The sequence below is a fragment of the Centropristis striata genome, chromosome 14 (genome assembly GCF_030273125.1).
Source record: "Centropristis striata isolate RG_2023a ecotype Rhode Island chromosome 14, C.striata_1.0, whole genome shotgun sequence".
Taxonomy (NCBI): domain Eukaryota; kingdom Metazoa; phylum Chordata; class Actinopteri; order Perciformes; family Serranidae; genus Centropristis; species Centropristis striata.
Genome location: NC_081530.1, coordinates 7,856,874 through 7,928,962, shown reverse-complemented (window position 1 = coordinate 7,928,962; position 72,089 = coordinate 7,856,874). Strand labels below are relative to the sequence as shown.

Below are 72,089 nucleotides of genomic sequence, written 5' to 3'. Positions count from 1 at the left end.
CTAAATAGTTACCCTGCAAGAGTCACAGTCTGTCTAAAATTTGTCTTTAGATGTGAGCTGATAGTCTCCCAGAAGTCTTTTCCAAATCTTTTCAAAGTCTTCTGGTGATAAGTAGCATTAGAAAGATTAGATGGAGAAAAATATCAATCTGAATCATGCAGCAGATATCATTTTTTATTATTTTACCATTACATGATACAAAAAGCACACAGTGTTTCAGTGGTGAGCCTCACAGCGACAGTCAAGGGTTCAAATCTGTGTCTGAGCACACTGGCTTCCTCCCACAGTCTGAGGTGAACTGGTGATGCTAAAATTGCCCATAGGTGTGAATGTGGGTGTGAGTGCATTGGGTCCGTCTATACTGTATGAGTCAGCCGTGTGATAGACTGACAGGCTGTCAGGGTATACCCTGCCTCGAGCCTGATGCATGCTGGGATAGACTGCAGCCTCCCCTGGTGCAGAAGAATTGGTGGATGAATGGAGGATATATAATGCCTTCATAGTCAGTTACAAGGATATTCAGTCAGAAAAAATGGATTTGTCGTACTTTCAATATATATTTACTCTGTATACTTGTCTTTGTTTCTTAAATCTGGGTTAGTTTATTGTTTTTGAATGCCAAAACTGAGGTGAATTATAAAATATACAGTCATGAAAAAAAAAAATATTAGACCACCCTCGGTTTCTTTAATTTCTTGTTAATTTAATGCCTGCTACAACTAAAGGTACATTTGCTTGGACAAATATAATGAGAACAACAAAAATAGCTGATAAGAGTTTAATTTAGGAGCTGATATCTAGCCATTTTAAAAATGAAAAGATATCAGCATGGTTTTCTTTATAATGATTTTGGTTATTATCAAGAAATGTACCTTTAGTTGTACCAGGCATTACAATTAACAACATTAAGAAAACAATGGTCTAATATTTTTTTCCACAACTGTAAATATACATAATGCATGATGATGGAGGAAAGCAACAGTTGTTAGAAAGCAGGCATCGTTATGTGTATGCTTTAGATGACTATATGTTGTTAATGCAAACTCAACACTTTAAGCAGCTTTTCTCTCTTCTTTTTCCAGCAGTTAAGGCTCCCTCCGGGCCAATCAGTGACTGACGTCCAGCAAAACTCAGATCAATGTTAAACTAGGCAGCGCTGTTCAAATATGATCAAGATTATGTTATCGTGTTAAGTATTTCAGAAACATATTTTGACTGTTTAGCTGTAATTTGAGAAAGTTTGTCACCCACTGACATGTTTGTCCTTCTTGACGACCAGCCACAAGCTTCATGTGTCACTCAGTGCTTCGTCACACGCTTGCTCTGATTGGTTCTAGGTCTATTCAGAGCCATTTCATCTGCACCTGTTAGTAACTTCTCTTGGAAATGAAAAATTTGGTTCCAGACTAATACACATTTGCGAATTAGTCTGGCGATGCCAGGCTAGCATTTCACAATTAATCACGATTCTCCATAGTTAACTGAAAAAATATTCCACCTTTTTTTAATTATCTGTTCAAAATGTACAGGGGAGAATTTTCAAGTATTTAATACTAGAGATGTTCCGATACCATTTTTTCCCTCCCCATACCGATTCCGATACTTGTGCTTTGGGTATTGGCCAATACTGAGTACCGGTCCGATGCCAGTATGTTATAAAAAATAATATCATACTACACCTGCATGACTGTGATATGATTGTCATTGTGGTAAGGCCTTGCTCAGGTTAAACCCTTTGTGAAACATGAATAAATACAGCACATTGGAGCCATTTATTTTTACATGTATTTTTAAATAAAATGGTATACAAGACAGAAGTGCAACAGCAACTTAAACAAATAAATCAAGGAAAATATTTAAATTAAAGTGCAGCCACAATTTTGTAAAATGAAGGTACAGTATAAAAAAAACTTTTTGCTGAATGCAGCTGACTGCATGCACGTCTTTAAGCATACACGAAATGTGTTTCCTAACAGCCTGCTGCACCGTTTCGGAGATATATTTACGACCTGGTAAACAGTACCTTGGCTCAACATGCTCAATTATTATATTGCTTTTACGCTGTATCTGGGGAATTTTTTTTTGTCGCTGGAAGGCAGCTTCCAGAGTTTGCTGCTGCGGCTCGTCCGTGTTTCTTTTTCCTTTTTGTTTTAGAAAATTTGTCGTGCTCTTTAGGGTGACGTGTCTTCATGTGTTTCATTAAATTGCTTGTGTTAAAATTTCCAACACTCATGCCACCCCTTGAGATTTTATCTTTGCACACGTTACATGTGGGAGATTCCAGTGTGAAATATTGCCAACATGATAGTGCTACTTAGCTTAGCTCCAAGCCTCGCGTCAACCTGCTCTGACACACGTGTGTGTCTGTGTTACATAATCAATTCCTCCTCGTCCCTTTAAAACAGCAGGCTGCAGGTTGCAGCACAGCGCCACTGTTTTAAGAGTGGTGAAGAAGAACTGTGCCAAAGCTTAATGGAGCGAACGAGTAAAAAGATTACTAATTTAATAAATTACGTGGTATCAGATCGGTGCCTGGACTCCAGTACTTGCTAATACCGATGTCAGCATTTTGGGCAGTATCGGAGCAATTTCCGATACTGCTTTCGGAATTGGAACAACTCTATATAAATTACTTATTAACATGGGAGTGGACAATGTGCTTGTTGCATATGTATGTAGATTTAATAATGGAAATTAATTAACAACTGTAGGCTAAATTAGTTTATCTTGTGTTCTGCGTGCGCTCCTTTAAAAAAAAAAAAAAAAAAGTACAGCTTTATCCCATTGCATTCGACATCTGGATTTATCATGAGCTAACAGATGACTGTGTGGTTGGGATCTGATGATGAGCCTCTCTGCTGGGTGAGTTATGAGATGTAGTCAGCTGCAGCAGTCTTAATATATGAAAGTGTGTCACATTTACTAAACTTTTAGCAGAAAATAAGTCAAAGTCAAAGTAAGTCACGGCCAGAGTTTGCAGAGTCCACTTGTTCAAATAAAGCAAAAAATTTTAGCATATTAGCAGAACTGTACATTTCTAGGTTGTAGACTTAAAATACACGTCTTCAGTTAAGAAAGCAAAGACTAAACAGTTTGTAGTGTATTAATAATAAAAACTGTTAATTACAGTATCCACTACGTTATGAAAGCATATCTTTTATTGCTTTGTACACATATTTCATATAAAGTTAAGCCTAATGCGTGCGTTACAGAGAGTGCTATTAAGATATTGGCAATGTCTGAAATGCCAGTGATTCATTTAAGGTAAAGTGACGCACAGATCTGCTTTGAACACAGTGTTCTGACATTATTCTGTAGGTTGGTGGATGCTGATTGGCCACCTAGAACAGAACACATTAAATGTCAACAAAGGATGGTGATGACAGGATAGTGTTGAGCACAGGAGCAGGTGGAAGTGCTGGAGGCATTTGTCCCATGCTCCCTGTTCTCTTACAAAGCTTTCAACACACTACACAATAAACACACTCTTACTGTATGTGTGTGTGTGTGTGTGTGTGTGTTTACAGGACATGGGTGTATTATTCTGTTTATGTCTGGTGCTGGAACACCTGAGCCTTACAACCAAACAAGTCTCCACCAGGGCTTATGTAATATAATAAAGTGTGTTTTTGTGTTTTCACGCATAAGTGTGTATGCTGGCATCTTTCCATTCTGCCTGAGTTTAAAGGTGTTGCCGGAATATTATTAGCCACATTTTACAAGGCTTTGCAGGTTTGAAAGGGCACAGACAGAGACAATAGGCGACAATTAGAGCAGCACTCAGACATGAGTCACCCAGACTCCGGTAAATGTGTAACAATTGTGGCAATAAATAAATACTGAGGTGGATGAATGACGCTTTGGAGATATGGGAGATAAAGGTTAGAAGAGAGACTGACTCATAAGGGCACACAGCCGTTTTGTCCCCCGTGTTTCTCCCCAGGCTCGACATGCTGCCTGGTCTTAAATTAGAGTACGAACTGCACTGAGGTGAGCTGCGTTTCTATAGCGATGCATTGCTCTAGTCACCAGAGAGGTATATGTTGATGAGACGAAGATGGAGATCATACTGATAGGGAGCTTCACCTCCGCATCAATGTTCTCTTTCATAATAACTCTGACATTAACTTACACAACCGTCCAGTCTCACTCTATATAAACAAGGCTTTTTACCATTTATGAAGTGCAATATTATACTGACATTTTTGGTTGATTGCTGATACTTTGAAACCATTATGGCACACAGTATAAGTCTATTTCATACAACTGTTTGTGTGATATTTTTTTAAATATGACATTTTATTTAGGGCTGCAACAACGAATCGATAAAATTTGATTATTAAAAGTCTAGACTATTACGCCACTCAATAAGTCACAGAGATTTTAAGGTTTAGGTTTGCTTAGAAAAAAAAAAGTTTGTTGTGGAGTTGAGCACAGAGCATAGCAGAGCAAAATGGAGCAAAACGGAGCAAAAACAAACAAGACCTCAGTCATCCAGGGTGTGTGTTCTGTTTTAAAGTGAGGAAGGTAACGTCCCTCCAGCAGCTCTTCTGGTGCTGCTGTTTACTCCTTATCCAGCTTGACAAGCTAGCGTTAGCTCGTTAATAATAATAGTAAAGCAGGGCTGGGATAGTTTGCAAGACTAAAGACACGTTTTTATTCACTCGCCTTTTTTAGCCCATTCATTTTTCAGTCTGTTGTCATGTATATATTCTGTGCTTTGTCCCATATTGGTTATTGTTGACAAATATATTTGTGTTTGTTGTACTTTTAAATTTCATTCAAGTTATTTTATAGCACTTGGTCATCTTAAGATGTGTTTAAATGTGGTGTATAATTATTTATATACAGTCTATGGTTTAAGTGAACTTAACTTGCAATGGACTAAATGCAAAGTGTCTCAACAAAGGGAGTGAAAGAGAGTGAGTGAGTGAGTGAGTGCGTGTGTGTCTGAATGTGAGAGTTTGAGTGTGTGCGTGTGTGAGTTTAGTGTACAGAACAACTTCTAACGTCACACATCCTGTTAAGTTATCAGTTCTGTTTTTGGAATAAAGGGTTGGAAATTAATGCTTTTTTGTATTTTTGTATCTTTTTTTTTTCAATTCATCGATTTTTCAAATAATCGTTAGTTGCAGCCTTAATTTTATTTAATGCTGTGTAATCGTACGCACATGGTTAACTTTGGTAAACAGAAATACATGGTTACAAAACTTCTTGGTTTTGTATCACTGTGCATAACATAGTTACATACAGATCTGGACAGGTCTCCAGACTATCACAGAGCTGACACATAGAGACAGACAACCATTCACGCTCTCATTTACACCTATGGGCAATTTAGAGTCACCAATTATCCATGCTGACACGGGGAGAACATGCAAACTCACACAGAAGAGCCGCAGGCTAGAGTTAAATTGTTATATTGTATCACCTTTGACTATAGTTGTCTTTTAGTTTTTTTGGCTGGCAGTTGTTTGCAAGTGATAAAATGTCAAGTTGGAGTCATTACTCCTTCAATCTTGGCATCAAGCAACACAGCAAGATGACAAAAGTAGAAGGCTAAATGCATCAGGATGACAGAATAGTCAGGAAACGCAGTTACCATGGGTTGTCAATTCTTCAGCAAGGACTGTAGTTCTGAGTTTGACTGTCAGTATCTGTAAACAATTAGCCTCAAGGGGTAAAATGTTCACCATTGCTGGAAATATTGTCAGCTGCTCTGGCTCGTCTCTCTCATAAGCATAAGTACTGATGTAATCATCCAGATTTTAGCTTTTTAGGCTGGGCAATATGAACCAAAAGTCATATCCCGATATATTTACGCTTAATATCAATATACGATATTTTTATCACAAAGTGAGTGCAAATGTTCATATCAAAGTCAAAGCCAAATATGACATATCACAAGTAGTTTTATTGAAACTATTTATTTAAGTGAACATAATTACTGTATAACAACAGGTGTACCTTTTTTTTTGTTTTTTTTTTAAATCAAAGCTCCATAAAGTGCACATTTAAATAAAACAAAATATCTTAAATAAAAATAGCCTATAAGCCTATAAGAGTAACAAACATTACAATAGAACTAAATATGACAAACCCTAGTAAAGGCAGTATTTATATAAAAAGAAAGACATTTTTTAACTATATCGATAGATGCAATATGGTCTAACTCCATATCACATTTAAAAATATATCGACATATCTTTTATATCAATGTATTGCTCAGCCCTATATCAAACATGTTTGAAATTATCGAGGCTGTCCTGATGAGTCTTCCAGAAGTTCAGGGAGTTTTAAGACTGGATCTGTTAACCCCTCATATTCCGAGATAATCTGGGCTAAACATCAATACTACCCCAGAACAGATAACTTTGCCAATTGTCTGGAGTGGTGAATCTGGGTTATATTGGCTGCAGCTCTGTAACCAGAGAGTAAAGCAAAACCATGTAAAACCATGCAAAACCTTTTGAAAGACACAATCGCACATTCTGAATCTGAATTTTCTAAATCAGTTCACCAACTTTAGGGCTCTTCTCCCCTGGTCTACTGTTAAATCGTGTTGTAGGTGACAAACAAACATTTGACTGGCTTTATCATTAAAACTATACAACAGGAGTCCTTTCTCATTTCCTGCTTCTTCAGATCTCTATTCGAAAATAATGTCAACACAATATGATCATATCATCACAATACAATACTGTAATTAGTAATATGAAGTAATTTCTCTATCCTGTTTCCATATCACCCAAGAGCAATTACATCTAGCTTTTGTATACAGAGAGAGCATTAGAAAGAATCAGGTTGCTTCTCGCAAACAACCAGTGTATTACTCTACAATTCAATTCCACAGTAACTATCATCAACACAGAGCATCATGGGGGATGTGGAGGACCCTGGCCAATATTTAGATTTTCAATAAACCCCACATCAAGCCCATACATCAGTCAGACAATTGGTCAGGTCCAGTTGGCAGATGGAGTGTTTCGATTGGCCGAAAGCATCATCTGCTGCCAGGCGGCTGTTTGGCAGTGAGCCGGCCAACTGTTGTCAAGACAACAAATTGTTCTATTTCACTTTTGATGGTTTGGGGAGCTGCCATGAAGACCATTCAGGGAGAGCTTTATCATCCACATATCAATACGCTGCCCATCAAGCTTTCATCAGATTTCTATATTGTCTATTATTTCTATCTCTCACACACACACACACACACACACACGCTCTCTTCACAGTGTACGTCATGGCCAGGGCTGGTATTGGACTGGTATCCTATTGATTGTTCTCCTATTGCTGCTGCAGTTCGTTGTACTTTTTCCACTCTCACAAAGGTTATTGCCATTACAAACACACAACACAAATCCACACACACACAGGAAATGACTATTGTATGGAAGACCTAGCTTTCCATTTTTGCTCTCTTTCCAACTCAATTACAGCTTTTGCCAGCTAATCATTTTCAGTCACAGGGAGAGCAACACATTTTCCCCTTTGGGCTACGTTCAGTTAAAGCCAAGAGCCTGAGACTCATAATAATGACAGTGCAAGCCCGCTGCTGTTCAACCTTGTTTTGATCCTATCGCTGTAACTGTCCAGAAAGGAAAATGCTTTTCATAATACAAACTTTTTAATGGGTGATCCTAGTATGATTTAACCTCACGTCATATCCTGAATACCTCTTACTGTTCCACACCATTAGATTGTTGTTTTATGATGTGATTTTAATAGTCCAGTCAGCTTATTTATGTTAGTTCGTTTTTGTGCTTCAGCTAACAATTATTTTTAATATCACCCGTCTTCACCTGGAGATATAAAAGGGGGGACACATGATAAATGGGTGGGGGCTTGAAAATATTGTAAATTACAAAAGCGGGGCCCTGCAGAAAAGGTTGGGAGTCACCAAAATCACTATCCTAAGGTTAGGGGAAAAGGGGTTAGGGTTATAAAACACAACTTCTGGACATTACTTCCATCATCGGGACATGAACAACAGCCCTTTGGTAAAAATGATGAGGGTTTCAACACCCCCCCCCCCCCCCCCCCCCCCCCACCTGACAGTCAACCTATACGGTTTTTACCATTACCATTACCATTACATTTGTGAGGACAGCCTGAGTAACTGCAAAATTGGAAGCAAGTGAAATCAAACAACTTCCTCAGTCCTCAGATGTCACTGTAAGAGAAACTCTGTCTTTGTTGTAAAGCTCATGGCAAACATCATTCTAATAACAAATGCCCCATGTTTAGGAAAACTGTCATCAAAATGTAAGTTTTATTACTACTGACTCTGGCACGCAAACATGTTTAACTAGCTTATCCAATCAGCTAGATTGGCATCAAGCTGGGCTGGCAAACACACACACACACACACACACACACACAGTCTCCCACGCATTTACAACTCAGATTAGACTCTGTGTTTACTCTGAGTCTGACAGTTAAAATGAACACGCGTTTAGGCCCCTTCAGACTCAATAAGATACATGTCTTTCTCCATTGAACGCCTGTTGGGACAATTTTCTACAAGCTCTGCTTATCTGCCTGCCGCCTCCCATCTTTCTCCATCCTTCCATCTTCATCGCCTTTTCACTCCCCGTCTCTCTCTCTGTCTGTCTATTTGTCTTCTCCCTCAGAGGTGTGAATCCAGATTGAGTCATCCTCCCTCCTGTATTTTTGTTTTTTTCCCTTTCACACTGGCGCTTCATCTTTTCCCCTCCTATATCATTATAGTTTTCATGTCAGTGTATGAGTCTATATGTGTGAGAATCCCAGTTGGCATGTATGTGATGGAAGTAATAATGTCCTGCTTGTTCCTGGTTGAAGCTCTCATGATTATATGTGTGTGCTTGGGCCTTGACGTGAAACGACTGTCAAACACATCATCCTGCACAACAACAGTGTGTTGCCAGGCCAATTGATCCCTTTGATGGGACGTGTGGAGCAGGCGTTCAGGGCTGAATACAATATTTAAAGGAAATTGCAGCATTTAGGTAATAAAGCTATTTTATATTACTGCCAGACGGAGTGACTTTCAATGCACTGGCATGAGGGACAAATGTTTTCCCCCAGGATTTGATTCTTTTGAAGCTTTCATAGGCTTATTAAATCCAAAATTGAAACTTGTTATTTTGCACTAAAGCTTATGGTTGCTGAAAAGTAACACGCTATATCTATGCTCCAAACTTTCTGCCTGTCTGTCTGCGGGTCTCAGGAACAATTCTGTTGCACAGGTTTTACTAATAATTTTGTATTACTTAATTTGTTCAGCCTCTTACCATGTCCATATTAGACAATTTCTGGTTTGTAGGGGGTGATATAGAGCTGGGTGATATGGACCAAAAGTTATATCCCGATATATTTAGGCTGAATATCGATATACGATATATAGCCCGATATCTTTATAACAAAGTGAGAGCAAATGTTCAGTCAAAGTCAAATATGACAGTGAAAATAAAACTGTATAACAACAGGATTACCTTTTAAAAAATAAAATAAAAATCAAAGCTCCATGAAGTGCACATTTAAATAAAAAAAATCTTAAATAACAATGGCCTATGAAATTAAAGAGGCCAATCTTTTTCCTGAAAAAAAAATATTTATATGAGAAATGAATAACGAACATTACAAAAGAACTAAATATGACAAACCTTAGTAAGGGCAGCATTTATATAGAAAGAAAGGGGGAAAAAGTGAACTATATCTATATATGTGATATGGTCTAATTCCATATCACATTTAAAAATATATCAATATATCTTTTATATCAATATATCGCCCAGCCCTAGAGTGATATTGCTTTGTTTTGCCTTAACCAATCAGTAGTGAGTTGTATGGCTTCAACATATGAGGCTGCTGCCAGATGGTTTGAAACTGTTTGGAAAAGGGCAGACATTTCAAATAATATCCTGGCAGGTGATTGGATGAACCACCTGTCTGTCACCAGTGCTGAAAACCACTTGGAAAAAGAGCAAAAGCCCTTAGTGTTGTTCTCCACTCTTAGTCTCTATTTCTGATAGAACTGATGCTATTGCAATATCTTTGACTACATCTGTAAGAGCCGCCATTGTTGTTTTGAAACAGTAATGTATCAGTGTTGTTGTTACTCCCTCAGTTGAAATCACGAACACAAGTCGTTCCTTTTATGCACGGGCATTTATTTGCACATCGCCGTCATGCCGTGAGAACTAGATAAATTAAATAAACAAATACAAAGCATTTTCCAAAGAGAATAACATTCAAGAAATATCTTCCAAACATAAAAATACCTTACATAATGTATTCGATTTACTTAATAAAATAATAATATGCTTTGTTTACATTTTACATAAATTGAAACGCAATTAGCGCACCACGTTACTCCGTGAGCATCTTAAACATGTGTACATAACGTAAACATAACGTAAACATACCTCATTGGCCGCGTTAACTCAAAAGGGAGTAAGAAAGGAAACTTCAAAGTTGGGTCTTATTCACTCTGTATCGTTATTCAGCATCTTCTTATCGTCATCTTCTAATTAACATGCAAGGTGCGCTGTTACTCGTGTGCTGTGTAGAGTGCGTCTGAATAATGCCCCACCTCTCTACAACATAACAACATTAGTTCCGCTATGGAATGCACATCTTTCCCTGTCTGTGCATGAACTTATAATGTATTATTAACAAAAATATGATCCTTTTAAAGTAAATTATTGAATTGTTGACTCAAAGTATAAAATGAACTTAAACTGTATAACTGTCTCTGACTGCAGCTACAGTTGTCACATGCACATATAGCTGCCAGGATGCTAATTGGTGGTTATTCAGACACATGCACATTAATTGAAGCCTGACAAGATGGATTTTCAATCTTGTGATTTCGCCATGCTTGCGTGATCTTGCAATATCTAATCTAGCTGGTAACATACCATAACAATGAGCTGATAGAGATGATTTTTCAAATCAGTCAGATTTTTAGTTGTTGTTAATATAAAAATATTGATTACTATAGTTTTAAGAGTTACTTTGACTGTTTAAGTCAACTTAAGACCTGTACAGCTGCGTTAATCTCTGTTTCCATGTCTGTGGCATTTTTTCCTAATGCATTTTTTCATAGACGCAGCTATTTTTCTGACTCAGGCACAGAACGTTGACATCTCCATTTCCTAACACCATTACAAGGCTCAGTTGTTTTACAGCTGAAAGCTATGAGTGAGCAAAACACCAGACCCTGTTAAATCATTAAAGGCTCTATAAACGACATTCAGAACCACTCAGACCACTAACACCAACATGTCAGACCAAATCATATTGTTGCGGCTGCCACACAAATAGATTGTTCCCACATAAACTGACATGCACAACTCCCACTCCGCTACCGACCTTTAAAGAAATTATATGCCTGGAACCATCCGGAGTCCATATACATTATGCATACATTATGTCTGCCTTTCCATTTTTTGTCTCCCTTAATGCAACAAACACATCTTTATTGCAACACACACATACCCTAGTTTGACATACATGTGAACCCATATATGTGCTAATGCACTCAGAGATAAACATCACCCTCTCCAAGGCAGGCAAAATGAGGAAATGGCATAGAAGCCGGTTCATCTGTATTCTGAATGCATTTCATTGATTCCACAGAGATTTGACTTATTTGCTCTGAAAGGCGTCCAAATCCAAGAAAAAGAAACACTCAGGTTATCTCCAGATAACCTCCAACACCTGAAAAGTCAACCTCAATAGATTTCTGCCTCAGTAGGTAAGCTGGCAGAGAGCTGAGCACCTGACTGGAAACCAGCGTTTACCTACGGGTTGCCTGCTATGCTGGCATAAGCACTGTTTATTTTCATTCTTTCAGTTGGCATAAGTTTCCAATGTGTTTGCCCGCCCTGGCTAGTCCAACCCCTCGCTGCCTTCCACAGGAAACTCTATTATCTGCTACATTTGCTTCCCTAACCAAGGGATAAAATCTCATCTGCCTCAGTCAGAGGCAAGACACTACGTTGCAACTCTGTGTTAGTGTGTGTGTTTCTGTTTGTGTGTGTTCCCAGGAGGGTATAAGCCAAAATAAACTCACAGCTTGTGGCACACGTCGGTATGCTTGCGGTGTGTGTGTCTCTGTTGAAGCCGTCAGTGATTTACCGAGTACCTGAGTGGACACTTTCAATGATTTAGGGAGAGTTAAACTTTGATTCTTAATGTCTGCTGCTTGAGGCAGAGAGTCATACGCATTACAGAGGATAGTCCCTCCAAAGTGACCTCCTGCCTCTCAGGGGAAAATGGTGCTGCCACAACATGAACACCTTTATGTGAGCCTTCTCCACACTGCTGCCCAAAACATCTGTCTGCATCCATCAGGCAGCAGTTAACCTTGTGAAACTGTGTGTGTGTGCATGTGTTTAAGCACAGGTTTTCTGTTATGCGGTAATTGTTATTTGACCGTGAAAATCTGTTCGACATTTTCCCTGGCCCTGGTAAAAGGAAATAATATTACATTTCATTGTAAATAAGAAAAGGCCTATAGAAAATGGAAATTATTTGATAGTGGCTCGTGCCTCTAGCTTTTGTCTTTACAGTACCCCTCATCCAGATAACACCACTTCCTGGGTCTGTAGAGTTCTTGCTTGCTGTGCCCTCTTCCTAGACTCGGGTAAGTCTCTAAACGCTTCGCTCATAGAGACTGAAGACAAACCCTCAGCTTTCGTTGCTAAATTTGGGTGGAAACATTTACAAGCACAGGACTGCATTGGGTCTGCAATTCAAATTTGTAGACACTGTCCAAATACCAACATGTGCAGTTACCTTTAAAAAATCCTTCAAAGGGTTAACAACAAACATCCAGACACCCAGTCAGCAGCTCAAAGTGGTACCTGTTCCTCCAGAGGATGTTCGCGTAAGCAGTCCTTTGGAAGAGCGATGAACCTGAGAGTAACGTTTGATGATATGACAGAATGAACAGAGAATTGGCCTGAATCCCAACATCCTTTTTTAAATGTTTTGAAAAGCTCTGTCCCTGTTACAAAGTAAATGTCTATATCTCCAGTTTCTTTCACTCAAGAGGACAATGGGGGAAGAACATACTTTCCTGTAAGGCTTGTTCTTGACAAAATGTAAGGGGGCCAAGGGCAAGTAACTATCGATTGGTAGGTGTGATCTCCGATCACCTGGTACCTCAAGACTACCTCTCACCCGTTCTGGTAGGGGCGGGTCCCCCTCCTCTTGGTGCGACTGTCAAATGGGGCGGTCTATCCTCAGTGTGTCAGGAATCAGCAACTAACCCGACCTGTCTTGAAACATGGACTCCATCTTGTTTCTGTACTATATAAGTGTGACTTTTTTGCCAAATGCTGCGCTAGGGTTGTGCAATTGACGAATATACTGTCGACTGGGGTGGCATAAAGTATGACAAATCCAAATTTAATTCGGAAACCCCAATAGATGCTTCGATCGATAAATTCAAAGCTCTTGTGCATTCAGTACAGCCCTAATGCAAAAACCAGCCATTATGCAAATGGCTTCTAAAATGTTACTAACCTAAAAAATCCTAAGTCATATCTGAAGGGATCCATTTGTGTCACTGCGCAATTTAAACACAGAGCTCTTGGTGGAAATGGAAAACTTACAATTGCTCTTTTATGGTTGACGCATGCTGGGCTCTGTTATCAACACACTAAAAGTAGAAGCTATTTTCTGGCAATGACTGAAAAAGTCAGAGATGTTTGAGTTGCGCAGGACTGCAGTGAACAGATGGATACCCAGCTGACCCATTCTGCGATAAGGCTTTGATTGCACCTGCTTTTTTATTTATCATCAAATTTACAGGCACATTTTCTTTTCCTTTTCTGCCTGAACAGAAAGCATTCTGTTCTTTTCTCAAACAACTCTAAAAGGATTCTCTGAGAAGAGAGAAACATTCGTTTTTCGGTTGATAAGATCACAGGTGACCTTTTCAAGACAAGTTAAAGCTGGAATGTCTTGTCTCCTATTGATATCCTTTATTGCTCTTTCTCTAAGCTCTTGGCTCTCCTACAGTGCCTCCCACTTGTAAAAGGAAACAAAGTCTAAAATATTTGTGCAGTTTGCAATGACCTGGGGTTTAGTTGCCTCTTTCTACATGAGTCACTCGACATAAAGCATAACAGGATGATATTTCCGCCTCTAAACTGTCCCCACACTCTCGGCAGTTTAGAGGAGGATTTGTGGCCGCTTGGTTCGGCTGCGTCCTGGTGTCAAAGTGCGAAAGCTGTCAGACAGGGCTATGACTCAGGGGTGGCGTCATGAAGGCACAGCAGTGGTCCTTAGCCATGTGAATATGTGTGTGGCGAGGAGCCGGGGTAATGGGCCATTTTATGGTCAAAATAGCGGTGATGCTATCAAGGGTTTTACTCGCACAAGGTGATGAAGGTGGTAGGATGATATGAGTCATTATGGAAATGGAAAGACCTTTTGTACCATGGACATCTTGTCTGTATTGATTGTGACGAGCTGAAACTATCAATTTAAATAATAAAAAGAGATAATTCCACTTGTCCAATGCAAATTTACCAGTTTTTTTGTATTCATATGGCACATTTTAAGGCATTTTAACAACATCATTTTAAATGTGCCGAGATTATGTTGACCTGACACAACTAAAAACTGACAAAAGCTATGAGTAGTAAAATAATCATTGGAAGCAGGCAAAGTTTTCAAAAGTAGGTAACTTGACAGTGTTTCCCAAAACTAGGTAGATCAAACCAACAATAGGTGCATGTTGTGAAACAGTTTCACTTTTAATGGCCCTGAATAACCACACAGGTGTTTCCAGTTAATCTGGCTGATTAGACCTAATCTCAGGACTGTAAATGGATAGCACTTACATAGCACTTTTCTAGTCTTTGCGACCACTCAAAGCGATTTACACTACGCATGGCACTCATTTACCCATTCATACTGGTGGCTGAGGCTCCCCTATAGGGTGCCACCTGCCGCCATCAGGAATATGCCATGATAGACATCTTTCTTAGTCTCCTGTAAGCTTTGTTGCACATGTTAGGGTGAGACAAATTTCACCTGTATCATTCTTTTTGGCAGATGGAGATTTGTGACGTCATAAATTCCCATTAAAACTCCGGCCCCTCTTTGACCTGAGCAGAGATCTAATCCGTCAGAATAAGGCGAAACACCTATGTGGGTCTTCAGGGCCTTTAAACACTTGGTTAACATTCTGAATTGAAACAAAACGACTTGGTTAGGTTCAGGAAAATCATGGTTTAGGTTAAATCAAGTACATTTGTTATGGAACTTCAGTTAAGTATGTAAGTTAAGTATGCTACATAAGTTAGTCGCACCAGTCTTCTGGGGTGGACAAAGTTTTGTAGCATCTAGTGGTAAATAAGCCCTGAAAAGTATTTAGTTAAACAAGAAAATCTTTTAAACACTGAAAAGTATTTAGTTAAACAAGAAAATCTTTTAAACAACTTGACTATTTAAGATATTTGAAAAAGTCAATTTATTCATCAATTGCAAGTGTATCAGCTGAACAATAGACAGTCTGGTTAGAAACCACACCTAACGTTGAGGTGTGATGATAAGACAGTTAACCAGTCACCATGTTTTTGAAATAGCATCCATTAATGTCTCAGCCACTTAATGTTTCCGCTTTCTATGATTAAACAAAACTGCATCATCTGCATACATTTGTGTTTGAACAGCTTATTGCATGTAATTTATATGGACACTAAACAGAAATGGGACTAATATAGACTCTTGGGGCACACCAATATTATACTTAAGAGTCGGACACCTCAATGTGGACACTTTGGCTGTGTTTACTCATATTAGTTATCATCCAGGAAGTGTTTAATTTAAGATCTCTAAAGTAGAAAAGTAGAAAAGTAGAAAAGACAGCAAAATTTCACATTTGACAAAATTTATTTTTCAGTTCTAGGTTGAGTGCCCCAACCACATCACCCTGATCAACTTTTCGTTTAAGACTTTACAAAAAAAGCTAACCTCACAAGCAATGTGTGAATGTGTTATTGTATGTTTAGACACACAATGCCACATAGAGACAATCTCTCCTCTGCATGTGTCACTGTGCAGGTAATTCCTTGTTTGCATCCCTCCTCAGAGACCTGTGCTGTTGCAACAACACGGGCATTACTGCAGCTGTTGTGGTTTGCCGAACACCTTTTCACCTGAGTGTTCATCGTCTCCCTCTCTCTCTCTCTCTCTCTCTCTCTCTCCCTCTTTCTCTTTGTGTCCCCCTCCCCCCCAGAGAGGTGAAGCATCATGGGGAAACACAACAGCAAGCTGGCTCCGGAGGTTCTGGATGACCTGACCAAGAACACTGAATTCAACGAGGCAGAGCTCAAGCAGTGGTACAAAGGGTTCCTCAAAGACTGTCCCTCTGGTATCCTCAACCTGGAGGAGTTTCAGCAGCTCTATGTTAAGGTGAGGGGGAGGTGGAGTTGAATTTTGTTAAATTACCACAGTTTATTATGCAGCAATAAGCGGGATGGGTAATAAGTGTTTTTCAGAGCTATTGCCTGCGGTAAAAATTGTTCTTATTGTTTTTGTCATAGTTATATAAAATAAAAATGTTGCCTCTGAACATAGAAAGCTTATGTTACCATGGCTGACTAATCCTGCGTTTGGGGCATGGACGGAGACTGTTGATGCCTGATGTCTCCCTTTAGAACATGCCGGAGCCTTTGAGATGGCACGGCACCAGAGAGAGATTTTAAATGGATGTGCAGGGGTTAAATATATTTTAAATGAGTTTTACTTGCATAGAAATAATATTTGACTCTTACTTCAGGTATTAATCTGTCACTGTGAATAACAAACTAAATGTTGCAATTTTGGATGGCTGCAGCGGTTCCCCGAGGATTTCTGTGTGAGAGTTTTATTTTGCACCAATGAAAGATATTTAACACGCCTGCTAACACAAGAGGGCCCTTAGACAGATATTTGTGCACAGATGTAGATGTGAAATTATGTTTACTAAAATATTTCACGACTTCTTGCCTCTCCTCATCTCTCTCCTGTCCTCCTCCACTGTTGTCCCAGACTGAAAGAATACCCGACAGGAATACAGAGGGCGAACAAAATACCTACCTCCACTCCTCTTAAATTTCATTCAACTGACCTCAGCTTCATCTTGACCATCGTCACCTTTTCCTTTTTTGCTGCCAACGGTGCTCTTGAATGATCAATAACCCCAAGTGGTTAACTGTGGCAATGTCTGGGGGTGTTCAATTTATAATCCTCACTTGTCCCCAACTCTGGCTGTGTGAAGTAGACATAAAGGGTGTTTCCACTACAGCCCAATACCCGGAATGAGGCTGGTGTCACTCGCCAAAACACCCCTAATTTGAATATGAGCCGTCCGGACTGGTCTTTTGATGGGACTTTTTTCGGCCCTGTGGAAGAGCAGGGCCGTTTTTTCTCCCCTGAAAAAAGCCTGGTTGCTGATTGAATGGAACGATAAGCCATTTGAAAAGCTGGCGAAGCAGTTTTGCCAACATAACAACTTTGTTGCTATATTTAGCGACTTTTCAGACCCCCTTAGCGACTATTTTTAAAAAAAGTGACAAATCCAGCAACTTTTTCTGGTATTATTGGAGACTTTTGGAGACTCGTTCTAAGAAGAGTAAAAACTAGTCAAAGATGCACAGTCCTCCTGCAGCAGTCTCTCCCAGCTGCAGTCACGGATCAGGGGATGTTAACCCCTTAGCGTCCAGTCTGTAAATTGCTAATAGGTTAACAGTTAGCTCTGTAGCAGTACAGTGTGTAAGTTCTGCTGCTGCAAGAGGTGTTCACTTAGCGATCTCTGTTTGTTTACAACAAGGAACAGACACTCTGTGCACAGTTAGCGATGCTGGTTGATTCACAATCACTATGTTTATGTTTAGTGGAGACGCTGTGCATATTAAGCCATGCTGCTTCATTTATGATCAGCTGCTGACAGTGTGCACAGTTAGCGACGGCGGCACAGTTACATCTCCCATGTTTAATCCGATGCGTATGTGTTCATGGATCACGGTCGAAACTGTCGCTAAGCAATTACGTGACGATCGAAAACCATACGTCACGTGGAGACACGTAGAGTGAGCGGCCACTCTTCCCCCTAAAGGAAACACGGCTATAGAGAGTTAATTGTGTTTTGGGAGACGTTTGCATAGCAGAGGCACTAGTCAGTTAGCAACGGCACTGCTCTGCTGTTTAATACATACAGAGGAACCCACATTAGGAGTTAGGTTTCATTTGTCAACAACAGGTCCCCAATGGCTGCAGTCCATCTCTAAAATGTATCTTTTACTAACAGTCTTGTGTTTATGTTAGGCCCATAAGATAATACAAATAAGGCTATTAACCATAAAATTAGAGATACATTCTTAATACATTCTAAATGTTTTTACAAAACATTCCTGCATAACTGGGGTCTATAGAGGCATGTTCTTACCATTTCTTGCAGTCTTCATTTACTTTTTTTTTTAAATTATTGATGCCTTTCAACATATAATATACTGTAAATGTACTATGTTATACAAAGACTACTGTAACTTCTCCAGTACTGACATTTACCAAACACAAATGAGTCAGCACAGTAATCAGAAATCACACCCACTATGTTGTGGTCATGACATTTCCAAGACTGCATTTCAACTGATGCGTTATGCCTCTTTTACCCTCTACACGGACTGTTTCCCTGCATTTAACCAATGCCTGCTCAAAGTGATTGGTCAATACCATTCAGATTACAATCTGAAAACAGAATGTTTTCCAACACCAAAATTGTGTCTCATTGCCTACAGATTCTGCATTTATATGCATTCATCTGTTCATATAGATTACTCACAATGTAACTGTCACCTTGTTTTATCATTTCACACTCCAGTTTTTCCCATATGGTGATGCCTCAAAGTTCGCCCAGCACGCATTTCGGACATTTGACAAGAACGGTGACGGAACCATTGACTTCAGGGAGTTCATCTGCGCCCTGTCCATCACCTCCAGGGGCAGCTTCGAGCAGAAACTCAACTGGGCCTTCAACATGTATGATCTGGACGGGGATGGAAAGATCACACGCATGGAGATGCTGGAGATCATTGAGGTCTGAGAATGTTCCATTTAAGAATCAGATTGTAAGGTTGCACCGGTTCCTGTTCCTAGAGGAGAATTTCTCTAAAGAATAAATCTAACACTCACGTCTCTCCCTTCTACAGGCCATCTACAAGATGGTCGGCACTGTGATCATGATGCGTATGAACGAGGACGGGCTGACCCCGCAGCAGCGCGTGGACAAGATCTTCTCCAAGATGGACAAGGACCACAATGATGAGATCACCCTGGAAGAGTTTAAAGAGGCCGCCAAGTCCGACCCCTCAATTGTCCTACTGCTGCAGTGTGACATGCAGAAGTAGAGAGAGGGATGGGTGGAGAAACGGAGGGGAGGAGGGAGGGGAGGGACGGGGGAAGAGTTGAACTGAATCAAGGGAAGGAAGGAGGATGAGAGAAGAGAGGGGCTGGGCAAGGAAGGGAGGGATGCAGTTTTGGGAGGAGGAGGTAGGGAAGATTTTTCCCTTTTTTTGAGGCAGTGATGACTGGCAATGAGCCGTGTTTGGAACACAGTGGACCTCTGATTGATGCCATTCTTTTCTTCCAGGCCGGCCCGCTGTGCAGCACACTCCTGCAGCACTTCTGCTTCAGTCTAGCTGAGTGTCGTTACAAATCCAATCTGATGATTTGTGAAAAGAGGAAATTCCCCCAGCTCTTTTGGCACAGGCTCACAACATATTGCAGCACAAAATACTGCAGGGTGATTTCAGTGCAAAGGTCAGCTATGTTTTTAGAACACTTGGACCTTCAACTTATTTATCCCACTTTTCTTATTATAATAATATTGTATGTTTGCCCACTCTTTTTAAGATGTTACTCTTACTCTAGATATAATTGTAAAGCCAGTTGCTTCCAACTGAGGAAAGTAAACATGGATTTAAGGGGTAATGCAAAAAGTGTTTTTTTAAAGATGTAAATGAGAAGATTGATATTATATCTGTTAAATGTGAAGCTACAGCCAGGAGATGATTAGTTTAACTTGGCTCAGTTAAGTACGCAAGTAAGTCAGTTAATTGCTAAGTTAAGTACTGTAAACAGGAAGAGAGGTAGTCTGGTTCTGTTTAGGGGTAAAGAATCTGCCAACCAGCATCTCTAAAACTAATTAACTTGTTTTATATTATGGACACAGTGTAAAAAGTTGCAGTTTTACAGGACACAACCGGATGTGGCAGTGTAGCCAATGAAAAGGTATCCTCATGACTGGTTAATTTGATATCTTGTGAAGCAGTTTGTAGGATATCTTACAAATGCGACTGTTCTATTTAACGTTGTAAAACTGTTGCTTGAGGGTTGCTTCTTTAAACACAGGTTTTATGTTGTGAAACAGAACTACTTGGTTAAGTTTAAGCACCAAAACGTCTTGGTTAACTTAATGAAAAGACCAGGGTTTTGGGTAAAGTCTTCAGTCTGTAATTACTGGACTCAGTTACATAGGTGAGGTAAAACGTGACATAGAACGTGATGTATTTACATACAGAAGTTAATTTACATATTAACAACAACGCTGACTTTCAGTTTCACAGGGGACTTGAACACCAGTTTGATAGGTCAACGTCCTGTGTTTGTTTGACCCTTTCACCACCAAGACTTGAGAAAATCCCAGCTCCCAGCCAAGAAATTGTCTGGTTAATAACCCTGGTAAAACTGCAACTTGTTTTTATACTTCTCATTTTTGTTCAACTTCTGGACAAAGCTTGGCTTACTGCGTCTTTATGCTATGCTAAGATAAGCTAATCGTCTGGCTCCAACAGATATCAGAGTGATATCTCAAAAAAAAGCAAATAAACGTATTTCTCCAAATTTTTGTACCCAGATTGCCAATTGGAAACACAGCCGGTGATGGGAAGCTGTGCACCATGGGATAGTTTGTAAAAAGGAATGGCATCAAACCAACAAAGGGCCTGTTGTTTGGTCCACATGGTCCATCTAGAGCAACAAGAGAGAAGCAAATGTTGTGCTAATAGAGACAGAATTATGTAAATGAACAATACAATGAGCTCTGTGTTTGTGTTTGTGTTACAGTGACCATATGTTTGAGTATGTGAGAGTGTGTGTGTGTGTGTGTGTGTGAGCAAAATACACTTCATGAACCCCGATCAAACTGACCCATGCGTGTGTGTTTGTGTGTGTGCAGTGGCATTCAGTTCTTTCTCAACTGCCAAATCCACAACCAGTTGTGTGGCAGTTACAGAAAGCATTTCTGCCCACATGTTTTACCCTCTGAGTATGAGGCAGGCAGGTAATAAATGTCTCAGACGTCTCCTCCGGCAGCATGCTGAGGCATACTGATGTGCCGCTCAGTGGCTTCTGACTGCGCCTAAAGCTTTTCCGCGCATGCTAACTAAATCAATATCTTATCAAAATGATTACATGTGTGTTATTAAAAGGACTTGTAATTAGGTTAGAATTAAGCCCTGTCCTTTACATAATGTAATCTGGGCTTTCTCCGGCAGTGGAAATGTTCTTTGCATGGCTCTCGTTGTGATTATTTTACCTTTATTAAAATGCCAAGGCAACAGGAAACGAAATATTTGACATTCAGCTTCACATGACTAATAGTACATAATATTCATTCATTCATTATCCTTAACTGCTTATCTGAACTCGGGTCTCGGGGGGGCTGGAGCCAATCCCAGCTGACACTTTGGGGTGAGAGCTGGAATAGTACATAATAAGTACATTAATATTTTATCTCCAATTTCAATTGGGTATTTTTTAAACAGGGTATTAAAAAAATCCTATCAACACAAGCTCCATTTTTTTTTTAAAACTCACATTTCACCCAAATGAAAACACAACAACACAATTGAAGCACTGTTATAAGCATGCCAAACCAACAGGTGGCAATATTAGCCTTACCCTAAAGCCATGATCATCAATCAACCACAGAAGATGATGAAAAATAGCTTTAGAGAGCAAACAAAATAACTTGTAGGCCCACCCAGAGGTAGCATCACCATGGCGTCTGTTGAGAATTAGCCTATAGGATTTTTGGATCATTGCAGAAAACAAGCTCTATAGCAAACACAGGTTTCTGATGCTTACACGTTTTTTTCAGCAGGATAATCTTCATAAATGAACACCACTTTTATGACGTTTGAAGTGTTGATGCAGCCGACAGAACGTTGAGCTATAGTGAACTACACCACAGTCACATGACTTGAACTTCATTACCGTTAGCTTCAAATGCTCTCCTACAAGCTAACCAGCCATTTTGATAAGCTAATAAAGCCTAATAAATTCTTTATTAACATAATTTACAATCTACCAGAGTTTGAAAGAGCACTAAAACACACGACTAGAGGCTATAAGACAGACTAGTGAGAGGGTTGCCGCCATGTCTGGCATGATGACGCTTAATGTCCTCGACAACCACTGAAGTCTCATTTAGCCACTTGTTAGCAACCATCTTTTTAAAAACACTTCAAAATTCAAAAACGCGAACATCTCTTCAGCTTGTGTTCACCACAGACCTTATTTCAGGCATGTAACCAAAAACCCATTCAATATCCTCATTGAGTTTGAGAGGTTAGACTCTATGGCGCTGAAATGGTAACTTATTTCCGGGTAAAAAAACTCATTCCTGTGGTGCTCTATGGTGCATCAGTCACTCCAATGTAGGGCTGGGCGATATGGATCAAAATTCATATTCCGATATATTTAGGCAGAATATCGATATACGATATATATCCAGATATTTTTATCCCAAAGTGAGAGCAAATGTTCAATCAAAGTCAAAGTCAAATATGACATAAGTAGTTTTATTAAAACCGTTTATTTAAGTGAACTTAAATACTGTATAACAACAGGTCCATAAGTGCAAATTTGAACTATATCGATATAGCCAATATGGTCTAATTCCATATCACATTTAAACATATATTGATATATTTTTTATATCAATATATCGCCCAGCCCTATTCCAATGTAGTGGAAGAGTAATTGTATAAAGTCCTGAACCAGGACTACAAGCCAATAGCTCTGTTTTCTCTGTACACGGTAACACTGAAAACAGAGTTTCTCAAAATGTTTTACCAAAAGTCTATCTTCCTTTACCTAAAAATTTACAGTTTGTGTGTGAATGAAAGGCCTTTTTTCCAATTAACACCCAGCCACTTAAAACGTCTCTCTTGGACAAAAAACAAAAGAAACATATTCACAAAATATTTTTTCATTACCTTTACTTTGATTAGATATGAAACCTGTCTAACAAATTAACCAACAGGATTTGATAACAATGCAATAACTCATTCTTATGAGTTGTTTCCCCATTAGTTCATTAGCTGTAATAGATTGCAGCTAATTAAATACAAACATTTTGGTACTATATTTGGTATTTCATTAACAAGCTCAATTAAAAAGGAGTCTTCAACAAAGTTTTAATGAGTTATTACATTGCTACAATTTTGCAGTTGGTATATTTGCACCAAAAAAAGAAAGAAAATCAGCTTTGTGTTCTCAATTGGTGGCAACTCTGGAAATTGTGTCAACAGTGTGACTCATGTGTAATTTAAGCAGAACCAGAAATAGGGAAAACATGTAGAATAATATTAAACATGATCTCACTTCTCATAGACCAGCAATTTGAGCAACAGAAAGAGCCACGAGAAGAGTGTGGAGCGGGAATAATCAGGACAGTAATTACAGACTGTATGACAGAAACGGTATTTCTCGAAAAGGCCAAACCTGCCTCCATGGTTCATTGTTGTTTCACATGAAAAGCTGAAATAGCCATCTCTGCTCTTCCTCTCCCACTGTCCTGCTCTCCCCCCTTTTTGTCTTCTTCCTCCCTAAATGTCAGAGAGGAAGTGCTTTGATAATAGGTGGAGGGAGAGGAACTTTGCTGAACTCAGCTCAGATCTAAAATCAATTTGAAAAAGAGCAAAAGGTTGAAGTGGAAGCCTGGGTGGTGTGTGTACATGTGCTCACCTGTTTGTGAATGTGAATGACGGCAGATATCTAGAGTGTCATGCTACGTGTACATTAAATTGAAAGAAGTCAGTAATTCCCAGTTTGTAGCTTAAAATCACCACATCTATAATTTTTAATGGATTGTCTTAAAAAATCAAGGGAAACAAATGGCAGGCCACAGGAATATACAAAACAGATTCAAATAATGTCCTTTGTTTAACTTCTAATTTTATTTTAGTTATAGAGTTTTATTAAACACCACGCACTTATCTGTCCGTGAAAATGGAGCTTTAGCCATGAAACTGTTAGCTTAGCGCAAAGACAAGAAAACAAGCTAATGAACTTGATTTTATTTGAGTTTTTACGGATTAACAGACAAGATATAAGACACAATGTGTTAATTAGTGGTTTTGAAGTTCTGGTAGGCCCAGATTTTGTAACCTTTGGACAGAGCAACTTTTCACCTACCTTCAAAAAAGCTAAGCTAACTGTTTCCAGGCTGTAGCTACATATTTAGCTAACAAACAGAGTTGTATCAAGCTTCTCATCTAACTCTCTGACATTTTGGAAAACATGTAACTTTGTTACAAACTATCATTATCACTAATAGTTTTTTGTGGATGGTTCGTAAATGTTGAAAGCAAACTGTCGTAATCTTTATTTTTCAGAAACAAATAAATATCTACTAACCCATTACACCCAGTGCCAAGCCACTGGTTTGACGTTGTATTAATTTGACACTCCAGTAGTTTGAAAAACTTTGAACAAAAAGTCCACTTTTGTTTTTGTAACTAAGTCTACAGAGAACTGTGTACTATTAGCATTTGTTTCTATTTGCTGCCAGATCAGTTACCTTAGTAAAGAACCCACAGCTCCAAAATATGCTTTCTAATCTGTCAAACTTTGTGATATCTCTGCATTGCAGCAAAATTGCTGCAACATTTGATTTCATCTCCTCCTTCTAGCCCAGCCAGTGGATAAGTTCCCTCCCTCAAACTAAAGAACGGGCCTCCTTTGTGTGATAATGTAATGATAAAACTACATGTACATTATGATACGACTGTAATCGTATTTATGAATATAAACAAATATAATATGTAAATGTAAATGTACCACTAGCTTAGACTTAATTTCATATGATGACACAGCTACTGTTTGCCTGTGTGAATGTGTGTGTGTGTGTGTGAGAGAGAGAGAGAGAGAGAGAGAGACAGAGTGAGCCTGAATAATAACTGTGAATGTTTGCGAAAGCTCCGAGTGTGCTGTATGTGTGTGTTTGCATGTGTTTTGTATTTGTATCATTTGTGTAACAAGAGATGCCTCAGTCTAGTTTAAGTTTGTAAAAAATTGAGTGTACACCCTCACACCGACACGTTGAGTATTATTACCCACACAACTACACTTGCTTTTGTGGTCTGCTGGTATATGGTTTGTACTGTCTCCAATATGGGAGGTGTTGTTTTGTTTGCTGTAGCCTACTGTTGCAGTTCTACAAGTAATACTCACATAGATGTTAGCTTTCACCAAACGACAGAGTTGACAGGCGGGTTGGGAGGGATTTCTAAAATGGAGGGTGTTGGGAAGTTGATGGCAGGGGAAGCCTGTGGTTTTGAGGAGTTAGGTGTCACTCCTAAAAAAACACTGTACTGTGTCACAGTGGCACCCAGTGGATGGAGGTATAATGTCACAACAACTCCCCTTTGTTTATGATGTTATGCCTCAAGATCAAAACTGCCAAAACTGCTGTTTTATGATGCAAATAACTTGATTAGTCCTTGTTCAGTCTCACAGTCTTGTATTTCTCTAAAGTGCAAGCATCTGAAAGTTGAGTGAGATATAATTACCCTTTTTGGCATAAAAATATTAATATTATATAGGCTACTAATACAAGTCGAACAAATTGATTGAAGAGGTTGAACCAATAAATCATCACTTTTTCATTTTTCAGCTGAAAAATAATTCATCGTAAAAATGTATTAAATAACTGTTCATTCAGATGTCCTCATACGTTGTCAAATGTCAGATAAGGCAGTTTGTCTAATGACACCCAAAATTACACAAAATTACTAGTGTCATTTGCACAGCAGGTTTTTAAACTTCCAATATGAATGTTTATAGTTTGCAATGCCCTCTAGAGCAGTAATTATGAAGGACGACAAGGCAGAAGTGACGTTTCAGAGTGTAAAGTAACACCCCTAACCTTAAGGAAGTACATTTGTTGCCTAAACCCAACAAAACTGTGACTAATTCACAACTTTAACAGTGACCGTTACCTTTATGTATGAGGGCGTGTTGACCTCGCCACGTCTAAAGGTGTTTATTTTGGAAATGCTCCTGTTGGTTTGAAACAGGACAGGATCTATCTATCTATCTATCTATCTATCTATCTATCTATCTATCTATCTATCTATCTATCTATCCATCCATCCATCCATCCATCCATCCATCCATCCATCCATCCATCTATCTATCTATCTATCTATCTATCTATCTATCTATCTATCTATCTATCTATCTATCTATCTATCTATCTATCTATCTATCTATCTATCTATCTATCTATCTATCTATCTATCTATCTATCAAACAAACTTAGACATTTTTAATGGGTAGGGCTGTCCTGGAATAAAGAAATTAAGAAATTCTTTATTGTTTGATGAAACACTCACGATATTTGGGATTGTCAGCCAGCGTAACTGCAATTTGAAAAATAAAATATATAATTTCAAAAAACTACACATCGTGGCTTTAATAAAATTGTCATTTTGTTCAAATTAGATTATCTCACTCCATTGGCAGATCTTTATGCACGTATTTTACGAAATCAAAGACACAAGATTAAATTTGACCCAACAAGAATGAAGGTCTTGTTTGCAACTAAAAATAGTCTCGGGTATAGGCCCGTGTATTTTGCTCTGACTCACTATATTACAGGCTTGGTTAATCATCCTATTTTACGTTGAGCGTCATGCAGTAAAACAGTTTGATTAGAACAGATTGGCTCGCAAAGTGGCTTCACAATGTGTTGATCTCCACACTTCTCCGCTGATTAGATTCTGTCCATCCTAATTAGCAGCGGTTCAGAGCCCGAGAGCCACTTTGACTTTCCTCCCCAGATTGCAGACGTGAGTGATTTTTGTTTTGTTGTTTTGATTGCTTTCTCATCTGATGCTTGTCATGCAGTATCCAATTCAAGACTACTTTGACAAAATTCAATATTTACTCTGTAGATTTTATGTGCCAAAGATGGGACTGTGTAAGGAAGTGAAACATGATTGTGGTTGTATCAGGTGAACTGACGCTGTATTGATCACATGTGATGCAGCTCATCAGGAAGCTGTGGACAGACGCACTAAGCTGTGTGACATAAATATTAACATGGATATTCTACTTTTATTTTGACAGGGGATCATTTGTGTTCGGTTGTGCAATATAATTCTATTCTTCAACATTTCTCTATGATGTTCATGTAAATGTCTTTTTGTCCCGTCTGATGATTTTTTTTCTTTTCTTTTTGTTTTCATCATTGTTAGGCTCCTAGAACAAAGACACTGTAATTATTTTTGTTACATAGAATAAAACACATGGATGTCCAGAGGTGTTGTCGTCCTGCTTTGCCTGTGTGTTTCCTCTCTTCACACATTTAAACACAAACACACACACACACATATACACACAGTGAGCCAAGAGTATGAGTCACCATCCAGCAATGATGTCACACTGCTGCAGTGATGTCACCGTTAATGCTGTTCCCATGGTAACAATGCTGAGGCCACAAGGCAGGAAGAAAAACACATAAACACACACAAACCCCTGCATTACTACACATGTGTATACTAAAACACACTCACACAGTCATAAATTACAATGAAATGTAATGATTGCGGAAATTAATTTTTCCTCTGGCATCTGCGGACTCATTTTCTCAGCTGGACAGCAATGGAGAAATAATTGAACGCGATGAAGTGACTCATGAGGATTAAGCTTTGACTTTATGAATCAATATGGACATTTACCAACCATTAGAGAAGGAAACAACAACAAAGAGTCTTTGTTGTGAAAAATTAAACACATTTCCTGGTTTTCAAATACTTTAAGCTCTCATTTGAGTTAATGAGTTTGTCCCCACTATAACAAAAGTCTAGATAGGTCTTAGCATATACCCTGGTCCCCTTTTTCCAAGATGTTTAAAAAATCCTTCCACCATGGTGAACAAAAAAAAAGAACAATTCAGAAAATATTTCCTGATATAATATTATATTCCTTAAATTAGTAACATTATAACTTTAATATTTAATCATTTCATTAGATTTAATATTTCTGTTTTTCCACTCTAAGCATTGTTTGTAAGTTTGTTTACCAACATTTAAGCATATAGTGTGATAAATTATGTTTTGATTGGCGAGCAATTATACAGATGGGAACAGGAGTATATTATAGATTATTATAAATTATATTTATAATAATGCACAAAATTATAAGAAAATTGTAATAGCTGTATTATATTTTAATTTTTTTTTTTTTTTTTTTGCAATTTCCCTCAACTTCCACTCAATCTACTGAAGCTCTCCTGGTGGCCCCCACCTTGAAAATCCCTGGTATTGTGCAACACTGCCATATAATAAAAAACGAATTTGGTTTTATATTAAATAATAATACATTCCACTGAGATTACCACAATTTTGGCTATATGCTGTATAGTTTCAGTTCATTACTGTGTTTTCTAAATCCTGGTTTTCCATTGCCCCTTCTCCAGCCATCCATCACGGATCAATATATATCTATTCTGAGCCTCGCTGTATCAGGCTTCAGCTCAGTGGAAAACCAAACATCACTAAAGCACACACACAGAAACAGTGAATCACACTGCAGTAATAGAGGTCATGCTGAATAGGTGCAATTTGCAGAGTGACCACAGGGTGGCGCTGTAGGCCCAGCCACACTCAACTCTAATGTCCCACACTAACAGGATTTACAACTGACTGAGTGTTTAGTTTCTGTAGAACATTATTGTGTTCTTATAAAAGCAGTGAAACACAGAAAACAAGGTCAAAAGGAAAGACATATATCAAAAGAATCGTAAATATTTCGTAAAAAAAAAAAAAAATTGTCATCCAACTCCAACCCTCTGGCAAAAACTAAGTCACAGTTTACATCCATGTCTACACTGTAAATAATTTACTGTGATTTTTACAGTAACTTATTGGCAGCAATTAACAAGTAACTTACTGTAATTAATATTTACAATACTGTTTTTTATACTGTAAAAACAAACAAACACTGTGATTTTAGCTTTATATACAGTACTGGTTTCTTTACTGTAAAATAAAAAAAAAAACATTGTGATTTTTATTGGTACTGTATGGCAATATGGCACAGTAAACAATGCTGTTAATTTGATAATACTTTCGTCATTATTTTTTATAGAAATAACTAGCAATTGCAAGTAATTACTCTATACACTACAGAAAATAATAATACATTTACTGTTTTACAGTTGATTTCCATACTGTGTTTTCTATGAAAAACTTTACTTTAAGTTAATAATTTAAACAGCATTTGTGATAAATTATGATAAAAATGGAAAAATATACCGATTTTTATTGTAAACTATACAGCACTATACTGTAAAGGACAAACACGGTGATGAACTGTGAATAATACAGTAAATAACTGTAGATTTGACAGCGATTATTTACAATGTATTTAGACTCTTATACTGTATGTATCCATGACAGTAGACAGTGCTTTAAATATGGATGTTGCTGCAAAGAAGCTACAAATTCTAAAATGCCAATGCTTCACACACATTTTCAACCCAGCAACAAGATTAGTGTCACAGAATCAGTTTCTCTCCACATTTGAAATATGGTCACAATCTCTCCCCTGTTACTGAGCTCTGCTGTGAGTGATAGCCAGGAAGTGTCTTGTCTTTTTAGCCACCTTGATTTAGACACTTGATTTATACTTGTTTGGTTGTCTTAAGGCTGGCTTGGTGTTGAATGGGTCCTAAATCAAGATAGTTCTGACCCAATTCAACAACAAAAAAGACCATTACAATAATAAAAACAATCAAAGAGGCAAAACCTAAATAAAATAAGAAGCACACTTAATTATCTGGCTTAAATAAAAGTTCAACAGTTGAGAACTGTCGCCTGTCTTTAGCCGTGTTTCCTTTAGGGGGAAGAGTGGCCACCGGGAAAGTCTCAGGCCACGCCCTCTCTCAACAGTCCACTCACTCTGCGTGTCTCCATTACAAAAAGGCCCCCAGAGGGATTTAGAGACTCCGGAGGTGACGTATGGTTTTAGATCATTGCAACGGATTTAACACGGGAGACGCAACTGTGGCCGACGTCGCTAACTGTGCACAAAGTCAGCAGCTGATCATAAACAAAGCAGCATGGCTAATTAAGCATAGCGTCTCCACTGATCATAAACATAGTGATCATGAATTAACCGGCATCGCTAACTGTGCACAGAGTGTCCGGTGCTTGTTGTACACAAACAGAGATCGCTAAGTGAACACCTCCTGCAGCAGCAGCACAAACACACTGTACTGCTACAGAGCTAACTGTTAGCCGGCTCTGTGACTGCAGCTGGGAGAGACTGCTGCAGGAGGAATGTGCCGCTTCAACTTGTTCTTACTCTTCTTAACGAGCCGCCAGCCCCCGCAGCTTGTTAAGAAGAGCCGAAAAGTTGCTAATTATAGCAAAAAAGTCGCTATGTTGGCAACACTGCTTCACTGGCTTTTACAAATGGCGCGTGTTGTTGTGGCGTCGAGTACTATGTCACATCCTGCTTAGCGATCTATCCAATCAGTAACCAGGCTTTTTTCAGGGGACAAAAAAGACCCTGCTCTTCAACAGGGAACAAAAAAGTCCTCACAAAAGTCCGCTCCGGACTGCTCATATTCAAATTAGGGGCATTTTGGCGAGTGAGACCCGCCTCATTCTGGGTATTGCCCGGTAGTGGAAACAGCCCTTTTATAATTGGCTGGAGCACCATGGGAAAGGTAATTCTGTAATATTCTGGTCACCACAAGGTAGCAATAATCTACTACAGGCTATCAACGAAAAAAGAAAACAAAATGTCTCTAACAAACATTATGATGTCACAGTGAAATTGACCTTTGAGCTTTTGGAAATAAAATGTCACCACTTCACCTACACCACAAATTGTTACACTTTTGTGTGAAATGTAATGTAATGTAAAAATGTAAAAAAAAACAACATTGTTATGGGCAAAAACTTAATCTGTGATGTCACAGTGACTTTGATCTTTGACCTCCCATATCTCATCAGTTCATCCTTGAGTCCAAGTTGATCATTTTGCTAATTTGCAGGTGTTTCTGAAATATTGCAATCCCTTCACACACAGTTGACGTTATTTTGGAGGCATAATGGTTTTACAGAGTACGGAGTTTCACCAGTGGGTCCAAAATGTGCTGCAGGGATAATGAATGCAATTTAGAGCAGAGTCCCTAACTGCACTGGTATGTAATGAAGTGGGGCCAGTACTCTGGTTTAGCAGGTTTCGCTTCTCTTTTTGTCTAAAACCTGGTCACACCAGTTATAACGTACTATAGATCGTCATCAAGTTTCCATTTCCTTGCACTTAAAGGATTAATGCATTTTGTAAAGCCACTGATGTATAGCAACATTAGGCTACATCCTGGCACTGTGCCGTATCCAACATGCTGAGTAAGGACACTAACAGTACTGGGTTAAACTCTCTGGACAACCTTGTTTCTAAATGAAGGTTACATCCATTATCTGCTACCTTTAGGCTAATTCAACTCCCCATTCCCTAATCACCCCTCCCTCCCTCTCTCTCATTCTCTCTATCTTTCCCAACTTCCCTATGCCACTATTCCCTTTGTCCTCAAAGACAGACATGAAACGCCATTAAAGAGACACAAAAAGACGCCAAAACAACCCAATGAGATGAAGAACAACCTCAAAAAGACACAAAGAGATTTCACAATTATGAAAAGAGGCAAAACAACCACAAAGATGCACAAGATGACTGCAAGGAGGCACAAAGCAACTACAAAGAGATACGAAATGACCACAGAGACAACAAAGATACACAACACAGCTACAAAAGGAGAAAAACAACCAAAGATAACTACAAAAAGACAAAAAGAATTACACATAAAGAGACAATTATAAACGGGGCAAAACAACTACAAATATGCACAATTTGACAACAAACTCTCTTTGTTTTGTTTCTGGCAAAAGCAAATTATGTTAATGAGGATGTACTTACCTTTAAATAAATAGAGGAGTTCAAAAAAGGGAGCAAAGTAAGCAAACAAACAACAAAAAGACAAAATAATACTTTAAAACTTAATTTAGCACAGAGATTTTACATCTATGAAAATGACTACAAGGGGACACAAAGCAACTACAAAGAGGTGCAGAATTACCATAGAGACAAGAAGACAACAAAGATACACAATACAACTCCAAAAGCACTACAAAGGGACTAAGATTAAGATTTAAGATTTAAGATGAAAATTTAAGACACAATGGGGAAATTTAACCTCTGCATTTAACCCATCCTTTTTACACACAAGTGAACACACCATGCAAGGAGCAGTGGGCAGCACATTACTGCACCGACTAAAAAAGACGACAAAGAGATGCAAAACAACAGAAAATGTGACCCGAAGCAACTACAGAAAAATATACAAAACAACACGGAACAACCACAAAAAGAGGCAACACAACCATGACGGGGCTTTTTGCAGAGACCCACTGTTCCATAATCCACCCACGACTCCAACTATTCTGCCCTACAGAGTCTAACTGCAGAAAGTACTCAAATGGTAAAACTAAGAAAAACTACTTTAAAGTTTTTTTTTATGTTTTCTTACTGGCCAGCCAAATGGGTTATATGTAGATAAGTGATGACAGTTATTTCTACATGTATTGATGATGTAATATTTATGCTCAAAAATCATGATTTATTTTACCTTTGACCCCAAAAATGCAGTTACTGCACTCTGGTTCTGCTGTAAAAGTTTCTAGTAGTAATGCATAAACAGAGTGAAGTAATTACAATGTCTTCTTTCAGCTTTTATATTTTGTTTTCAGTGAATAAACATTTTCAAATTGATTTTGAAAGTGTATTTAAGTCAACTTTTTTTCTAAAGAATTGTGTATTTTAGACTTAATATTATTAAGTAATGTTATATTTTAGTCTTATATAAGACAATCATTTCCCTATCAAATAAACTTGCAATTTCTATTATTCTTGTCTTCACTATTCAACACAGTGAAGAAATTCAAGGCAGCACTGTATCACAGTCAGAGTGAAGGTACTGCGGTCTGCTTTGGTTTTGAGTTGGATTTTGTCTTTACTGCAATTTTTATATCATTATTTCTCTAAAATAAAGCAAAATTGAAATCTAAAACTTTGTCACAAGATAAAAACAGACATCAAGGAGTTCATTTTTGGTTATAACTCAATTTTTTTTAATTTTTTTTTTTACCAAAAATGTAGTTACTGCAGTTAGGCTTTGTAGGGCAGTACAGATGAATAAAAACCTCATGTGAAAATGTGTGAAGTTTAGTTAAATCAACCATGTTCAGATTAGTGTGAGTATGAGAAAAAAGTGTAGGGTGTTGCGAAAAAAGTCAAGTGAAATCATATGTAAAAGTGTAACAATAAAGACACTGATGTGAATTTGTAAAGAGTCTTTATCTCTTGATTTGCTCAGCCCTGTTGTCACTATTCTGATTTGCCTCCAGATTTAATGGCTCATGATTATGGCTATTTTTTGCTGTGCACTTAGTGTGTGCGTGAACGGCCCATGAGCCTCTTGGGCAAATTGCACCGTCAACAAGGAGGGAGCGGGGGCGGAGCCATGCTGAATAAGGAAGCAGGGCTGTGATTGGTCAGCGGGAGGACAGAGGGGAATGAGAGCTGAGAGAGTGATTGAATGGGACAGAGAGGGAGGGAGAGACGGGGTCAGTGAGTGGGGAAAGAGAGAGAGACACGGAGATAGCAGCAGATGGACTGCAGCCTGCAACACACTCACAAAGGATACACTGTATGTGTGAGTAGCTGGTTGTGAATGAGTGTCGGTGTGGCAGCAAACGTCTTTCAAGTCCTCAGGAAATTGGACTTAGTCAGCAATAATCCTCTTGAGGGAAAAAAGGATACAGAAGAGTGAACACTTTGTGCTCTTCAAAAGCCCAGCAAAGTGCCGTATAGTAAGTCTGTTATCAATGTAGGAGTATCTCGATAAATGCCACGGACTGCAGAGGGACGTTATTTGATTTTGCAGAAGAAGAAAATTGTGTCTTTATCAGAGGTAGAGGAGGTTGGAGGCTGGGAGCACAGAGAGGGGGATTCTCTATGGTGAAGATGAGTCTGGACCCTGTACAGGTGATGAGCGGACAGGTCAAAGAGCTCAAAGTTGCCCCTTCGTCCAACGGGGACAGCAGAGGATCATGGGAAGAGAAAGAAGAGTTTGATCAGGACCACCTGGGCCTCACCAGCAAGCCGAAACCAGTAAGTCTAACTGACCATTCATATTGTGTTTTTTTTAGAGATCTGGAGATCAACAGGGTGCAAAGGCCTCTTTACTGGACACAACTTCATTTCTAAGAGCCCCTCTGTCCTCCTGTCTTCTCATCCTGTTGTTGTTTCCCCAGCTTATTATTTTGAGTCAGATGTTTACGTCACCCACGTGTAGCTTAAAGCGTGGCTCATAGATGGGGGTCGAGGGTGAGATAAGGTGAGTTTTTGAGGTCACAGGAGTTTGGTGTCACGCTCCCATTACACCTATCTTCCGAATTATGTATGGAATTTAAACAGCGGACACATACGACGTGAGAAAAGGGGAGAGGTAAATGGAAGAGGAGATACAGAGAATGGTGATTCACAGAACTCATAAATGACCAGGCAGTTTCTGATTTTAAAGGCTAGGCTAGCAAGCTAACCTACAGAACTTTTTTCACTGAACTTTGGTCTTAAGGGTCAGTTACATCTGATTTTGGTCATTTAACAACAGAATTTGTCATAGCCGATGTGATATTATGTTTGACAGAGTCTGTATTTTAAAAACTAAAATATTAACAGGTTTAGACAAAGATAAATAAATCACATGTTAATGACTGCAGGCTACAACAGTATTCTATAAAATGGATCTGATTAGAATGGATTGTGTTGTAGGTGATAACCCAAATGTTCAGATGCAAATTTTGCCCTTTTGATTTTTATTGTGAACAATGTTCTTACAACCTGATTCCAAAAAAGATGGGTAAAACACAAAACTGAAGTTTATCAGTTTGAACATCTCTGTGACATATATTCAGCTGAAAACTGTGCTGAGGTTCATTGCATTCTGTGGTTACAGTCCAGGGTTTTGATTCGAGTAGTTTTTCTGATGAGAAATATCTGAGACGTAAAAAGCCCAGTTGTCAAAAGGCTGACATGAACCTGACATGTAAAATAGAACTAGATACACTAGATACTTATTAAGCGTTATTAGCAGCAATAATTCATTTTATTTAATTTATATGAATTTTGAAAATTGATGAAAATTGATTCAACAAATAGTGACAAAACGACGAGGTCAGAGATCAGCAAAATTGACCATTTAGATCGGCAATGTTAAAAAAAATGTATTTTCCCCTACGTAAAAGAATAATAGAATAATAAAAAATTGAATAAAAAATAAAACTTTATGGTTGTATTAAATATAATAGGTGTAACAAAGGAGCCCAAAGAAAGTGATGCTGGTAATATGTCTCACTTTAGTCTGCATAGTTAGTTGTAGATTATGTGTACTTAAACTAATGCCATGTGAAGCGGCAACACATTACAATAAGGGGGATCCCCAAACTAAATCCTGCTTAGGGACCCCAAAAGTCTCAGGCCGGCCCTGCTCAGTGGTTGGCTTTAGTGTTGTTATTACATTGCAGGACTTTAACATACTGTAGGACACAGCAGCGGGTCCTGGGACTCAGGGGACATGGTGCTGAGCACAACTGCTAATTATTGCAATCAAACTCAAAAGGAAACAAAGACAAAAAATAGGTAAAAAAATAGGTGAAAAATAAAAGAAAGAGTGAACAAAATGCTGGTGAGAATACTGAGGGCAGGTTAGAGGAGCTAAAAGTAGCTAAAAGTTGAGTAATCTCTGCTGCGTGTGGATTAGCACGGCCACAGTGATGTATTTTCAGACTGTAAACATCCATTACATGGCACTGATACTGCTTAACTGTCCATTCAGATATTACTTCTGTACATAACTGTAATGAGATATGGACTAAAGGACAGATACATCTCTGACATTAGGTTACACTGCGTGTGACTCATGGAACACACAGATTATAAGACTGTGATGATGTCATTTATGTTTTTGTTAGTACAAAGTACAATAAACATCACATTAAACTTGATGATCTGTACAGTATTTTCAACAGTAAAATAAAAATGTAATTTTATACTGTGTTTTGCTACTAAATTTGTTGTTAAGATGCCATTATTTATTTTGTTCCTTTTGCATCCAATTCAGAATGAGTGTATATATTTACAAAAATAAGTTTCCCAGTTAGAGCATTAGATATCTGATAGGCTGAGAGAGGAAGAACCCAAGTGCAAGACTCTAACAAAGAAGCATTTCAGGCAGAGGTACAAAAGCAAAAAGAGGTATCTACAAGAAAAACACCAAGCACAAGGTGAAAGGCTGAAACGCTTACTGGGAATCAAGGTTATAATAGTTTTAGATTTTTCGTTAGTTTTAGTTTTTTTGCTATGGGGTATTTGTTGGGTGCCAGATTTTTAAAAAATCACAATAAATGTTGCCTTTATTTCCTTCTATTATCCATCTCAGCCCCAATAAGTTTATTAAGTCATAAAACCAGATAGATTATATAGGTTTCATATCAACCAAAAAGGTTTACATATGAAAAAAGTTGACAAAAACGAAAATGAAGGAGAATTTTAGTTAGTTTTGTAACCACACAATACAGTTTCAGTTAGTTATCCTTTTTTTTTTTTTTAAAAACTCTCATTTTTAAAAAAAACTCTTGTTTTTTAAAAAAAACCTCTAGTTTTTATTTTTATTTCAGTTAACGAAAATGTTTTTTCAACTCTAGTTTTCATTATTTCGTCAGTTTTTGTTAACTATAATAACCTTGCTGGGAATCACACGAGACAAACTGGCACTGACACGAGTGAAGACAGAGACTAATACACAGAGAGGACAGGATAGTTGGTAGCAGTGACAACAGTCAGGGGCAGGGCAAGGTGGGAACACAGAGACAATGCAAGTACAAAACAAAACAGGAAACTAACTAATGCCCTTACACAGATGTCATTATATCTCATTCTGTATTGAATTCAACTATATGTACATTATGTTGCAAAGGATTTACAAATAATTGCATTCTGTTTTTATTAAGTTTGTCACAGTGCCCTGAACTTTTTTGAAATCGGGGATGTACATTAAAACTCGTCCTACTCGTCCTAAATACACATTCATGGTGTTCATTGGTGGACACTAATTAAATGCAAAGACACATTTAATCACATCATTTATTTTAACAGTAATCTGATTAAATTCAATGACTGAAACTAATGTTAAGATAAATAAGTGCTAATAATGGAAGTTATTACATTGCTTAAGTAATGTGAGGTCTTATTAATAAAAAAGAACTCATTATATTTCATTATAATTAACATTAAATGGCTAGGAGAGTGTTATAAAGTATCATTCATGTTAAATTAAAGCCCTGTCTAATGCACATTAAACCTGAAGGTGGGGACCAAGAAGGACAAATGGAAGGAAGGAAATAAATGAAAAAGGCAAGGAAAGAACAGAATATTGTTTTGTTTTTATTTTCAGACACAAGACAAACAGTGTTTAGGCTATATGCGGTAAAGTTAGCATGTTTGGCTAACTAGCTTACTTCCTCCAGAAGTAAAATAACCTCATAAACTGTGTTTACTGAGCCTGCTGGGCTCCAGCAACTCCAGCAAAACTGGTTAGTAAAGGCAATATTTACCAAAGAGCTTTTTTTTAAATTATTGTTAAAGCTGAAACATACAAAATCCTTTATTGTCCGTGTAGCTTATTCTAATATGAAGTGAGATTAAACAGCCGGTTACATTTTGCTTTATACTTACTCGGAATAACTAGTGCTACACTGTAATACAAGAAATGCTGTTTTTAAAAAAAAATAACTGATAAGATCTGCCAGCCAAGTTGTCATTTCAGGGAAAGGCTGAAACTATTATCCTAGATGGTCCCTGTTTAAAGCTGAGTTTCTGGAGTCCCGACAATTATCTGTAAAACACTTAAAATGTTTCAGTTTTCAACTTTAATGCACAAACTATCCCGGTTTTCACCACAAGCCACCACTGCCTTTCTCAATCAAAGAAAAACAACAGCAACACTTCAAAGAGGACACAGCGAAGCTTACGGTTAGCCTTTACCTTACCGGTCGCACTTTACCAGACACCAGAGTTACATAACATTATAGTGAGACATCAAGAAAAGTTACTGGTTTGGAACATTCTACCTTCCCCGTGAGTTATATAGAGCAGATGGGGTCAGTTGGCAAACTTTAAACTCTCTGCCTGATGCCTATGCAAAAACACATCAACACATAATAGAAAAGAGAATAGAGTCTTTATTGTCATTGCACGGTAGTATAAAAAAAATACGTTAGCACAACGAAATTGAGGCACAGCTCTCCCTTCAATGCAAAAAAGATAAATATTAAATAAATAATCAACCAAGGCATGCACCCATCAAACAAACAAACAAAACAAAAGGACATCACACAAATCACAAAAGTAAGGGACTGTAAACAGAGACACATGGCAAAGGAAAAACTATTGCACATGTCACACAGAGAAAAAGCTTATTGCACATGTTATACAGTAAAAATAAAGCGTATTGCACATGTCATACATGAATGTACATGAATTTGAAACGATGTGGCTGAAACGACACGATTGTGTCAACTGTTTCCGTTTAACAGGGCTATAGCCCTGTTGTATATATATATATATATATATATATATATATATATATATATATATATATATATATATATATATATATATATAAATATATATGTATATAAATATATATATATGTATATATATATATATATATATATATATGTATATAATATATATATATATATATATATATATATATATATATATATATATATATATAAAGGGGTGGTTATATCACAGTACTACTACCATGCAGCTTATCTTTTTAAAGAAGAATTTGAAAATAGTTACACAGCAGCACTGATTAGGTACTGCATATCCATGAAATATGACAACAACAAAACAATCACATTGGAATAATACCCTGGCTCATATGTGAATTTAATATTGGCCTAATTTCAGACAAACCAGTTAAATAACATTGCTGTTACTGGCACTCTCTGGTGTTACCGTATCTGCTGAGGCCTGCATAGACTGCATCATCACTGGCCTTTTACTAATCTATAAATATCAGCCCCCCACTGCTGCTCACCCCCACCCCGTCACTCTCTGCTCACACTTTCACCTCTTTATTTTCTCACTGCTTCCCCTCTGTTCTGTCTGTCTCTCGTCTGGAAATCCCTGTCCACTTCTCCTCAGATGGAGAATAAAGGCCTCAGATATGTAACTATAAACAACAGATGACTCATGGATCTGCACAGACACCGGCCCTGCTGATCTGGCAGAGCTCTGACAGGATTAATATATAGAGTGGGGAAGAGAGGAGGGGGTGGGGGGAGGGTTCAAAAACAATTTTCTTTTTTATGCTTTATGGGACCATAAATTGTGCTGTAATCTCTCAGTGCAAGATAAAATAAACACACACAAATGTTTAGTCTTCATTCCCAGCAGGTTTAATTATATTCACCTGCCCTTGCCATCACAAAAATCAATAAGTAGGAGGTGATTATGGTAACTGTGGGTTCCTGTGCAGAAGAGCCTTACGATCGATGCATTCCCCAGTGAGAAAGAGCCCCACTGAGAGAGGTGCAGGCTGTTAACACTACCAGTATCAAATCGCAGTAGAGAACTGGCCTCTGGGATGACTCCCAGACTGTGTGACACGTTATTCATAGAGCAAACTGACTCTAATGGATAAGCTGCACCAAAGGTCTCATACATCTGAAAGGCTGTCTCTGAGCAGCACTTGTCACCCATGACACCCATGTTTAACCACTGCAAACACAGCACATTGTGTCACATGTATCACCTGTCTTTGTGTGTGAAAACCTGTGTCAGACATTTAAAAAACTCCTTTAACAGGTCAATCACGTCAAATTAACACATTTTCCAAATCTGTTATATCTGTGAATTGTCATTAAAGCTCAGTTGTAGATGATTTTGTCTGAATACTCGATGAATAAAAACAAACTGTGATTCTGCTAAGGTGACAGAGAGACGAGCCCGGAAGGTGGAGGGAGGCGTGTTTTTCGTAAGTATGTCCCATCATCATGTGAGGTCAAAGGTTGTGTCCATGGCTACCAAATGACCATCACCACTACCCTTTTAATGCCTTTAACCTCCTTTGTGACAGCTGTCAACTGCCTGCATGATCACAGACACACCCACTCTACTAACCAATAACCTGACCTGATGCATCATCACGTGTGCTGTCATGTTGATTCATATTGTTCTGGATGGTCACTGGCTGACTGAGTGCTGTGTTCTAATCACTAGAAGGACACAGTGAGATATGCTGTTGTACTTTTAATATTAGCTGACACATGTTTCTGAGTCAATCGAAAAAAAAACGTCTTTAATTACAGGTAACTAGTACACTAAAATGTGTTTCTCAGAAAATTTGAGGTGAGAAATAGGCAATTAATTAATAGAATCCTGATTCATATTTGATCAGTGCTGCCTAGTTTGATTGTTTGTTCTGAGTTTCATTAGTTGCGCTCGGCGTCATTTATCCCATCTAATCCCCTTTTAACCCTTTTTTTTTCGACCAACGCAGTTCTACGGCTGGTTTGGAGCCAGTGCCTAATCTTGAACCAGTTCTTCGCTTTTTGACAGCCAAAGAACCGGCTGTCAGCCAGGAAAACTGGTTCCAGAGTGGCACCAAGTCTTTGCTGGTCTTGCACCACGAACGACTTACACCAGGGGCTGGGGGCAGGATCTGCAATCTGGTTGATAAGGACTTGTGTTAGCGGGCTAGCATTAGTTTACAACAAAGTCTAACATTTACATCTCAAGTTCAGTGTTAACCCTTTATCAGGCAAAGAACTATATTTGGTAACTTCAGGTAATATTTCGAGAAAAAAGTTGCAAATTTACTAGATTAAAGTGGCAAATCTACAAGAAAAAAGTTGCAGATTTAAGAGATTTAAAGTGGCAAATCTGTGCGAAAAAAGTTGCAGATTCACGAGAAAAAAAGTGGGAAAAAAGCAACTTTTTTCTCCGAAATTCACCACTTTAAATCTCAAAAATCTACGCTTTTTTTTTCTCGTAGATTTGCCACTTTAATCTTGTAAACTTTTTTCTCAAAATGTTATTTTCATATGTTTTTTTTTTTTACACATTCTGGCTGTATGTAATATCCTCCAATATTCTCTAGGGTTGAAATTTGGAATTTGCAAGTATTTCAATGAGTGTCCTATTAAGGGTTAAAGTGGTGAATCTGGGAGAAACCACTTTTTTTTTTTTTTCCACTTTTTTCTCGTAAATCTGCGATTTTTTTTGGCGCAAATTTGCCACTTTAAATCTCTTAAATCTGCAACTTTTTTTCTTGTAGATTTGCCACTTTAATCTAGTAAATTTGCACCTTTTTTCTCGAATTATTAACTGAAGTTACCAAATATAGTTTTTTGCCTGATAAATAAGAAAGTAATCTCCGTCCATAGCGATCAAGAAGAGCAGAACAAATGTTTGCATGTCGTGTTTGGATGCTGATGTAGGCTCACAAAGCCAGGAGCAACATTTGTAAAGAGATGATGTAGTCCGCTATTGTTGTTATCATAGTTGCGGAGAATGGAGAGAATGGAGGCGTTTCCAGACGTATACAGTGAGGTTATGACGTGGCTCTCGAGCCTGTGGAAAAGCAAACCGGTTCTGCGATGGTTCGCTAGTTGAACCAACTGTGGGTATGATTCCCTGGCCCGGGCCACAGCGACTAAAGTTGCGTATCAAATAACTTTTACTCAAACCATGACCTTTTCCTATAGCCAAATTGTTTTGTGTTGGCAGCACATCATTTTAACAGAATATGTGCCACCACCATATAATGCAGTATGACGAGGTCATAGTCATTTCTAGTATTTCTGTGAGATCAGGAGTTTTTCCGACTCCCTGAAGTTTGATCCCATTAAACTCTCTGAACCCCAGGCCATGTCAGGGTGTTTTTTTGTTGCTCCTACCTCTATGCAATCAGCACATTCATGGCTAGAAGTGAACTCAAAAATGTCTTTTGTGCAGAATAACACAGTTATAATGACATAAATCAGAAAAAAAAGAAAAAACACAAGTTGAATTTCTCTGATAAATTATTATTATTTATTGGAAGAAGAAGATTGAACTATTTGCATTACAACCTTTACTTGTGACCTCTCCTGTCCTCTCCTCTCTAATCTGTGTAAACAGCATGCAGCTCGGTCTGATTTTCAGTGAATATTTGTCACGGCTTCACAGTGTTGCTGAATAGTTCAGAATTTTGTTTTTTTTCATAAGATCTGGTTAGTGCAAACTTTCATTTTCATTCAGAGGCAAATGAACACAAAGTTGTTTATTTTTGTGCATGACGTTTGTTTAACCTTCACCCCCTTCTTGCACTTTTGAAGGTCCTGTGTATTAATTTAGTTCTGTCCTGATGAATAACAACCTTCAAATATACCCTGGGGAGAATCTCTCTCTCTCCCTCTGGTAACAAAACAAAGTCTTATCGGTGGATGGTACAAACATTACCTTTACATGTGCCTGTGTTTGGATACATTGCAATATGGAGGCAGAGCCTGCAGGAAGTTGATATATATGTTTGGGTAGTGTCATATATGTTGCTCCATCGTCTAACGTGAACATTTAAAATAAATGTGAGCCCTATAAATACATTAAAATGTACAGTATGACATAGGACAACAATCATATTGTTTGCACAGTAGGCATTTATTTATATGAGTGAAAATATTCTTCAGAATTGTGGATGTAGTGGACACAACACACAGAAAAAAGGAACTTTGCAGACAGTGTTATCATCTGATTAAATTTTATTTTAATCTGATTTAGATGTGGGTCAGGATTAATCTTGACAAGGTGATGTGTGTGTGTGTGTGTGTGTGTGTGTGTGTGTGTGTGTGTGTGTGTTCTTGTATATCTGACAAAGTGAGGACCACGATTTTAACCAACACAGTGAGGACATGTTGGGAAGTGACATTTCCGCCAATCCTCACCCTATTTGAGGGTTAAGACTTGGTTGTAAGGTTAAGTTGTTGAGTGTTTGTGTGTGTGTTAGCAGGTAAGTAGGTGAGATGTCAACAGGCAGGGGTGTTGTGGTGGAAGATAGAGGGACAGTGAATCAGTGCCTCTCTCAGCCTATTTACCAGCACACAGCCAACAGGGCATGTACACAAACATGCATGTGTTTTATTGAAAAGATTTCTGTCCATTGTAGACACATATTGATTTAAAAGCATGCAATATATATTCAGTTATCATAACATTTTGCATTGGACACATTTTTTATTTTTCCAGTAAAGAATAGATTACTTAATTTGCAAAAACAGAAAAAAACATTAGAGAAATTAATAAACAAATACCATTCCATTGATTTCCCCTTGAATGCACAATATGAATACATGATTCAGCTCAATTAAAGAAGGTTAAGATGTCTTAGAGAAACAACTGAACAGCAGTTATATATTATATTATCAATACATGGGGTGCACCCAGAATAAATCATGATTCAGGAAATTAAATCAAAACCTAAATATGTTTTTGCAAATTGACTCTTAAATAGTTCGATAACTGCATGGAACTATTAAGCAATAACATTGTCAACATTATCTCTGTTATTAGATTCATGAGAGTATCATTGGATTTATTTTACCACCAGTTTAGAGTAATGATTTCTTTCACAAGCACATTATTGTACTATATATTATTTAGTTTAAATTAGCTCCCTTGTCTTTTCTTTTCCACCAGCCAGGCATCAAGCTCAGCTGCCTGCTGTGGGCACTAATGCCAGCTGCCCCCATAAGAATGCTGCCCTCCCCTTTCAGACACCTGATCGTAAACACACACATTAGGGCACCATGAGCACAACATGAGGCCACTGTGCCAGCTAGAACTGTTCATTAGAGGTAATGGAGGACAAATCTTTGTAAGAATCACAAACACGCACACACACAAATAATCTAAGACAGAACAGACTTTGAGGTCTTTCCTATACAACTGCAAATGTGCCTTTTTAAATGAACTTAACAAAAAGTATTTGTAGTAGGAATAGCCTAATGGGGAGCTAACCTGCTAGATGTAGCTAAAAAATTACCAATTTAGAGTATAAACCGTAATTCTGGGGATCCTTGAGGCAGGAGATGTCCTCCACTGGAGGAGGTGGTGGAGAGAGGCACTGTCAAGATGTTCCAGGCCAGAAATACCCAGATCATCCGCTACACAAAACCTTTATGGGCCAAAAAACAGCAGTGGACGGCTCCTCTCTCTCTGTTGCAGGACGGAGAGATACAAAAGATCCTTCGCTCCTACAGCCATCAGGCTGTCTCATTCTAACAGAGATTCTACCAGACCAACTGAATTTCCCCTTGGGGATAAATAAAGTAATTTTGATTGATTGATTTGATCAATTTTACATTTTGTCCACCCAACCGGAATTTGTGTCTAAAAACAAAAAAAGATTTGAAATTGGCAAGTAGTAGTAGTGTTACAGCTAGGAACACAGCTAGTAGTAGTAGTGGCTACAACTGGAACCAGTAGGTCTTAACAGCACCCAGGGGTGTTGTTTCACCAAAGCCATGGTATGGTAATCAAGTCAAGTCAAGTCAAGTCAAGTCAAGTCAAGTCAAGTCAAGTCAAAGTTTATTTATAGAGCACATTTAAAAACAACCTCAGTTGACCAAAGTGCTGTACAGTTATTACAGTTATTAAAATACAATAAAAATCATACACAAATAGTTATAAAAAACAATCCAAAAACAGAGTTAGAGATAAGAACAAAAAATAATTGGTAATGTGACAGGATGTCAAGGATCTACAATACTATGGATAACTGACATATAGCTCCATAGTGGTAGCGCATTCACAATACCAAGGGTTTGCGAGTAATGCCAGCTGTGGTTGTATCTACAGTATTTTGCATATTTCAGCACCATGGACAGAGAGTGGAGATCTCATTATCATTCGGCATTTGTTTAAACTTGAAACTTGTAGTTGGTGTCCAAAGGGTATTTGAAACACAGCAAAACAAAAGGCAAATCTGGCACAAGAAGCCCGGCCATGCAAGAGTGGTAAGGCTTATTTCATTTTGAATCCTATCCCATCACTTTCTAACTTCTAATGTAATGTCAGTGCATAAGAAATGCATTTTTAATGTGTAAAGCAGTCACAAACACCTCCAAACACTCAAAATATGCAATATTAATAGGAACAAGAAAGATTCTTGAGTATGAATGATGGATTTTAAACAACAGTCTCTAAGAGTTCAAAAAAAATAAATAAATGTGTAATCAGCCATGACAATAAGTGTATCACTTGTTTTTGCATGTATTGTGATCTGAAGAACTCTAACTATTCCTTTAACTGCATCTAAATAAGGTTGAATGACCCGAGGCCTCTTGTAAAATAGTCACAGCACTTGTATGCATGCACTTGAAAAAAGGAAACACTCAAAGTATTATTAGTAGAGTTTATTTTAGCAACACAGGGCAAAATTGGCTCATTCATTCCTACGATACCTTTCATCTCTCCTCCCCTTGTATTTTCAAGTCATTGTCTCAATGCTGTCTCAGTTACTGCTCGCTCATTTTCATCGCTTCGTTTCTGTTCTTCTTCATACTACTTTCTATCTTTTGTCTGTTTCTGCAGCCAAAGCCAGAAAACGCAGTCACCATTGCAGTTTCTTCTCGTGTCTTGTTTCGGACCGAGCGGGAGCAGAAGGTGTTTGAGCAGAAAGGTGTGGAGGAGTATCTAAGATACCAGATCGAACATGAGAACGAACCCTTTGCCCCTGGACCTGCTTTCCCCTTCGTTAAGGTTAAATTTACACAGACATCCACTCACGCAGACAAACAAGTCAGACTAACATTTGACTATTTAGCTGTCCTGAGCTTCTTTACTGACTGGTGCTGTCTCCTGACAGGCTCTGGAGGCGGTGAACACTCGTCTGCGGGACCTCTACCCACAAAGTGAAGAACTGTTTGACATCGTTCTGGTGACGTACAACCATGCCCACGTTGGAATCCGGCTCATAAACACCATCAACCATCATAGTAAGTACCAAAATTACTAAGTCTAATTATAAAGATTTGGCTCTTTTTCAGACTTTGACAGTAACGACAGTAACGTCAGGTGAAAGCCCCGCTGTGCAGAGTTAGAAGATTTACGACTTTGTTGATCCTCAGAGGCACTATTTAATGATGCGATGTGGCATTCAGAATGGTGGCTTTAAATAGCTTACTGTCGTGACATAGAGATCAGATTTCAAGCACCCATACAGACACTTACAATTCAGTTGACAAGATCATTATCTCACTCTCCAACTGGAAAAATTGTGGATAAGTACAGAATGGAAATGAACATAGAAGAGAAAGAATAATATGTTAAATCAGGGCTATAAGGCCTTGTTTTGACTGCCCGCCCAAATCAGTTTTTGACAGTATCTAGTTTGTTTTTAGACAGCAACAAAATACAGGAAATCGATTTTTATATCAGATCCTGTCACACAGGGGCTCACAAGAGGGACTCATTATTCAAGACTCAGACAAGGTAGAACAGTTCAGTTCAAAACAAGTTTTACTAAGCTTAGGTCGATACAGGGTGGGGCAGTCAGCAAGGCAAAAGTATCCAAAAGGTACAGGCAAAAGGGAAAAACTCAAAAAAACATAATGAGACACAAGTGGAAGGCAGGCCCAATTGTCACAAGGGAAGAAAGATGATCTGGAAATGAGAATAACACAAAGTTATACAGAGATCACAAGACAAGAGTGGAACTAATCAGGGCGGGGCATGTAATCACAGAGGTGAGAAACACAGGAAGCAAAACTAAATACAATCAGGAAACACTAGGATTGACAGGAAATACAACATAACTTGCTGTAAAAGCTTTAAAATGGACCTTAAAAATGCTTTAACAGTGTTTGAAAGGATTGGTTATGTGAAAGAACAACACAAGACAAATGTGTTAGAAAGATGGTAAACATGTATTTAACATGTTTGCAGATTCTAAAGAGTTGTAGATTTGTGAGCTTACCACATACTACACTGTTTTGGACCACTTTGAGAATGACTGGGTGAGAAAATACAAGATTTGATTTAATGTGACTTATAAACCATGTTAATTTCCAGTCTTCTATCCGCAAATAGTTACAGATATTGATATTGATGTCTCTGTACACCTCCAGTCTTTCTCCATCATCTGATTTGAGAAACAAATCAGGTCTGCCTGCAGTGTAAACATAGCCTTAGATGTTAAGATGCAGTCACTGGTGTAATGAAATAGGATGACACCAGCTCAGCTGAGAGACAAACATCTAAGTGTATGAACAGCTGACTGATAGGATCCTTCCCAGGGAAATCTCAGACCCTGTGATGACATCTTCCTCACAAACCACTTCCTGTTCAGATCCTCAAATGTTTTCATGTCCTCGGAGCTTCAGGCCGGGACAAGTTCAAGATTTCGTCCTTTGGGATGTTAGAATAATCGGAGAGGCCCAAAACAAAAACAGGCTTTAGCGGAGCAACCAAAGCAACACACCGTCTTCCAGATGCTTTCATGTTAGATCCCATTGCGTTCAAACAGTCCCTGACCTCTGACCTTTCCTACAGAACCAAAGGAAAACATGGCTTCTCTGATGTCACAGAGATAACAGTTTGTTGAGCCTGCAGTTTTGCTTAGACAATGGGGCTCTATGGGTGACATAGTCGTAAAAATAATTAAGAAAGAAGTATTTACTTACTAAGCTTTACACATTTCAAACGGAATGTGGGCGTCTTAGTCACATACACACGTATCTCTCATCAGCTGCTTGCTGCAGCTATTTTTAACAACTGTAGGGTGACGTATAAAATGTCTCTCCTTGCATTTGGATAACTGGGGACAACTATACAGTTCGTGCATAGCTGTAAATGATAGGTGTCCCTAAGCAATTTCACTCATCTACTTTGCATGTATAAAACATACCGTAGCACCTAAGGGCCAACATGATTGGCAGGTCCTATAATGTGCTCCGTGTGCAGCAAATTGAGATTTGATCAGATGACATTATCGTTCTCTATGGAAATCAAAACCGGAGCCGCTACATAACCTCATATATGCATTTAATATGCATAACAGCCTACAGTGACACACACCTAGCTGCTATGATTGTAAAGTGTTAAACTGCACAGCTCATGCTTTGATGTGACAGCAGTGTCTCTGCAGTCCTGCTGATTTCCTGCTCTCCTATTAGCATGTTAAGATCCTCTGGACAAGCAAATAAATCATACAAAGATAGATGATATGAAAACATTTTTGCAGGGGGAAAAAGATACAAAGACATCAATGGTGAGGCCTTTTTCCATCAAGTGACTCCCACGGTCCAACGCCTGTATTAAAGAAGGGGGAAGCTTGGGAGGTTTGATGTGATGGGGTACAGCGTAGGGCCAAACTCACCAGGGCCCGACTACAAAGCTAAATAAACCACTTAGAGGACAGTTGATTCTTTGTACTCTGTTTCTCTCTGGGGGGGATTCTGCATTGGGCCTGGTTATAAGTCATATTGTATCAGTCTGTCTTTGTTTCCACAACTATTACCTCTTTTAAAAAGGCACTATGGAACTAAAAAGCAAAAGGATACAAGAGTTTACTGCTGCTGAGTACACATTTTTCTGGATGTAGTTCTCTGACAATGGCTCACGCTACAACCTTCATTTTCTCCTGTTTCACTAAATTGATGCAATAATGCATTCAAAACATAACCTGTTCAGAACAGTGTGATTGCTCGGCTTCTGGTATTGTTGCTTGTAGCTTTCTCAAGAACGGATCATAATTGTCACCTGCTAATTACAATTATGCAGAGTATACACATCATTTGCGAACCACTAGCTATGTGGGATAAAAGCATTCATTCTGAAATCGCTGATCTCTCCCCTGGCCTGGGAACGCTTCGGGGTCCTCCAGGAGGAGCTGGACGTTGTGGCTGGGGAGAGGGACGTCTGGAATGCCCCGCTTAGCCTGCTGCCCCCGCGACCCGGCCCTGGATAAGTGGACATGGATGGATGGATGGATGGATGGATGGATGACTTGAAATGTTTTAGTTTGCAACAACGTATCATCTCCGGTCTCACTGTCTTCATTATTTCTTAAATGTACTGTAGCGAGTGACAGAGTGAGCTGAACCCACCATGCTGTTAAACTCTGTTAACAGGGGTCTTGTCTTAATGCACTCTGCCATAGACCTCAAGAACTCTCACTCGACACTGCACTTCCTCGGGTCGAAAATCAAAGGACATACATACATACATATAGTACAGGCCAAAAGTTTGGACACACCTTCTCATTCAATGCGCTTCCTTTATTTTCATGACTATTGACATTGTAAATTCATCAAAACTATTAATGAACACATGTGGAATTATGTACTTAACAAAAAAGTGTGAAATAACTGAAAACATGTCTTATATTCTCGTAAGGAAAGGGTGGTTACTTTGAGGAATCTAAAATACAAGACATGTTTTCAGTTATTTCACACATTTTTTGTTAAGTACATAATTCCATATGTGTTAATTCATAGTTTTGATGCCTTCAGTGAGAATCTACAATGTAAATAGTCATGAAAATAAAGAAAAACGCATTGAATGAGAAGGTGTGTCCAAACTTTTGGCCTGTACTGTACATACATACAGAGACAGATGACTGTGACTGCTTAATGTGGCCATAGTAATTATGACAGTAGCAAAGGAGGAAGTCAGGTGACATAGTATAAAGAGTGACAAAGTCTGTGTATGGATGTGTCAAACTAACACAGGACTTCTACAAGTTATTTGCTACGTAGTTATTTTTGAATGACTGACGTACGTAAGTTACATAACCTATTTATTAGGGCTGCAACTAACGATTATTTTCATTATCGATGAATATGTCGATTATTTAAACAATAATCGATTAGTTGTTTGGTCAATAAAATGTTTGAAAAATATCAATCCGTGTTTCCCAAACCACAATATGACGTCCTCAAATCTCTTGTTTTGTCCTCAAACCAAAGAGATATTCAGTTTATTGTCATAAAGGAACATAGACACCAGAAATATTCACATTGAAGAAGCTGAAATCAGAGAATTTGGACTTATTGTCTTAAAAAACTTCTCAAACCAATTATTTGATTATCAAAATAGTTGACGATTAATATAATAATTGATTATTGTTCGATTAATCGGATAATTGTTGCAGCTCTACTATTTATTATCATGTTATCACACCATGTCACATTACATACTTACTTAAACCCGGCGGCTGTGGCTCAGTTGGTAGAGTGGGTTGCCCACTAATCGGAGGTTTGATCTCTGACCATGGCAGCCTACATGCCGAAGTATCCTTGAGGAAGATACTGAACCCCAAATTGCTCCCGATGCTGAGTTCAACGGTGTGAGAATGAATTCCCAATGGTGGCAGGTGGCACCGTTTAGGGTAGCCTCTGCCACCAGTATGAATGTGTGTGTGAAAGGGTGAATGAGCGTAGTCTGTAGTGTAAAGAGCTTTGAGTGGTCGCAAAACGACTAGAAAAGCGATATATAAGTGCAGGTCCATTTATTATTTACCAAACCATGATTGGGTTTTGGCACCTAAACCATATAAAACCTTCCATTTCAAAAGGTTGGATTCGTTGCATTATGGGAAATATAGGATCCATCTGATGTAGTGTGTGACTCATACTAAGGACTAAAAGTCTGGCCATTTAGCTTCCACTGTCTCCATTTTGACCATGCTTTCATTAAATATGTCTCTCACAACTCACAAGAAGACGAGTTTCTTGCCTCATGCAGCTTTAAATAAATGTCTTAACCTTGCCGTCTTTCTTTTTCATATTCAGCACATCAATCGTCCACCCACACTAACCTTCTCTTTTACTATATCTTTATCTATCTTGGGTGTCACCCACCTATTCTCATTATTACAACCCTCAACTCTTCTCACTCATTTTATCACATCTCCATCCTGACACTAGTCTACTACTTTACCCCTCTGCCCCTTCTCTCTGTTCCTTCATTAATATCAGCTCATTTTTACCTGAACAGCTCTGCAATCATAGATCTAATTATCTAATCTCAGTCTCTTTATACTGTCTCTGCGTCACTCTTTGGATTAGTCCTCAGCAGCAAATTCGGCCAAAATGCAAGCAGACACTTCACTCCCACCAGTCTGGCCTCACCCCTCATACAGTCCCCTCTCCCCCCTCCAGTTAAGCTCCTCTTTGGACCCTCTCCACCTTTTAAGTGCTTGTAAGTTTATCCTCTCACCGTGTCCTTAACCCCCCTCCAACCTGGTCTCACAGGAATCCGTGAAATAGCCACGGATTTGCTTAATTTCACTACAATGCAAGTTAATGACAGTCATATTCTATGGATATTTTTTCCTATTTTTTTTGTGTCCAAGTCACGTGACTTTCAAGGTTCCGGCAGTCAGAACAAAAAACATGGCGGACAGTTCTCTCATTTTTAGTGAAAAAAAATCAATATTTTGACCTAGTTTCTGCATGAAAATGGATTTTGATTACATTTCTAGCGGGAAATATATGTTTTATTTTCTAAATATTCACTCAGTGAATGTACATAATCACTTTGTGGCGAAGATCTCGCCAGAAAAATATGACTGTCATTAATCTGCATTGTATTGAAATCCATGTCAGTTTCATGGAAATTTGAGTGATTCCGTGGCTATTCCACGGATTTTGAGTTAAGCAAATCCGTGCCTATTTCACAGATTCCTGTGAGACCATGTTGCCCCCCTCTCCCCTCACTTTACCCCCTGTGGCTCCTCAATTTATGTTTCATGAATTGCGATACAAATACAGCTGCAAGCGGAAATATGGATTTTTCTGCATTTTGTTTTGTCACTTTGCTTCTGTATCTCACAGTCTGTAAAGATACAGATAAACACTTACCAATACTGTAATGGATATGTCACACTGCCAATGTGCTGTATGTTGACATTTAACGATGTACTGAAACTGAAAACCTTGTGCTGGCTTGTTCCTCTCGTCCCCAGACTTGTTTATTGAGAGGTTTTGTATGACGGGGGGAAGCAGTCCTATTGGCTACCTGAAGGCCTGGCACACCAATCTCTACCTGTCTGCTGACGCTGAGAAGGTCAGGGAGGCGCTGGCTGAAGGTGAGCACGCACACGCACACACACACACAGACACACAAACACACACACACACACACACACACACACACAAGGAAATCTTTTTTTCTAAGGTATTTTCTAAGGTATCTGTTACTTTAGAATTAAAGATGACCTTCAGTACAGCAAAGTCAGAAAGTTATGACTGTGAAAAACAAATTGTGATGTTAGCATTAAATACTGTACTGCACTGTAAATAATCGCTGTGAAATCTAAAGTTATTCACTGTATTATTCACAGTTCATCACTGTGTTTGCTTTTTTTTTACAGTATAGTGCTGTATAATTTACAATAAAAATCAGTCCTTGTGACAAAATTATAATAGTCAAAACATTACTGTGGAAAATCACAGTAGTTAAAACATTACTGTAGAAAAAACACAGTAGACAGTATGAAAAGTAAAGTAGACTACTGTATTTTTTCATTTTTATCATAATTTTGATCAGAATCAGTCCTATACAAATGCTGTTTAAATAATTAACTTGAAGTAATGTTTTTCATAGAAAACACAGTATGGAAATCAATTGTAAAACAGTAAATGTATTAATATTATTTCCTTTAGTGTATAGAGTAATTACTTGCAATTACTTTTTATTTAAAAAAAATAATGCTGAAATTATTATCAAATTAACAGCATTGTTTTACTGTATATATCCAATCCGATATCCTATGTCCTCTAGGATGCAAATATACTGTCCAGTTCCTTATTTTATCATACTTGTAGGAATTACAGTTTTAAGTTTGGTTATCGAGAAAGGCAGTTCCCATAATAATTGTGTTTGTAATAGTGTTCATAGTAATTATGAATAATGCCAAAAGTGAATGCAAGGAAACAGAGAGTAAAGCACAAAAAGGTCCCCTCACTTCCGGTAATTATTTATTAACCATGTACTTTTTTACTCTAACCTTAGGGAAGTAGGGTTGTTGCCTAAATCTTACAAGACTAAACCAGTTTCATAAAATTAATGACATGTTTAACATGGTAACTGATGTGTTGATCTCTTGGAAAACAGAGCACGGACAATACGTTGTACATAGGGATAGTATGCGACACAGAAGGTTGTCTATGCATACGTGTGGCTAAAAGTAAGTATATTTGAACCTAAAATGCTCCTTTGAGTCATACTTAAAGGTAAGAACTAACAACGTATGAGGTTATATAGTTTGGAGGACTTGTGGAAGACTTAAACAGTACACTGTTTATGCCACTAACAGAAAAAAATATTTCAACAAAACAGTCACACTATACAGCGTCTGATTTGAAGTTACAGCCCCAGTTATCAGTGAAATTATACGTTTAGCCTTGGAAAGTGATTGGCATTTGGAATAAAACATGAAAAAAATAAACTTTTCCATTTTAACTTCAATTTAAATTCTTACAGGCACACGAACACTTTGTGAGCTGTAAGTCAACCTCCGGAATTATTTCCTGTCCTGTTTGCATAATGAATAGAGTGACTGACATGTTATCACATTACCATAAACCAGCATATTGATGGGTTCTCCTCTTTGTGTTGCCTTGATGGATTCCTGCGTGTCACGGCATATCAAGAGGCACACCAAAGGGAATACCAGCAGGCTGTAACATCCCATTTGCTCTGGCTGTGGCTCTGAATATGTATCAATATTTGCAAACATGGGCTGCTCTCTGCCAAAGAAATACAAGATGTTAATGTGCTCTGCTGACAGGGAGCTGGAAACAGAATACATTGATGTGGAATTTGCGGGACGTGAGCTGACAACCGCTTCTGAGGGTTTACATTTGTTCAGTGCAGCAAATTTCATGCTGCATTATCACTGCTGACCAAAAGGAAGCTTTAATAGAGCAGACCGACCAGGGAAAATTAGGGTTCAAACCAAAAGGAAAACACTGCAAAGCAAAGCCAGAATGAAGGAAGTTATTTTGATTTTCTAGTAATGACAACCAGAAACCAATGCACTGTATGTACTGTGTACAGTGGAGGGCTGAGGGAAAATTAACTGTGTGCTGATTGATCACAGCGTGACCACATACCTCTCAAGGTGCCTCCAGGGACATTCTCCATGTGACTTACACGCTTCGTGTCACTAATGCAGTGACTCTGTGGGAAGCACACACACATACACACACAGACACACACACACACACACACAAGCAAGGGAACTGTCCTTGACATTTTACTTGAAAGGTCTTAATTAGCTCTGAAGCTATTTGTTAATACTTGCTTGAAGCTGAAGGCCATTAACAATGTCTGCTCTGAGAGTGTTTTAATTGCACTACAGCTGTAACAGCGTAGATGAAAATGTTTTTGATTTTTTTTCAATTTCTAGCAGGAAATGAAGTAATAAGGTAAAATAAAGCCAGTTTCGTGTCTTTATTTGTGATAACCACATATCTGCATGTTAATGCAGAATCTGGAGGAAACACGACAAGATTGTGTTACCAGTAGCATTCTGGTTCTGGGTTGCAGGCTTAGTCATATCACGTTTTGCGCGAGCCTTGTTTGACTGCAGGGAAGCAGTCTGTGTAAAGAGCAAAAGAAATGAAGCACATTGGCTGAAATGCCATCTTGGAACCTATCAGCTATTGTCTGACATCCCTTTTAGTTTTTACTTAGCTTTTTTAAAATACATTTATGCCGTTGTCTCTCAACTCCAACTCCATTCTTGCATTTCAAGAGGCTTATCGATGCTAATCGATCTTAAGCAATGACCAGCAATATAGAGGTGTCATCAATCAGATATGAGTACACTGTTATCTGGCCTTACAAAAAAGATACCAAAGGCAAAGCCCAATGGGTGACATCATGGTGGCTTCATCCATTTTTTTAAACAGTCCATGAGTAAAGTAATCTGAAGTCATGTGCAGTAAAGAACTGAAGGGCAGTGAAATGCAGTGAAGTAAAATGAAATCAAGTGGAATGAAGACAAATAACATGGACTGTCCAACCACAACTGCTCTCAACAAATCTATTATTGAGCCATTCTTAGTGATGTCTCCTTCTGTTTTATGTTCAGGCATCGCAGCAGCCACCATGTTCATGACAGAGAAGCTGACAGAAGTATCAGAATCCCAGCTGAGGGTGGCATTTGACGGCGATGCTGTCCTCTTCTCTGATGAATCAGAGCGAATCTTCAAGGCACACGGGCTGGACAAGTTCTTCGAGCATGAGAGAGACAACGAGGACACACTACTGGATCACGTAAGTAGTTTTCAATGGGGGTCTGTTGAGACATTTTCTCTTGAACAGTAGATAAGGTGCCAAAAATAAATAATAATAGATAGAATCAGATTGCACTTCAGTCTATCTTAGAATAAATGAGGTTTGTTTTTTGTCATTATTAATAAATAAAAAAACGTTGAACCTTAATCTCCATTGCAGCCTTACATTGTCATTTCCGTGCAGACCTAATCACCTGTAAATGATTATGCAGATGTTCTAGATATAAAATCCATTATTCTATGAATAAATTATGCAAAATTATTTGATAAATGGTTTCAAAAGGCATTAGGATTCAGTTGGTGCATCATTCTGTCTGACAGCCAGCAATTTATGAAATTCGCTTTCAGCTGTGTGAGCTTAAAAAAACAAATGGTGCTGATTCAAAAAGAGTTTGCTTGTACCTATAGATCTTGAATGACAAGGAAACTAATGATTCGAATCTACAAGACACAAAACAACACTCTGAAACACAAGATTTTTTTTCTTTTTTTTCTTCTTTGAAACACAAGATGTCTTAACCGGTTTCTTCCTCTGTGACAGGGTCCTCTGAAGGGCTTCCTGGAAGCACTGGGGAAGCTCCAGAAAAAGTTTTACGCTAAAGGCCAGCGCCTGGACTGCCCCATCCGAACATACTTGGTCACAGCTCGTAGCGCAGCCAGCTCCGGGATCCGGGCGTTGAAGACCCTAAGGGCCTGGGGCTTGGAGATTGACGAGGCCTTGTTTCTTGCAGGGGCACCGAAGGGCCCCATGCTGGAGAAGATCAGGCCTCACATTTACTTTGATGATCAGATGTTTCACGTTGAGGGAGCGGCTGAAATGGGCACCGTTGCTGCCCATGTGCCCTACGGCATTGCACAGAAATACCCCAAAACGAAAACCACGGTGGGGAAGTAGACAGCAGAACTCCAAATGCCAATGGCACAGTCATCCAGCCAGAAACAGAACAAGAGAAGGAGGATGGAAAAATGAACTTGAACTGAATTCTATGTGGAAATGCATCATTTCCATGATGTAGCAATGGTATTGTAAGTTTGTTTCATCAAAATGTAAATTGTCAGCTTAATGCCATCACGTTAGCAGTTAGATACAGGTCTGGTGAGAGTTCTTATGAATCCCAGTATTTTCGACCCTGTGTAGCAGCCCAATTGGCTAAGGCATTGACCACAAGTGGTCATGGTTAAAATAACCCATCTATCAGGTTATATCAGGTAAATCAGGTACCAGCACCTCGTGCGAACATAGACCCCTGGCCAATACTTGTGCTTGAATGCTACACAGGAGTCTTACCAAGAAAGGGAGAAGGATTCATTATAAAGTGGAGGTCTGGAACCTGAGTTAACCTGGATACCAAGTGTTCCCTCAGCTTCACTTTTAAAGCCTCAATCTACCTAATGCTGAAGTGTTTTGTCAGACCTTGCTTTTAATGGTAAATTCCAAGGTCCATGGTTTTTCTCACTACTACTTTTCTTTTCATAATGAAGATACCTCAGTGAATGTTAGAGGATACCTGATGAATGGCTTCACTGATATTTACGTAACTTAAGCAAAGCACAGAGACTACACTGTATGTCGGCAATAGATGAGCCACAAGCACAATGCAGAGTTATTATAGGGTTAAAAAGGATAGTGATGTACTGTAGCACAAGAGTTATAATTGAGAGTTATCGTGTCAATCATTTTACAGTTTGATTTCACAAGAATGTAAAATTGTTTGTTTGCAACTACACAAAAATACGTTGTACTGTATATTACTGAAGATAGCAATGTTATGAACTATTGTGTTAGTCCAAAAACAAATATAGAAAGCCATAAGTTTCAGCTGGTGCCTTAGTTTCAATGCAGACATTAGTGGTCGGTCCATGGTCCAGAGCAAAATATCTTGACAACTTTTGGGTGGATTGCCATAACATTTGGTAATTTGGTACATTTATACACATTTATAGTCTGCAGATAATGAAACCTTGTGAATTTGGGGGTGGTGGATTTTTCATGCTGTTTCACAGGTCAGAATACAAAACACCTTGAAAGCTATGACTGAAATCTCCTTAGCCTCGCTATACACAGTGGTATTACCACGCTACCGTTTCTCCTCTTAGCACGCTAAATGTATCTCATATTACCGAAAGGAAGTGTATTTTATGTTTGTCCAAAACAAGACAGCCATACGTTTCAGTGAGTGCCTTTAGTTTCAATGAATTCACTATTTATAGCTATGCTAGCAGCATTAATTTGGTCCTGAGATAAATCTCAACAACTTGGAAATATGTGTCATTACTTTTCATGTAGCAGCAGGAACAGTTCAAGGTTGTACAAAATACAATCTGAACACTTCAGTTCAAGGAAGGGCACGTTGAATTATCCATTGATATTTAACTTCCATCACCCTCACATGTACTTACCGTTAGCATGCTATAAAGGTTTCCATATTAGCATGTTAATTATAGTTCATACTACTGGATGAAGGGGTATTATTATTTTATTATTCTGTAAGTCCAGAACAGCATGCTAAGGTTTCCTATGTTTGCATGTTAGATGTATTTCATACAAGTGAGTATAGGAATATTAATAAAAAAAACTTTTATGGTGAGCAAGCAGTGTGGTCCACTTTGGTCCAGAGAGGAAGCTTGACAACTTGGAGTTAGGTATTACATTATTTTATAGTAGCACCACCAAAGGAGAAAATTAGTCACATTTTGGTTTAAAACTTCAGTTCAAACAAGGACACTTCCAAAATAAAGGATTTATTTTTCCATCACCCACACAACTGAATTAGCATGCTAGCTTTCCTGTCTTACGAATTGAATTAGCATGCTAGCTTTCCTGTCTTAGTACTAAATAAATTATTTTATCATTCAGTCTGAAACACATAAAGGTAGTCATTTTATTTGGTAAAACTTAAAATGGAGTTAAGTGGACTTAAGAGTATCAGAGTATAAGAGCTCTCGAAATCTAACAAACCCATCCGCTGCAGCTGTGCATTGACATTAGCATGCTTAAATTGCTAATGCTAATGTTAACCGCTCTGAACCAAAGATGGCTAGTTGATGGAATTCTGACATTTGTGGGGTCTTAGTTGTAACCACTTTATTTTACCACGGAAAACTTGTGTTCTATAAAAAATGAAAAATTGTATGCCCCTATAAAACTTCCATTTTAAATCCCAAGGAAGAGGATACTACTGGTAGCTATCATTTTGGCAAATGTGTGAAATTTTTGCATTAATAATGCATCAGTTGTTGCCATGATTCACTATAAAGAACCACTGATCAGCTTGATGTGCAGAATATAACAACATGACTTTGCTCACTCAGGCCAAATATTAGCCTACATGTTTGCTCCACTAGAGGTAGTAAGGAAAAAAAATGTAATGTCCGGGTTTAATTCATCCAATCTAGCCCTACTTGCTCTGGTCTATTATTTAGTTTAAACGCATCCCGGTAGCTTATATGAGGGTATTACAGCCTCTGTGCAGGATAGTGTGGTAAACTAAGATATCACAAGCATCTGTCTTGATTTTACTGCCCTCTTCTGTACACCAAGGCTAGTACAGAGTCACACTCAGCTCAGGTGACACTGATGTTGTTAAGTGATCTGGCAATCAATAGCTTGTTTCAGTATCATCGTAACTTCTGTTTGACTGATTAATGCAAATTCATCTTTTATTGACAAAAAGACCACAGTGGCCTTTTGAAAATGTCAATCCACTTCTCCTCTCTCCAACTCCCACTCTCTTCCAATGGTGAATATATATTGATGATTCATTACCGTGACAAACAATCCACCAGTTTAATTACACAGCCAAATCACGTAATTAAAAGGATGTGTGTTTTGGCTTACATTTGCCCTAAATCAGTATTTATCAGCAAAACTATATTTGATACACACTAGGTCACAGAAACCCATTTGATAAGATTTTGTGTCAGGGACCGCCATCTGAACATTTTGGTTGTTAGATTTGATTAAGACTAGAATTCTACAGCTGTCAGTTGAAGGGAGTGAAACCTATGATCAGAAAATTCATTTGTATTACTCTTACTCACATTGGGTTTAATTCTATAGTGAATTAAATTGGGAAAATACATTTCTCCAACTGTCTGGGAACCCCGGAACTCACTCAGAAATCCATGGGGGTCCCGGGACCCCTGGTTGAGAACCATTGCTCTAAAATGATGATGAAGCTATTGGAGGAAGAAGTTTCAGAATCTGTCAGGCCAGTTTGAATTTTACAGTGACTTTCAGGAATACATGCATGCAGATAAAGCAATGTCTGAACAGTTCAACAACAAGTTTATGAGGACGTGCCACTTGGTAAAAAATAAATGACACTGCAATAAGAAAATGTACATGAGCACAAATAAAGATGTTGGTTATACTTCTTGCTTCACTCATGAATGAAAATAGCCACGGGTTGAATGACTTCTGTGACAAAACAAGATACACACATACTATAATTTTCACATTGGGAGTCACTGATGTGCACTGCTTCATTCTACCATCGAGTGGCAGCACTGGAATGATAAATGATAAATGATTGCTACAGCAACTGGTCTTCCATCACTACATGTTTTTATTTAGGATGAAAAATGTTGGGAAATCATCACTTTAATATAAATTTAATAACTCCATGCACATTGAAGTTAAATGATTAAACCGAACACATTTTCTCATTCCATGCCTTCCTAATTTCCTTTTAGTTCCTCCTTTTATCACGTCCATCCATATCATTCACCCTCCAATTCACTTTTTCCAAGCTCCCATTGAGAAGACTCATATCTGCTACCCACTGTTTCCCTGCCTATGATAAATGTGTTAATATTCCCAGTTATTCCCAGTTGAATTGGATCTTCCCAGCACAGTGTGGCTAATAAAAACAAGAAAGCGCCATCATCCAGAGCTGGTCTACCTGGAGCCATTCTGCTAACAGCTCCACAGTGACAGCCCTGTTGGTGATGGATTGACATCCGTGTGAATTTTATAAGCTCCAAAACAGTGGCTTGATGTTTCTGGCGACATACAATAGAGAGCAGAGGCAGATAGATAAGATATAGCCAGCTGGCAAACTGTCTGCAAAGCCTGGGCACAGTTCTTAATGACACACAAGCTGCCAGCTGTATCTATAAACAGACAATAAGCATCAGCATGGAGGGAGTATAGTGAAAGAGGTGCTTCACTGAGACGGCGCCTGGGGACATAAATGACCATAACAACCCACCACCCTGCCTCTTACAGATACCTCAGTTAGTAGATAAATGCTGGAAGGTGCTCAAGTGAAGAAGAGATAGGAAGAAATTCTGGATCAAGGGACATTTTCATTTCAAGCTGTATACTTCCAGGCACAGATCTTAAGATTGGACAATCATGCAAGCGCAACAAAAGGAAATGGAGTTATTTTATAGATTAGGGATTTGCTCCACTGACTGCGATTGAGGACCAAATGTGGGACATTATGCAACAGACCATAAGCTCAAATATAAGCTGTCTTACTGCCAGATGTGACCTACAGAGGAAAGGCTGAGTGGGGGCGGGGGTTGGGGGTTGCAGTCAGCCTTTATCAGTGCTGGATAACAACACAATGAAGAAAGACAGTGAGAGAGAAAAAAAGATCAGAATGAAGAAATAAGGACAGATGGAGAGGGAAGAAGCACTTGCCCCAAAGACACAGATATGTTGTTTCCTTCTGCTCGGTTACGAAGCGAGTGGAGTGGCACCCGTAGAGGGAAACGATGGGTGACTCACTGACTTGGCAGAGGACCCGGCAGTGGGAGACCAGTCCACTAAATGTTTTCGATCTACTTCCAACGCACTTTTTTTGTCCGCTAAGCACTGTTGAGTTCTTAAAATAGACACTTTTCTTAAAGTGCTGCAAAGTTTTTAATCAGGCACTGAGCTGTCAACACCTTTCTTCTCTCTGTTCACTGTCGCTTTATAAAAATGAAAGGGAAGCAAGAGGAGTTAATAACTTTGCTTGTGCATGTTAAGCTAATTTAACAAACTGTCCATTGGATTTGTAGTGTGCAGTATTCTCAGTGAAATCAATAGTCTGCTTCATTAAAATGTGTGTATATATGTGTGTGTGTGTGTGTCTTTGGCCTGAAATTCATAAATTCCGCAAGTGCCTGGATGAGAAGCAGCTGGTAGCAGGGATGTGATGTGTGTTTTAAAAAAACAAACAAGAAAACAAGAAACAGCTCCTGTCACATGAGAGAACAGTAATGTTGTAACTGATATGAAGAGACAAATAGCAGCTGCTGTTAATTAACTAAAGCCTGTTATTTATGTTTTACAGCATTTCTTTTTTTTTTTTTTTTCAAACTTTTTTTATTGGGTTTTGCAGATGAGTACAACCGTATTAAAACATACAAAGAGTAAATTAGTCATTTTTTCTTACAGAAAAAACAAACGACAAAAAACAAAAGTGATCATGGAAGTACTGCTGCATACCCGAACAACCCACAGAACCGGAACAGCCACAAAAAAAAAAAACACAGGCACATCAGTCAGGTAATAGTAAACTGTAGTTGAAATAGCAACAGACATCTTGAATCAGAGTAGTGGCATGCGACCCTCAACACAGCAGAAGCAACACATCCACCCCTCTAAGTTGCCTCCGTCATGTCAGTCAGGGGTAAGTGGGAGATCCGTCGTCTTAACAAATTGTAGGAATGGGCCCCATAGTTTCCCAAATTTACTGGAGCAGCCAGATAAAGATAGTCTAATTTTCTCCAACTTAAGGAAATAAAGAGTGTCTCTAATCCAGCGGACATGACATGTTTTACAATACTTTGCTTTATGACCCAATATATACACTACTGGTCAAAAGTTTTAGAACACACCAACTTTTCCAGAATTTAATTTAAAATGATGCAGTTTAATGTCTCAGTGTACTCTGAAATGAATGCACATTTGCAACATTTAAAATTCTTTATTGAGCATGATAGTGTTTTGAAAGTAAAAAAAAGATTCAAAATCACATTTTATGTTGGACTAAAGGACTAAAAAAAGACACAAAATGACCAAAAAAAGACACAAAATGACAAAAAAAGACACCAAAAGACACAAAATGACTAAAAAAAGACACAACATGACCAAAAAAAGACACAAAATGACTTACAAAGACATGAAAAGAATTCGAAAATGGACAAAATAGCCCAAGACTCCATAGAGCTAAGTTGTTAACCCATTTCTTGTTCCCTGAAAAAGGCCTACTTGTATAATTCTGAAATGTACATTATTTTTCAGTTTTGGTTAGGCTTACCTTTTTTTATTTACCTCTGGCAGTTCACCACTTACCTCTGTACCCTTTCAAGCTGTTCATTTGACGTGAACTGCTTGAATTTCAATAAAAAACTGGAAAAATTGGGGTCTTCTAAAACTTTTGACCGGTAGTGTATATATATATTAACCTTTATTTAACCAGGAAGTACCATTGAGATTCAGAATCTCTGGCCAAAATAGCAGCCAAAACTCAACACAAGTGTCAAAAAATTAACATTTACAATAAAGTGCAATATAACACAATATTAAAACAAAATGAGACTTATTAAGAAAAACAAGCACATGTCTCTATCACCATGGTAGCTTTAAATGCATCAGACTTTCTAGTTTAGTCTTTTTCTGTAGATTGTTCCATTCCCAGGGTGCTGAGTAAGAGAATGCAGTTTTTCCCAGTTCAGTTGAAACACGGGGGACATTTAAGAGTAACCACTTAGAGGAACAAAGCTGATAGGTGCCAGAGCTAACAGAGAGGAGGTTACAGAGGTACACAGGAAGTTTTCCAAGTATTGCTTTGTAGATAAAGATAAACCAGTGATGTTGTCTATGGATTTTGAGTGATGTCCAACCAACTAGTTCATAAAGAATGCAGTGATGAGTGAGGGACTTAGAATTTGTAATGATCTGTAGTGACACATGGTAATATCTAAAAACTTTAGGACTTTCCCAGTATTGGAAAGTAAATAATAACAGTTTCAGAGTGAATCCACTTCTACAATGCTGTCGTCAATATAGATAGTTGTACACAAGCATTTATGATCACATTACTTATGATGAAAAACAAGCTGGCAAGTGCAACACAAGACATATCAAGCCAGATAATATTACTCACTGGAAGCTCTTTGCTCTCTTGCTCAGTCACTCTCCCCTTTTCTCTTTTTATTGTTCCATGGATGTATAAAAAGAACTGAATACAGTGTTGGAGGTAAGTAGTGGATGATGCCAAAAAGTAATAAAAATACACTGATCTTCTATGGCTCTTCTGCATCTTTAGGCTGTGTAGTAATAAGTAAGGGCGCTAAAGAAGTAAGCGAGCTACTTCCAATTTAGCTCCCCGTGTAACGCCCGCGAATGTAATAATGCCCACAAATGTAATAAAAAATCTGCAGCTTTTAATGCAATAATCCCACAAACGTAATACATTTTCCACAAATGTAATAGCCGCTGCCTACTACAAACGTAAGGCCCGATTTCCCACAGGGGACTTAGGCTATTACATTTGTGGGGGAGTGAAAATCTTCAACCTTCAATAAGTTCCTACAATGCAATGAATACTGGTCGTTGTGTTTGTTGTTGTTTGTTTGCTTGCCTATACATACACTACTCATACTGACCATGGGTATGGACATATTAAACTCACCTGTAAACACAAACAGATAAACACACTACACACACACACACACACACACACATACAATGTGTGAATTGAATTTAATAAGATTACTGATTAATGCCTATGCAAAGAAATAAATCTGTTTAAACACAAAATAATTTTGTGAACTGAAAATGAATGACAATGCTGCTTGCATGCGTACGTTCAGGGAGGGTCCGTTGTGAGCCAGCAGCTGGATTTTGCGACGACCATTACTATTTTATTTATTACATTTGTGGGAACTTATTACAATATTGAACGTTTTCACTTTCCAACAAAGTAATATGTCCCAGCAAATGTAATAGTTATTACATTTGTGGGGAAATCGCGTTACGTTTGTTGTAGGCAGCGGCTATTACATTTGGGGAAAATGTATTACGTTTGTGGGATTATTGCATTAAAAGCTGCAGATTTTTATTAAGTTTATGGTTTATTACGTTTGTGGGCGTTATTACATTACACCCCGCTAACTTGAATTGTGCGGCTCTTCTAGGCTCTCCATGTGTTATTCAACCAAGTCAACCAAATCAATCTAATTCTGATTGTAAAAGGAGTCAGAAAATGCTTATTTGTTTATTTAATGATATCTCTTTCCCAATGTTAGTCTATGGGAAAAGTCCTTCTCGGCTCAATGGCATCATGTAACAGACCCATCATGTGGCCAATATCTCAAAGTGGATTCAAAGCCCAGACCTCTTCCTGGGGGCTTTTTCTTTCCTCTGTCCCTCGAGGCTGCTGAACATTGCCACTTGCCATACGCCAATTTGCATATTGGTGATGTCATCACACAAGATGATTTCAAGACTTTATACCTGCAAGATGCAAGTCTAAGCATCATGCCTGAGGGAGAAATCACCAATATAATATATTTCTCACTTTTTCAATGATGGAATTAGTCGCTAAATGTGTCACTAGTTGCTTTTTATAAAATAAAGTCACTAATAGGGCCTGAAAACTTGCTAAATGCTGACGTTAGCATTTAGCTGAAAGCACTGTTCCAAAGAACACTCTAACAGAGCTACTACCATGTCTGTAGACTCTCAAACTGCTACAAAAATGGGGGGAAGAAAATGCTAAACTGAGTCACTGTTGCATTTTAGCAGTACCATTAAACTGTAATGATTTTCACTGCTAGAGTTTAGAGGCTATAAGGGATTGTAATGTGGTGATTCAGTGCCACTTGTTTCTTCATCACTTTTTAAATGAAACACATAAAAGCTCCAAAAAGCCCAAACAGCATCTTTGATGACTATCAGAAACAATATCAGACCTTTAAGCTACAGAATTTATTTCAGGTATTAGAATCTAACAGAAATCCATAAACCTTTTCTGTGCACTTTGTCCCATTTTTAAAACTCATGGTGAACCACTGGGCACCAAACACCTATCTCCAAATATAATACTTACATGACAGTAACCTCTGGCTGGAAATGTGTATTGACCTTTTCACATTCAGCAGCCAGGCCGGAACTGCTTTTGATATGATTGCTGCTGCCATGCCCTCGGCTTTGTACAGCAACCTTAGAAAATCTACGGCATGTTATTTAAAAAAAAAACTTCAGTCAGTGCAGCAGTAGCAGCTTCTTACTGAGACTACAAACACTATAAACTAAACTGAGTCTTATATTAAATGGTCGGAAAAGTTGACCGTCACAACAATCTCCTTAAAACGCTCTTTTTCACGCTTATATCTTTTAAGTTTTTTTTTTTTTTTAAGAGGGATTCATCCCCCAATGTTGGTATCCATAGCAACAGATTAAGGCTATCCCTAGAGAGAGATAGAAGGAGAGATGGGAACATGAAAGTTTTAGTGTGTGTGTGTGTGTGTGTGTGTGTAGGTGTGTGTGTGTGTGTGTGTGTGTGTGTGTGTGTGTGTGTGTGGTAAGGTAGGTAAGTAATCCATTGATTGGCCTTTACAAAATCTATTTTGTCGCCAACACACTTCAATGTTGCCATGGCTACCTTATCTTGGATGTAGAAAGGCGGAAAGAGAGGAAAAAAAGGAAACAATGGAAGAACGAACAGATGGAGTTTAAACAGAAAGAAAGAAGATAAAAGTGGGAAAGTAACAGAAGAAGAAAGAGCATGGGAGACAGGAACTAGCAATGGAATTAGGATTAGAAGCCATAAAAAGTAGATTTAATAAAACATCTATCGTATTTATGCATTTCTTAATATTACTTATTTAAATTCATACGGACCAAACATTTGTATGCAAAGTGTTAAGGCATTTGCAGGACTGCCTTCAAACACCTGAGGCCATTTAAACACACAGGGTTTACAAGAGAAGTGACACATGAAGTGTGTGCACACACACATAGGGAACACTTAAGTGAAAGCGTGGCCAGGCATGTTGCTGAGCACTTACAGATCTTCAGAGATAGAGGAGATAGAAGTGCGGGTAAAAATAGGGGCTGGAGGGAATGAGGAAGACTTGGAGGAGAGATAGATATTGAGGCGACGGCTGGCAGAGATGTTTTACTTCGCAGGGTTTCATCAGATGGATTGATTTTTCCTCAACATATGAGCAGAGTTTAGCCAAGCCTGCTTCAACCGTATCCAACTGCATCAGCTCTGCAGTCTGAAGTGGACTAGATAAGATCACACTCAAGGTTTCAGAAATACTTTTTTAATATTGAAAGTTATTAAGAAAAAAATGAGCACAAACAAAAATTTAAAAAACAGAAATCGGATTGACTACAAGGTTATTGCAAGGCAATAAGGATACCGTGACATTTACTGCATAGGGACAAAGCAGATGCACTGTAAAAAAACAACAACTGTGGTTTTTACAGTAAAAAAAAAAAAAAAACGCAGCTGTGGTTGCCAAAACTTTACTATAAATACAGTGAAACTTTGAGTAATATTCGGTAAAATTATATTAGCACTGTTGATTTCCTGCTTAAGATGCCATTTTATTCCATATTTTACCGTAAAAAAATAACGTTTTTCCATCAAAAGAAACGCTGTTCTGCCATATAATTGACAAGAAAATATTTTATAAATGTTGCATGAATTAAACATTTTACCTGAAATATTACAGTATATTTCTTAATAGATATGATGTTTAGTACATTTAACAGTGAGAAAAAGTGTTTGTACAAAAAATAAATGCAAAAATGACGGCTTGTATATATATTACAGTATATTTTTGCTACAAACACGGTGCCAGTGTATTTTACAGTGGAGTAATGTATTTTAAAAAATAGAAAAAATACTGTTTTTGCTGATATATACATTATTATTATTATTAATAAAATTATCATTATTATTACTATACATCATTATTACTGAAACTGAATTAACCCATTTATCTTTTTACCATCTTTTACTGTCATGGTTTAGCAGTTTTTCACAGTAAAATCTACAGACTTTTTTTTTACAGTGTCATGAAGAGAAATCCTGTCAGGCATGTTGATTTAATGCTATTTTTCATTTCTCTCTGATGCCCATGGAGCAAATAAAAGTTCCCATCTGGGAATGAATATAGGACCAGTTGTATTTGTTTTATGATTATTGCTTTATGTTCCAACTGTGCATCAATTATGCATAGCCAAATTTAAAAAGAATCTGTCATCTAATTAACATGTTTACTCTGAGTACAGCTGAATCTCAGAGGTGCTGCCAACAGCAAGGAAATATTTAAAGAAAGGAGCAGAAGCTGTACTATGTTTACCCATACACTGTAAAAAAATACAGTGAGCGTATGTAAATGTAAATATCAGCAACAACTGTAATTTATACTGAATAATCCCATTACTTATAGGATAATTGTGTCATCATGGTATTTCTCCATTAATTCTTACATGAAAATGTTATATTTTACAGCAAAAATGTACAGTTTATGGCAGTAGAATTTAAAGTTTTATGAAATTATTTGATTTACAGTCATTAAAAGTATCTACTACGGTGATGTACAATGTTTAATTTCACAATCTATTTCTGATGCAATTTGACAGTGTTTTACTGTAATTTCTACAAACTGTTTTACAGTGTACTTTCACTGCATGCACAGTGTTACAACTGTCATTTCTTCAAATATTTTCTGCATATTGAGCATTGGAGTGACACATGATTGAGACTGACAAAACCAGGTGCAAATTACACTGGCCCTCATTTATCAAACAAATGCAGAAACGAGCGCAGATCTGAGCGTATATATCATCTTATGACAGGGTTCACGTGTGATTCATTAAGCGTTCCTATCTCTCCAATCAGAGCATAAAAATGATCGACTGTTGATAAATGTGGCGGCTGGAAACAAGCATCATTTAAATATCATGCCCCAATATATACTAGATGCCTTGCCCTGAGAGTTTACCGCACCGAAGGACGCAATACGGTCAAAGAGAGGATTTTTTTCCTTTTCTTTTTTTAAGTCACCTTTATTAACAAAGTGCACCGTTACAAATAGCAACAGGAGAGAAATAGACATTTTACAGAAATATGCAGCGACTGAGGTTTCTGAAATAAAAGTACTTTTAACCTCAAACAAGTTCAGTGAATTTTACATTTGGAGCACGGACTTAAAGTTTTCACCGCTTTTTGGTTGCAGGAGGTAAACAATGTTTTAAATTAATTAAATTATTTTAACTTCAAAAGAAGAGGAATTTCTCAGTGTCAGAAAGTGAAACGCTGACGTCCAACAGCTGCAACAAAACAAACTGTTTTGTTTTCGACAGCATAAAAAGTGAAAAGGAAGGAAATCAGTAAACTCCCGCTGACGTTGGAATATTTAATTTATACATTGTGATATATAAAGCCTAATAGCCTATATCCAAATATTGTTATTATGATGGAGAGATATTATTCACTTCTATACATTTAGTAAGATCCTGTCCCAGTCAGAAGTTTATGTGGCAGCGCTTACTTAAATTGTTTTTATTCTAGCACCACCACTGGTGGAGGAGGCACTGACACTTAATACACTTTAATAGCAAAAGACAACAACATTTAATAGCCTCGGCCAGTATGTGTTATAATGATAAATGATGTAGCCTAAACATGGTTTGGTTTGTCACCATTAAAAAACAAAACACGGCAGAGTTTTATCAGCTCCAGGCATCGATCCATTAGTCTAAGATCAATTCTCCGACTCAGACGTGTGGACTTCACGCTGATTCAAATTTGTGTAACCGAGCTGAGAGCAGACTGAGATCTGATCGTACCCTCCGCTCACGTCCAAATTGAAAAATGCAGAGCCATGCGTAGAAATGATCGTATGCCCACTTTACTCTCATTTTCTGTAGTACGCTTGCTGATAAATGAGGGCCAATGCTTGCCTCAGTGTCTTTGTAAATTGGACAAAATATGGATCACTCTGCTAATTACTATGTTGCAATACTTAATCAGGTGTTGCTGTGCTGGAAAACTCTGGATCTTTAAAAGTTTTAATGACTTAGAAATGGTAAAATGAGATGTCAGACACTTCTGAAAATCGCCTCCATCCTCAGTTAATCAGATCATGTGATTTTACCCCTTTAAGATCATCACTTCTTTGACAATTTGCCACATTCAGGTATCAGATAAGAACCCAGCAAAGAAGAGCTAGAGGGAGATTGTTTAGTTATCAGTTTAGTTTATCAGTGTTTTATTGTTGACACTAATATTGGTAACACTTTACTCTAAGGTGTCTACATAAGAGTGACATGAGCGTGTAATTAACATGACATGGGATGTGTCATGAACACTAATGACACTTTGAAGTAACATTAATGCTCATGATACTTGTCATGTCATGTTTCTGACAGGCTTGTGTGACTCTTATGTAGAAACCTTCAAAATAAAATGTTACCATATCTTGCTTAAGTCACAAAGGCATGTTCAAAAAATTGCCTAAGTAATTTATTTCTCTTAAGTTACATAATTTACACACAGTGTTATTACTATGCCAATAGCCATCCTTTGTTACATCCTTTTTAAGTGAAATGATCAATAAATGTCATATTCTTTCAAGTTTTGCAGGAAATTTCACCAAAAGTGTAACATGAGTTAGGCGATTATTTCAATAGGGTTACGATATATGCCTTTCTATTTTACACTGTGAAATGACGCCACGTAAAATTTGGCCAGATTTTCTGTTCAAGCATACATTATTATTTAATTATTATTTAACATTATCTTCAGAATGTGAAGAGGTAACACTGATGACATCTTTTACTCAGGAGACCCAGTCTCAACCTCCTCCCTAAGTGGACTTTGTTGCTCTTCGTACATCACCTAACATCTTCTTTTGCTCCTGTTTACTACAGCCGCTAGAGATCACACTAACAATAAATGTAAATATGGTTTAGAACAACCTGCTTGCAGAGACAACCTATGCAACCAATTTTCAGGTGAGTTTTTTCCAAGAACCACAAACTTCCATTTGCCTCATGCGTCCTTTTTGGTAGAATAATTTCGAATGTGAGCAGCTGGAAAAAAATGCATCAGTGAAGTTTTTATAAAGAACAGTTTGTCCAGAACCTAAATGGAGACAGTGGGGGGTGATAATGTGACTAGACTGACTCACAGATGCAGTAATATTTCATTTTTTGTTCGGATTTTCCATCAGAGCCAACACTGAGACTTGGAGTAACAGTCACAGCTGGGGGACAGATGAAGAGGGTGAAGAGGGAAACCGAAAATGAGAACAGTTTATCTTCAAAACTCCTGTCCACCAAAGCAGGAGCCAAGGCCAAAACTAATGGGAAAAGAGGAATATTTATTGAAGTGTAGGGAGGAACTGGCCTTGACTTTTCTACAAGAGGTAATGTGCATCAGGCTTTTAGTTATGTGTTTCCTCAGTCAGGACTCTGAAAACCATGGACTAAAGATCTTTTCAGACCAAACACAAATAATATGCCACCCCCAGCTGGTTGGATTTCTGCTAATTTTGGATGTTAATAAAAAGAAGCCAACCACTAATATAATTACTCACAGCATTTTCTTGTAAAATGACATTGAAAATTTTCGTAATTCTGCTCATACTAGCCCTCATTTATCAAACGAGCATACGACAGAAAGTGAGCGTAAAACAGCCGTACGATCATTTCTACGCAAGGCTCTGCATTAATCAATTTGGACGTGAGCGGAGGGTACGATCAGATCTCACGTTTGGTCTCTGCTGTGTTTTGTTGCATGGTTAGTCTATATCATTCATCATTAAAACATCATTGAAAATAAATACTCCCTGCAACCAGGCGGCAATCTCCGTGTCTGAGCATGGAGGCAAACCAGGAAGTGCCTTAAGCTGCATTCCATCGAAAATTCCAGCAGGGGGCGCTAAGTTTGGCTGCAAAAAAAATCTGCCCATTCATTTCAGTGCAAAATTTGAAAACTTCTCACTTGATTTATCACCTCAGAAAGTTTTTTCAGGAGACAATTTCAGGAATCAAGACAATTTGATGTCAATAGTTCTAATAATGGCCCCATTTAGAAGAAAATAGAAGATAAAGAATCATATGATTTGGGGCGTGGCTACCTTTGATTGACAGGTCCTGTCGTAATACGATATATACGCTCAGATCTGCACTGGTTTCTACGTTCGTTTGATAAATGAGGGCCTCTGTCACAACAATATGGACATTGATTGACCCCTTTGGTCTTGCAAAATAGTGCCCCCTTTGGCAAACAAAGTCAAGATTGTTTTTTTGTGTTTATGTAGTGGGATAAGGTGCATCCATAACTCCAT

The 72,089-nt window shown here is 38.2% G+C and overlaps 2 protein-coding genes across 2 annotated transcripts in view; both read left to right on the top strand.

The window, feature by feature from the left end:
* The window catches only part of LOC131985571 (hippocalcin-like protein 4), a 26,034-nt gene extending 6,049 nt beyond the window's left edge, over positions 1–19,985 (top strand). The window contains exons 2-4 of the mRNA XM_059350753.1: positions 16,244–16,419; positions 18,869–19,084; positions 19,197–19,985. Coding sequence (XP_059206736.1) covers positions 16,258–16,419; positions 18,869–19,084; positions 19,197–19,394 — 576 coding nt within the window. The 5' untranslated portion in view covers positions 16,244–16,257 and the 3' untranslated portion in view covers positions 19,395–19,985. The remainder of the gene's footprint in view (positions 1–16,243; positions 16,420–18,868; positions 19,085–19,196) is intronic.
* Positions 19,986–34,003: 14,018 nt separating this feature from the next.
* On the top strand, positions 34,004–60,096 carry nt5c1aa (5'-nucleotidase, cytosolic IAa). Its single transcript, XM_059350750.1, has 7 exons — positions 34,004–34,521; positions 40,415–40,459; positions 46,057–46,224; positions 46,331–46,460; positions 52,433–52,555; positions 55,568–55,752; positions 56,314–60,096. The coding sequence occupies exons 1-7, from the start codon at positions 34,366–34,368 to the stop codon at positions 56,665–56,667; spliced, it is 1,161 nt and encodes a 386-aa protein (XP_059206733.1). The 5' UTR covers positions 34,004–34,365; the 3' UTR covers positions 56,668–60,096.
* The last annotated feature ends 11,993 nt before the right edge of the window (positions 60,097–72,089 follow it).

Bases quoted from the DNA above. Each gene is read 5' to 3' on its own strand.
- nt5c1aa (XM_059350750.1), top strand. From the start codon at position 34,366: ATGGTGAAGATGAGTCTGGACCCTGTACAGGTGATGAGCGGACAGGTC. The intron at 40,460-46,056 runs GTAAGTATGTCC...CTGTTTCTGCAG, and splicing joins TGGAGGGAGGCGTGTTTTTC to CCAAAGCCAGAAAACGCAGT. The intron at 46,225-46,330 runs GTTAAATTTACA...GTCTCCTGACAG, and splicing joins CTGCTTTCCCCTTCGTTAAG to GCTCTGGAGGCGGTGAACAC.